The sequence below is a fragment of the Chiloscyllium punctatum genome, chromosome 36 (assembly GCF_047496795.1).
Source record: "Chiloscyllium punctatum isolate Juve2018m chromosome 36, sChiPun1.3, whole genome shotgun sequence".
Lineage (NCBI taxonomy): Eukaryota > Metazoa > Chordata > Chondrichthyes > Orectolobiformes > Hemiscylliidae > Chiloscyllium > Chiloscyllium punctatum.
The window spans coordinates 61,926,170-61,998,258 of record NC_092774.1 but is presented as its reverse complement, the minus strand read 5'-3'; the positions used below and the strand labels follow the sequence as shown (position 1 = coordinate 61,998,258).

The following is a 72,089-nucleotide window of genomic DNA, read 5'->3' as shown; positions in this document are numbered from 1 at the left end:
CCATAATCATCAATTCCCTTTCGGATTAAAAAAAAAATTAGTTTTTTAATGCACTTAACAATCCAGTCGATTCAGCGTCTTCCTGTAGCTTAAACCCTCCAACCCTGGCAGCATCCTTGTAAATGTTTTCTGAACCCTTTCAAGTTTCATAACCTCCTTCCTGTAGCAGAGAGCCCAGAATTGCCTGCAGTATTCCAACAGGGGTGAAATCAATGTCCTCTCTGAAGATGACTTTAAAAAAGATAACAACAGGCAAATCAGGTTACTTGGGTATGACTTTCCCATAGCAGTTTGTTTTGGCTGTCCTTCATTAATCTATTTTTTTTTCAGTAATGAGAAAATATTTTGTGGGATGTGATGATTGCGAGCACATCCAACATTTGCTCATTGTCCCTCATGGCCCTTGAACAGAGGAATTGTGACTACATGCTAGAAGGCAGTTGAGAGTCAACCACATTATAGTAGGTCTGAAGACACAAGGGGTGTGTGTGTGTGTGTGTGTGCGTGTGTGTGTGTGTGGGGGGGGGGGAGTGGGGGGGCACGCAGGACGTGCATACAATCATGCAGGATTCATGAATGGTAGATTTCCTGCCCTAAAAAGGACAGTTTGTTGAGAAACACAATAATTCTGGTAGCATCTATAAAGAGACAACAGTGTTACTGCTTTGAGTCCAGTGGTCCTTCAAAACTTGGCTGGATTCAAAAGATTAACTGGTTTCTCTCCACAGATGCTGCCAGACCTGCTGCGTTTCCCCAGCAATTTTGCCTTTTGCTGCTGATCCCCAACATCTGCAATTCATTATTTTAGTGAATAACTGTTTCCTAGTTGCCAGGACCGAGAGGAACTTTCACTTTCAGGTCTTTTTATGAGTTGAACACGAGCAGCCATGATGAGATTTGAATTTGTGTTCTCAGAAGATCTGTGGGTTGCTCAACCATTATCACTAGATCCTAATCTTCCCTTCAATGACAATTTTTTCCTGAATATTTTCCTTTATTCATTCATGGGATGTCGCACTTTGTATCCCATTATTGTTCTGGTAAACATCAACTTCACTTTCCCGCTGTTTCCCCATAATCCTCAATTCCCTTTCTCATTTAAAAAAATATATATCTTAGTTTTGAATGCACTTAACAATCCAGGCTCAACAGCTGTCCGAAACATACAATCCCTTATTTGCAGGTTATTCCCTCTGGTTCTAAACTCACACACAAGGGGAAACTGTCCCACATCTAGCCTGTCACGTCTCCTCAGAATCTTGTTTGTGACAATAATATTTCCTCGAAATCTTCTAACTGCTATTAAGCGCAGGCCCAACCGACTCATTTCTCCTCATAAGACATTATTTCCATCCCTGATACCATCCTGGTCAACCTTCTCTGGACTGCCTCCAATGCCAGTATATCTTTCCTTAGCTAAAAGGCCCAAAATTGTTCCCAGTGTTCAGTTGTGGCCTAATTGGTGTCTGATTTCGGTTCATAATAACCTCCCCACTTTGATACTCCATTTAAAAACCAACATCCCATTTGCCTTCCCTATTACTCACTGAACTTGGATGAAGTGTTCATGTATGCGAGCTTGCAAATCCTCCTATTCAGCAGCTTTCTCCATATAACATTCAGCACTTTTCCTCCTGGCAAAGTGCACAACCTCATTTTCCCACATTCTATTCCATCGGCCAAGGTTTTGCTCATTTCCTTAACCTGTCGATATCGCTCTCCATGTCATCCTCACCACCTGAACTCCAATCAACTGTCTCTACTGCAGTCTTGGCAATAGTACATTCACTTCACTTATCCAAGTAATTCATATCCATATTGTAAATAGTTTTGGCCGCAGCAATGTACCCTGTGGGAAGTTGCGATCCTGAACATACCCCTTATCCCTACAGTATCATTGGTTAGCCAATCATCGATCCATATAATCAGAGCGTCTCCAATATCATGTGAATATCATTGGCTCTGCCAGCAAGTCTTCCCAAACAGTCCTTGAAAAAGTGGTGGTGAGCTGCCTCTTAAATTGCTTCACTAATATGATGTGGTCTATAATAAAGGCTCAGGAGCGAGTTCCAGGATTTTGATCAATTACATCGAAGCAATGCGTATCTGTCACAGTTGGAATGTTGTGTTCACACTTATCTCTTCTTGCTGGTTGAAGTGATGGAGTGAAAGTTGCTCTTGAAGAGCCGCCACTCATATAATTAAGCCAGACAGATCGATTGTAGCCAGACACTCTGCCATTTTGACTTCTCATCAATCTACAATCTTTCCATCTAAGTTTTAGTCACATCAAACTGCCACGCAATGCTGTTAAGGCCTCAGTAAACTATAATAACGTGAAGATCGCTGGGATGATTTTCTACATCCGACTGCAATATAAACACAGATCATTGTTTCCAGTTTTGGTGGAACAAAAGACATCGTATTGGTGGATAATTACAGTTAGTGCAAACACAGCTAGCCATCGATAAATATTAATCCTGTTCACTTCAATGGCCAAATTTCAATTCAGAAACCAAGTGCACTCGGCTGCTTGTAACATAGACAACATGACAAAATGGCTCATAGGAGGAGAAATGGGACATTGAGGAGGAGTGAAATGTTTGCTTTTGGTCACTTCTACAATTGTTAGGAAAACAGGTTGAAAGGATTCTTAAAAGGTGTCTGAAGGAGTGGTGAGGGATAACACTTCAGACAGCGCAAAGGGGAAGACCACTTTCTAGTGGAAGAAAAAGACATTCCTTATTTCTGAAAGAACTGGGAAAAAGAAGAGGGAATGAAATCTGACTTGGGAGCTATTTCCTATTTGTTGAGGATGTTGCTTCATCACAGTCTTGGTTTAGAGCATAAGTTCTTTATCAGGAAGAAAGGGTGGCCCAAGGGGGCTGAGAGATAAATGGGAAGGAAGTGGGGCTGGAGGGAAGGCAGCTGGGAGTGCAATAGGTAGATGGAGGTTGGGATTGATGGTGATAGGTCAGAGATGAGGGTGGAGTAAATAGGTGAGAAGCAAGGTGGACAGGTATGACAGGTCAAGAGGTTGGTGTCGAATTGGAAGGTTGGATTTGGGGCAAGGTGGGGGAGAGGAAATGAGGAAACTGATGAAACCTGCATTGATCCCATGTGGTTGGAGAGTCCCAAGGCAGAAGATGATGTGTTTTTTCGACAAGCGTCGGGTAGCAAGAGTTTGGTAGTGGAGGAGGCCCAGGACTTGCATGTCCTTGGTGGAATGGGAGGGGGAGGTAAAGTGTTCAGCCACAGGGCCGTCGGGCGTTTAGTTTCAGTGTCCCAGAGCTGTTCCCTGAAACGTTCCGCTAGTTGGCGTCCAGTTTCCCCAATGTGGATGAGACCATATTGCGAGCAATGGACATAATCTTATAAATAGATTGCATAAATCTTAGCCTGCCAGAAAAGAAAATTTTAATTAAATTGGATGACTGCATGAAACGGTTTGTTGGTCAGATTTGAATCATCACTCCCGAATGAGACAAAGCCATGAATATCAGTGAACTGCTCTTATTGTTGTAAACCACAAGTTCTTGATGTATTTTCACAACTTACTGGTATTCACACCTGCACATTTAATGTCAAACTCTGACATCAAAAATGAAATTACAGCATTAATTTTGAATGAAATTAATCGAACAAACAAATTAATAGCACATAGTGAATACCAAGTCTGATTAATATGAAATTAAATTTGACCAAAAAAATATAAAATCAATATCGGAGTTAAGAAATGGGTGTAGGGCATTCGGCAAGAAATGCAGCATCATAGAAGGTGCTCCTCCAGGGAGTGCATTTTACCAACTACCATTGCTAAATATAAACACTCTCATATGATCCTTCGGTTTTAAAGTAAACCATATCCCCTTACAGTAGGTACCATTTAAATGAGTTAAAAATACAAGCCTTGAGCAAATCCAGCTTCCAGACTTACCCCCCGTTTCTTGAAGCTTGGACCTTCCTCCAGCTCCGGGTGGTCGTTGAATTCCTGGGCTCCAGCTTCCACAGCCACTCCTCCACTGAAGAAGCTTTGGGAAGCAGATGCAAAGGCAAGATACAGAACAGAGGGCCTTTGTATATGAAAGCATCTTACAGAGACATTGACCAAGAGGATCACATGGTTTTGACCCATCGACCTCTGGGTTATTTGCCCAGCACACTCACGCAGCATTACTCTGCTTTTGGGCTCCCAGCAGCTGGATTGTGGATCAGTTTAATGGAGGTCTTATATCTCTGACAACATCGGTACACAAGGCAGTGAAGAAAGGCTTCAGCACACTGGCCTTCATCAGTTAGGGAATTGAGTATCGATGTTGGAAAGTTATGTTGTAGTTTTGCAGGACGTTGATGAGGCAAGCCAGGCAGCACCAGAATGTGGAGTGGTCAGCGTTTTGGGTATTAACCCTTCTTCAGGACTGAAACGTTTGCTTCTCCATGAGAAATGATTTCTGGTAATGTTGCTGTGGGTTGTCGGGTTTGCACTCCAGGGAGACTCTGAAGACGCTGGAGCTGTTTTCACTGCAGCATCAGAGGCAGAGGAGTGACATAATAGAGGTTACAAAATCATTAGGAGCATGGACAGGTTAATAGACAAGGTCTTTTCCCTGGGATGGGGGAGTCCAGAACTCGAGGGCATAGGTTTAGGGTGAGAGGCGAAATATATTAAAGGGACAACTTCTTCATGCAGAGGGTGGTACATATATGAAATGAGCTGCCAGAGTATATGGGTCAGGTGCTGTCAAATGGGACTAGATTAATTTAGGATATCAGGTCAGCATGGACAATTTGGACCGAAGGGTCTGTTTCCATGCTGTACGTGTCTCTGACTACTGGTCCTGATGTAAGTTTAAAATAGAGTCCAAGTAACTTGGAATAGTTCATTCTTATTGACCTCACCTCCTGAAAAGTTTCAAATGAATCCCTCTGAGAGATTCTGTTTAAATATGCTGAGTTGGACAAAGTATCCCATCAAGTTTAACACAAACCCAGAGGTGAAGAAGTCAGAAGTCAGAACACCAAGGGGACCAAAACTGATCACAATATTCCAGGTGCAGCCTCATCAACTGTATTCTGAATTGCTGTGTTCTCCCAAACTTCTGCTTGCAGCTTCGGGTTGCAATATGTAGTGGCTTAGTGGTTACCACTGCAACCTCACAGCGCCAGAAACCCAGGTTTGATTCCAGCCTTGGATGGCTGTCTGTGAGGAGTTTGCACATTCTCCCAGTGTCTGCGTGGGTTTTCTCTGGGAGATGCTGTTTTCTGCCATAAACCAAAGATGTGCAGGTCATGTGGATTGGCCATGCTTAATTGCCCATAGCGTTAGATGCATTAGTCAGAGGGAAATGGGTGTGGATGGGTTACTCTTCGGAGGGTTGGTGTGGACATGTTGGGACGAATAGCCTGTTTCCACACTGTAGCAAATCGCATCAGCACGACTTTTGTCTCTAACGAATGGCAGAGTAGACTCGATGGACCCAATGGCCTACCTTATGCTCCGATGGTCTTGCAGTCTTAGGATTCTCGGGATCATTTCAGTGGCAATGTGCAGTCCCTGACTCAATGAGCAGCAGCGCCCCCGCTGGTGCTTCCGCAAGTTGCAAGAAAACATGAACGTCTTCCCACACTCGGGCCAGCTGAAGAACCTCCCCCTGCTGAAGGACACACTATTGTTTCAGCAGGGCGGAGGAATTGCTAAAGGCCTTCCCGCACTCAGGGCAGCAGAATGGCCTCCCCCCGCCCCCGTGTGGACCAGCTGGTGTTTCCGCAGTGTGGAGGAGCGGGTAAACCCCTTCCCACCCTCGGGGCAGGAGAAAGGCTTCTCCCTGGTGTGAATGGACCCGTGCCTCAGCAGGGCTGAGGAATTGCTGAAGGCCTTCCTGCACATAGGGCAACTGAACGACCTCTCCCCCATGTGGACCACACCAATGGGCCAGCAGGTCAGAGGAAAGAGCAAAGCCCTTCCTGCACTCGGGGCAGAAGAACGGCCTCTCCTCAGTGTGGACCCCACTGGTGTCACAGCAGGTGGGAACAACTGCTGAAGGCCATCTCGCAGTTGGGGCCAGAGAACAGCCTTCCCCGGTGTGGACCAACTGGTGCGTCAGCAGGGCAGAGGAATCACTGAAGTCCTTCCCACACTCAGGGCAGCAGAAGGGCGTCTTCCCCTCTGTGGGCCCATTGGTGCTTCAGAACCCTTTCAAATTTCACAATATCTTTCTGATAGGAGGGAGACCAGAATTAAACACACTATTCCAAAAGTGGTCTAACCAATGTCCTGTACAGCCACAACATAACTTCCCAACTCCAATACTCACTCAGAGGATTGGGAAAGCTTTCAAAACCCACAAAAAAACAAACAGGAAAGAATGGAGGGACAAACCGCATTTTTGAGAGTCAGCTTGGAAGCATCAATGAGAAATCGGCGGACTGGGTTTATTGGGTACCCGTTCTCCTCAAAATACACTATATGCCTATTTCTCTTCTGTTCTTCGTAGTTTCTCTGTGCTGCAGTATGTAGTGGCTTGTTGAAATAATGTCCTGATGCAGCCTCGTTTGTGGGTGTTGGGATGATTGCTTCTGCAGTTAAGTATTTGGTTTGTGTATGTTGTTTTCCTGTAGATGCTAGTTTGAAGTACCCCATTGACTGTTCGCTCTACTGTGACATCTAAGAATGGCACTTTGTTGTTGTTCTCCTCCTCTTAAAACCAGAATCCCCCCCTCAGGCCATAGTCTCACCACTTGGTACAGCAATATACAGACTAGTCAAAGACCTCCAATGAAGACTAAAACTCCAAGTTAAAGATTCACGCCACTCCATTTCCTCCATCCAAGAATTCCTGAACACCAAAGACACTAAGATAGAAGAGGATGGAATAATGTTATCCTTTGACATAACAGCTCTTTTCACATCCATTAACATCAACGTGGTCAAAGAAAACTGAAGACACTACTCGAAGAACCAAAGACACAAACACAGCACCAACGTCATCAGCAAAGATAACACTGTCAAGCTCGTGGAACTGTACCTTACCACCCACTTCATATTCAGTAACAAGCCTTACAAACAAATCAACGAAATACCCATGATACCACCAGTATCAGGATTCCTTGCAGAAGCAATAATGCACAGACTCGCACAAACAGCCCTTCCAACGACCCAAGCCAAACTTTGTGTCCGCCACAGTGATGACACTTTTGTCATCACAAAATGAAACAAATTAGAGGAAACCTACAACACCATCAACAATCTCTTTACTGGCATAAAATTCACAAAAGAGGAGAACAACAACAAAGTGCCATTTCTAGATGTCACAGCAGAGCCGACATCAATGGTAAATTCAAAACAGCGTCGACTGGAAAACAACGCACGCGAAACAAGATTTTTCCGAAAGAAGCAATGATCACGACACATACAAAGCAATCTGAATCAGGACACAGATTCAATGAGCCATGACACACCGCAGCACCCAGGGATTACGAAGATAAATAAACAATTGCACAGCACATTTTAGAAGGATGGGCAGACTTTACCCTTGAAAATTGCTTCCCTGGCCGGGAATCGAACCCGGGCCACGGCGGTGAGAGCACCGGATCCTAACGACTAGACCACCAGGGAGACGTAGATGCAGCCTGTCAGCTCTATTAAAAATGTCTTTCCTGCCCTGAAATCGAATCCGGGCCACGGTCGTGAGAAGGTGTTCACCTGTGTATCCAACAATGTCATTTCTTGTATCCATTGCTCCTGATGGGATCTCCTCTACATTGGGGAGACTGGAGACCCCTCGCAGAGTCAAGTCACAGCGCTTGAGGGAACATCTCCAGGACACCTGCACCAATCAACCCCGTCACTTTATGGCCCAACATTTCAAACCCCCTCCCTCTCTGCCGAGGACATGCAGGTCCTGGGCCTCCTCCATTGCAGCTCTCTCCCCACCCGATGCCTGGAGGAAGAATGTCTCATCTTCCGCCTCGGATAAATTCAACCCCAGGACATCCATGTGGACTACACCAGTTTCCTCATTTCCCCCACCTAACCTCAGTTCCAAACGTCCAGCTTAGCGCTGTCCTCATGACCTGTCCTACCTGCCAATCTATCTGTTCCCCTCTGTGGGCCCATTGGTGCTTCAGAACCCTTTCAAATTTCACAATATCTTTCTGATAGGAGGGAGACCAGAATTAAACTCACTATTCCAAAAGTGGTCTTACCAATGTCCTGTACAGCCATAACATAACTTTCCAACTCCAATACTCACTCAGAGGATTGGGAAAGCGTTCAAAACCCACAAAAAACAGACAGGAAAGAATGGATCAATCAAGAACTCTATCAATCTATCTATCTATCTACCACCTATCTGTTCCATCCTCCTCTCTGACCTGTCACCTCCATCCTCACCCCCATTCACCAATGCTACTTTCGGCCCAGCACACCCCCACCCCCAATTTATCTCTCCACCCTGGAGGGGACCTGCCTCAATTCCTGATGAAGGGCTTTTGCCCGAAAAGGCGATTTTCATGCTCCTCGGAAGCTGTCTGACCTGCTGTGCTTTTCCAGCACCATTCTGATCTAAACTCTGGTTTCCAGCACCTGAAATCCGCACTTTTGCCGACCCAATAATCCCAGGGTGTCGGTTTCATATCGACAAACTGACACAAGCAGACACAACGTCTGCAGAAACCCTAGCCACATTACTTTACATTAACGACATCTGTGAAATGATGTCCAGACAACTCAACCCTCTCAACATCATGGTAGCCCATAAACCTACCAACACACTTAAACAGCGTCTAATGAACCTGAAATACCCTATACAAACAACTAGCAAACGAATGTTATTTACAAAATACCATACAAGGCAATATATACATGAACTCTGCCACACAGTTCTGTTTTTCACTGGAGCATTGGAGATTGAGAGGTGACCTCAGAGAGGATTATAAAATCATGAGGGGTGTAGATGAGGTGAACAGCAGGTATTCTTTCCCTAGTGTGGGTGTTCAAGATTAGGGAGCAAATTTCGAAGATGAAGAAAGAAATATTTTAAAAAGACATAAGGGGCACCTTTTTTTAGAAGATAAAGAGTAGTTCATGTGAGGAATCAATGTCCAGAGGAGTTGCTGGATGCAGGTACAGTTACAATGTTTAAAAGACATTTGGATAAGTACATGAATAGGAAAGGTTCGGAGGGATATGGGCCAAACACTGGCAGGTGGGACCAGTTTAGTTTCAGAACACAGTCAGCATGGACTAGTTCGACTGAATGGTCTGTTTCTGTGCTGTATGACTCTGTAACTGTTCTGTACTGGTCTCAAAACCATTTTCTTACCTTTTCCCATAACTTCTTTGTTCTTCAAAGTCACGTAAGCTCAGCCTTGAATACATTCAATAGCGGACCTGACTGCAGAAAGACATCCCCACTTCTGAACTCAATTCCTCTTGCTGATATATACCACTTGCTTTGCTCATTGCTTGCTGCACCTTTCTGACAACTGGCATTGGCTGGTGTTGAACGACGCTGACGACCCTTTGTCTGTCCACACATCACTCCTGGTGAAGGGCTCGTGCCCGTTACGTCGACTCTCCTCATCCTCCTCCTCAGTTGCTCCCTGGCCTACTGTGGTTTTCCAGCACAACAATATTCAACTCTGATCTCCAGCATCTAACGTTCGCCACATCTCAACATAGCACCATTTCAACCATGCATCTCCTTTCTGCTTTCTTTTTACACTGCAAAGGCTATAACTTCACACTGTGGTACTGCATTTGCCATGTGTTTCCAAGTTGACACACAGACCGGGATCAACTTTTCCAGAGTCTGGCCCCTCCCTCGGTTCACTCTTTCCTTTCAATTGCTGCAAGTCAACAATTGAACCCCAGAATGAAAAAGTGGAAAGAAAAACACTGTTGTCCTCACAAATGTTAGACAGACGAAGAAAGTTACAGTCTGGGTTGACGTTTAATCTTATGCAGAGAGAAAAGAGCAGCTGCAGCTTCAGAGCTCACGGTCCAATCTCCACATTTCGACAATGGCCGGCTCTGATTGGCAGGAGGACCAGACTCCTTCTGGTCCTCCAAGGTTCCACACTGCTCCATGGAAAGGAGCTCGCACGCTCCCAAGAGTATACGCAGTGCTTGCTGACACTGGCGGTCATGCGCAGTGCTTGCTAACACTGGCGGTCATGCACAGTGCTTTGCTGACACCGCGGAGCATGCTCAGTGTGCAGGAATTTGTTACTAACTTTTCAGTTAAAAAATCACAAAGCACCTGGTGATAGTCCAACAGACTTATTTGCAAGCACTAGCTTTCGGAGCCCTGCTCCTTCATCAGGTGATTGCGGAGTATAACATCACAAGACTAAGAACTTACGATGTTATATTCCAAAACCACCTGATGAAGTAGCAGCGCTCCGAAAGCTAGTGCTACCAAACACTAGCCTGCTGTAACCTGCTGTTGTGTGATTTTTAACTTCGTACACCTTAGTCCAACACGGGTACCTCCCGATCATGACAAATATAAGATTACGAGAGAAAAATGCCGAAGCCATTTTTTTTTGCTGATTTTTCCCCCTGTGCCTCCACATTTTGTCTGGTTTCTGAACGTTTCTGTCTTTTCCCCTGGATAGAAGTATTCCAAAGCTAGAGGGTAAAGGTGAAGGGGAAAGATTTTAATAGATCTAAAAGACTAGGAATAGACATTTCGTCCTCACTGGACGAAAGTGAGGACTGCAGACGCTGGAGATTAGGGTCGAGAGTGTGGAGCTGGAAAAGCACAGCAGGTCAGGCAGCATCCGAGGAGCAGGACAATTGACGTTTCGTGCATAAGCACTTGGCACTCGGCCATCGCTCCTTCAATCCCCCTGCGATAGCACCTGAACTCGCTGGTGCCTCCGCCGGTGGGAGGAGCAGGTGAATCCCTTCCGGCACTTACAGCAGGTGAATGGCCTCTGTCCAGTGTGGACCCGCTGGTGGGTCAGCAGTGCAGCTGACTGAGTGAAACCCCTCCCGCACATGGGGCACGTGAATTAGATTAGATTAGATTACTTACAGTGTGGAAACAGGCCCTTCGGCCCAACAAGTCCATACCGCCCCGCCGAAGCGCAACCCACCCATACCCCTATATCTACCCTTTACCTAACACTATGGGCAATTTAGCATGGCCAATTCACCTGACCTGCACATCTTTGGACTGTGGGAGGAAACCGGAGCACCCGGAGGAAACCCACGCAGACACGGGGAGAACGTGCAAACTCCACACAGACAGTTGCCCGAGGTGGGAATTGAACCCGGGTCTCTGGCGCTGTGAGGCAGCAGTGCTAACCACTGTGCCACCATGCCCCCCTATGCTTCTCTCTTGAATGGCTTCTCTCACTTGTGGACCCACTCGTGCGTCTGCAGATGGCAGATCCGACTGAAGCCCTTCCTACACACTGGCAACATCCAAGGAGCTTCGAAATCGACGTTTCGGGCAAAAGCCCTTCATCAGGAATAAAGGCAGTGAGCCTGAAGCGTGAAGAGATAAGCTAGAGGAGGGTGGGGGTGGGGAGAAAGCAGCATAGAATACAATGGGTGAGTCGGAGAGGGGATGAAGCTGATAGGTCAGGGAGGAGAGGGTGGAGTGGATAGGTGGAAAAGGACATAGGCAGGTAGGACAAGTCCGGACAAGTCATGGGGACAGTGCTGAGCTGGAAGTTTAGAACTAGGGTGAGGTGGGGGAAGGGGAAATGAGGAAACTGGTGAAGTCCACATTGATGCCCTGGGGTTGAAGTGTTCCGAGACGGAAGATGAGGCGTTCTTCCTCCAGGCGTCTGGTGGTAGTGAGCAGCGGTGAAGGAGGCCCAGGCCCTCCATGTCCTCAGCAGAGTGGGAGGGGGAGTTGAAATGTTGGGCCACGGGGCGATATAGTGATTGGTGCAGGTGTCCCGGAGATGTTCCCTAAAGCGCTCTGCTAGGAGGCGCCCAGTTTCCCCAAATTAGAGGAGACCGCATTGGGAGCAACAGACGCAATAAATGATATTAGTGGATGTGCAGGTAAAACTTTGTTGGATGTGGAAGGCTCCTTTAGGGTTTTGGATAGAGGTGAGGGAGGAGGTGTGGGCGCAAGTTTTACAGTTCCTGCGGTGGCAGAGGAAAGTGCCAGGATGGGAGGGTGAGTTGTAGGGGGGCGTGGACCTGACCAGGTAGTCACGGAGGGAACGGTCTTCGCGGAAGGTGGAAAGGGGTGGGGAGGGAAATATATCCCTGGTGGTGGGGTCTGTTTGGAGGTGGCGGAAATGTCGGTGGATGATTTGGTTTATGCGAAGGTTTGTAGGGTGGAAGGTGAGCACCAGGGGCGTTCTATCCTTGTTATGGTTGGAGGGGTGGAGTCTGATGGCGGAGGTGCGGGATGTGTACGAGATGCCGTGGAGGGCATCTTTAACCACGTGGGAAGGGAAATTGCTGTCTCTAAAGAAGGAGGCCATCTGGTGTGTTCTGTCGTGGAACTGGTCCTCCTGGGAGCAGATACAATGGAGGCGGAGAAATTGGGAATACGGGATGGCATTTTTGCAAGAGGTAGGGTGGGAAGAGGTGTAATCCAGGTAGCTGTGGGAGACGATGGGTTTGTAAAAAATGGCAGTGTCAAGTCGGTCGTCATTAATGGCGATGGAGAGGTCCAGGAAGTGAAGGGAGATGTCAGAGATGGTCCAGGTAAATTTAAGGTCAGGGTGGAATGTGTTGGTGAAGTTGATGAATTGCTCAACTTCCTCACGGGCGCAGGAGGTGGCGCCAATGCAGTCATCAATGTAGCGGAGGAAGAGGTGGGGAGTGGTGCCGGTGTAATTATGGAAGATCAACTGCTCTCCGTAGCCAACAAAGAGACAGGTATAGCTTGGGCCCATCCGTGTGCCCATGGCTACCCCAGCACACTACTGCTGCACCACTCTGCGCCCACGCACCGAGTGCTATCCACAGGTCCCTTCGAGACTGATGTCAAAGATCTCCACCGCTGTCGTATCATATGCTGTTGCGCAGACGTATGGAGGCTGTGTAAATATAAACTTGTTTTCTAAACTCCCACAATCTGTTGGTTGAACTGTGATTTCATTCTGAATCACAGCATGTGGTCACAGTGCAGACTGAGGCCATGCGGGCCACCTTCGCTCTGCTGGTTCGACACAGTCAGTAAACGTGTGTCTTTTGCCTTCTCCGTGTAATTCTACACATTGATACTTTAAACATGACCACCGAATTCCTTTTTGCGTCTAATGAATCTGCCTCTTTGTCAGTGTCAGTTAGGGATTGACTGACCCCAACCACTCCCTGTACGAAAGCGTTCTTCCTAATGTCACTTTTCGTTCTTTTCCTCATGACTTTAAAAGTCTGCCAATCCTTTCAGGCGTGGGAGCATTTTGATGACATTACTTTCCCTGTTTAGACTTCGCATGACTTGGAAAACTTCAATCAGGCCAGATTTCAAGCTTCTGTTCTCCGAGGAGAGCTGTCCTAATTTTCCAATCTTGTTTCATTGCTGACATTCCTTCAACACGGCACCACTCACGTCAACGCAATATTCCATCATTTCACTTCCTTGCTTTCTGCCCAATTCGTACTCCAAGCAGGTAAAATCAATGACTGCAGATGCTGGAAACCAGATTCTGGATTAGTGGTGCTGGAAAAGCACAGCAGTTCAGGCAGCATCCGAGGAGTAGTAAAATCGACGTTTCGGGCAAAAGCCCCGACTTTAGCGAAGGAGTTTTTTGAGAAAGTTAACCGGGCACTCTTGCACAAGTCAGAAAACGCGGGCTCGTCCGGGATTTCGCGCAAGTCTATGCAGTAGAAGACCCAACGCGAGAATCATGCCCCGAGACCAACGAGCCACTCCAGAGAGCACACAAGCAGCCCCGCTCCCTGAGTCTTGCTCAGTGTGAAATACACTTGACATTGATCTGATAACTGCAAGCGGCAAAGAGTTTCCAGAACAATTGCTTCTCATCCTGTCTCCCTGCTCCCGTTTGTCCCGGACCCAGGAACCGGGCCCTCTCTGCTGGCAGAAAATTAAACCGTTTTGTTTCTAAACCTGTCTCTCACACCGGAGTGACCCGTGACAAGCATTGACCTCCTCAACATCGGGTACAGAGAACAACAGAAGACCACTCAGCCTTCCATGAGGGTGTCATCTCAACTGTGCACATTGGGCCAGTATATCAATGTGAAATATTTATGTCGAAGTTTTTTGAGAAAGAGATGAGAAGGCGAGGTGCAGAACAGAGCGCCGTTATACGGGAAAGCTGCTGAAGAGGACATTGACTGAATCGGAGAGATGGTTTCCCTTCTGGGTGATGCTCCCATCACGCACCCGCAGACATATCGCCGGCGTGCAAATATAAGCTCTGTCTAGATTCCCACATTCTGTTTTTTCAAACTGTGATTTCGCTCAAAAGCGCAAAATTTCAACACTCGCAACGTTCAAACTTTACGAAGTTCTCATATATATATTTAGCGAACACCTGGAAGAAATTCTTCCAAACTTACCTGGGGAATTTCGGTTTGAGGGCTCTTGAACTCTAAGTAGAACGAAGGGAAGTTTGCCTCGAGGCTGTGCAATGTGGAGATGTGTTCCCCATGTTAACTGGTAGTGCTTGACCATCTCAGTCCTTCCCGATGCAGGGTTGCCCTGACCCACAGGGAGGTTTCTTTGATAAACTGTTCTGGGGCTTCCTGCCGTACCGTGACGCCATAGGGCGAGCCTCCGGTGATGGCCTGCAGCTGCTGTGACACAATAATGACGCTGGCCCCGGAACATGAATACGAATTAGTTCATGAGTCACGTGGTACTGAATCATTCTATGGAATGTTCTTTCAACGTCACGGATGTATATATGAGAGGAGGTAAATGGGCAGGGCTTACACCTCGAGTCAACTCTTCCATCACTCGCAACATCGCCCACCCATCTCCCATTGTCCCAAGGCACCTTCCGCTGCACCCACAGAATGTGCAACACCTGCCCATTTACCTGCTCCCTCCTGAATATCCAAGGGGTCGAACATACCTTCCAGGTGAAGCAGCACTTTACCTGCACATTTGCCACAACCTAGTCTACTACACAGTGTGGTTTCCCCAAAGTAGCATGAAGCATGAACTGGGTGACTGCTTCGCAGAACATCTCAGTTCTGCCCACAACAAAAGGCCTTGAGCCTCTGGTTGCCTGTCGCTTTAACACGCCACCCTGTTCCCTGGCCAACATCTCTGTCTCAGGCATGCAACAGTGTTCCATGAAAGCTAAGCTCCAGATGGAAGACCAACGCCTCATTTTCCACTTGGAGATCCTATAGCCCTCCAGTCTTCAACATCGAGTTCAACATTGTTTCGACCCGAACCCCATGCCCTTAACCCCAACCAAACCCACACGAGGCCTTGTTATCACATCGTCTGCTGTTACACACGACTTATTGTTAGCCAGGAACAGTCTCCATTAACAGTTAGTCACCCTCCGACACAGATCGTTATTCACTCCTTTGTCCCTCCAATATTCTCCCTCAGAACTGGTGGCAAAGAGAGCAATGTGGACTGATATCCCTGAGCCAGCTGTTTGTCCCATCTCCAGGAACCGGGCTCTCTCCACTGGCGGATAATTAAACTATTTTATTGTTGCGCTGACGTGAGGAGACTGTGTAAATATAAACGTTTTCTAAATTCCCACCTTCCGTTGGGAGCGAATGGGGAACTTCAAACTAGCGTCGACAGAAAAACAACACACACAAACCAAATCCTTAACCACAGAAGCAATCATCCCAACACCCACAAACGAAGCTGCATCAGGACATTATTTCAACGAGCCGCTACACACTGCAGCACAGAGAAACTACGAAGAGCACAAGAGATATACGTATGTAGTATATTTAAGGAGAACAGGTACCCAATAAACTCAGTCCGCCGATTTCTCATTGATGCTTCCAAGCTAACTCTCAAATATTCGGTTTTTCCCTCCATTCTTTCCTGTTTGTTTTTTGTGGGTTTTCAAAGCTTTCGTAATCCTCTGACTGAGTGTTGGAGTTGGAAAGTTATGTTGTGGCTGTACAGGACATTGGTTAGACCACTTTTGGAATATTGTATGTAGTTCTGGTCTCCCTCCTATCAGAAGGATATTGTGAAATTTGAAAGGGTTCTGAAGCACCAATGGGTCCACAGAGGGAAAGAGGCCCTTCTGCTGCCCTGAGTGTGGGAAGGCCTTCAGTGATTCCTCTGCCCTGCTGACGCACCAGGTGGTCCACACCGTGGAAGGCCGTTCTCCTGCCCCAAGTGCGAGATGGCCTTCAGCAGTTCTTCCCACCTGCTGTGACACCAGTGGGTCCACACTGAGGAGATGCCGTTCTTCTGCACCGAGTGCAGGGAGGGCTTTAATCTTTCTTCCATCCTGCTGGCCCGCTCGTGGGTCCACATCGGGGAGATGTCGTTCAGTTGCCCTAAGTGCAGGAAGGCCTTCAGCAGTTCCTCAGCCCTGCTGAGACACTAGTCCATCCACACCGGGGAGAAGCCGTTCTCCTGCCCCGAGTGTGGGAAGGGCTTTACCCGCTCCTCCACACTGCTGAAGCACCAGCTGATCCACCCGGGGTGGTGGAGGTGGGAGGTGGTTGCGGAGGGGTGGAGGCCGTTCTGTTGCCCTGAGTGCGCCCTGAATTCCTCCGCCCTGCTGAAGCACCAGTGTGTCCACACTGAGGTGAGGCCCTTCAGCCCGCCCGAGTGTGCAAAGAGGTTCATATTTTATTGCAACTTGCGGAAGCACCAGCAGGGGCACCAACGTTCCCAGCAATCAGATCCCACTGGCGACGCTGCCTTGGGTCATCCCCCAGGACTGAACATCCTGCCAGTCCTGACAGTGGGTGCAGTGGGAGAGTAGGTGCGCTGTTTTTGTTTTCTGCTGGACTTCAATTGCCTGCCCTACACCCCACAACCACAACCCCATGGTGGCTCAGGTATTGCACTGCTGCCTCATGGCACCAAGAACCCAGGAATACTTCCACCCGTCGGGGTCTGTGTGCAATTTATGGAGGGTAGGAAAATGGATCTGACTGGATTACTATTCGAAAGATCAGTGCAGATGTGTTGGGCTGAAGGACCTGTTTCCACAATGTAGGAGTTCAACCATCATATGAGCTTTGCTTTCAGTGGGCACTGCTGCTCATTGAGCCCGGGACTGCACATTGCCAAATGAAATCATCCAGAGAAACCTAAGACCGTAAGACCATCGGAGCAGAAGTTAGGCCATTCGGCCTGGCGAGTCTACTCTGTCATTCGTTAGTGACAAATGTAGCGCAGATGAGATTAGCTTCAGTGTGAAACAGGCCATTTGTCCCAACAAGTCCACACCGACCCTCCGAAGAGTAGCCCATCCAAACACATTTCCCTCTAACTAATGTACCTACCTCTACGGGCAAGTAAGCATGGTCAATCCACAAGACCTGCACATCTTTGGTTTATGGAAGAAAACAGGATCACCCAGAGAAAACCCACGCAGACGCTGGGAGAAAGTGCAAACTGCTCACATACAGTCACCCAAGGCTGCAATTAAACCTGGGCCCCTGGCACTGTGAGGCTGCAGTGGTAACCACTGAGCCAATACATACTGCATGCCGGAGCAGGCAAGCAGGAGATTGGGAGAATACAGCAAGCCAGGCAGCACCAGGATGTGGAGTAGTCAGGGTTTTGGGTATTAACCCTTCTTCAGGACTGAAACGTTGACTTCTATATGAGAAACGATTTACAGGAATGTTGCTGAGGGTTGGAGGGTTTGAGCTACACGGAGAGTCTGAATAGGCTGGAACTGTTTTCACTGGATCATCTGAGGCAGATTAGTGACCTAATAGAGGTTACGAAATCATGAGGGGCGTGGACAGGGTAATAGACAAGGTCTTTTCCCTGGGATGGAGGAGTCCAGAACTCGAGGGCAGAGGTTTAGCGTAAGAGACAAATATATTAAATGGACAACTTCTTCATGCAGAGGGTGGTATATATATGAAATGAGCTGCCAGAGTATATGGGTCAGGTGCTGTCAAATGGGACTAGATTAATTTAGGATATCAGGTCAGCATGGACAAGTTGGACTGAAGGGTCTGTTTCCATGCTGTACGTGTCTCTGACGACTGGTCCAAATGTAACTTTAAAATAGAGTCCAAGTAACTTTGAATAGTTCAACCTTGTTGAGCTCACCTCCTGAAAACTTTCAAATTAATCTCTCTGAGTGATACTGTTTAAACATGCTGAGTCGGACAAAGTATCCCATCAAGTTCAACACAAACCCAGAGTTGAAGAAGTCAGAAATCAGGACATCAAGGGGACCAAAACTGAGACAGATCGAGGGTTGCGGGTTATTAGCTCCTAGAAAATGGAGTCGTGGGTAGACAGGGTGGTGAAGAGGGATTTTGGCATGCTTGCTTTCATGGGTCAGAGCATTGAGCACAGGATATGGGACGTCTTGTTGCAGCTGTCACACATGCCACACAACAACGATAGGCGTGGCCCTGCATCCCTCTGACTGGCTCCCCCTTTTTATATCTGGGGGAAGATTAGACCCACCTGCCTGTGTGTGGCTCATATGTACTTATCCAAATAATTTTCGACATTGTAACATGACCTGCATCCACCACTTCCTCTGACAGTTCATTCCACACACGAACCACCTTCAATGTAAAAAACGTTGCCCCCCTCCGTCCTTTTTAAATCTTCTCCCTCTCATCTTAAAAATATAATCCCAGACTTTGAACTCCCCTACCCTTCAGGAAAAGACACTGGTTAATCACCTTATCTTTGTCCCTCATGACTTCATAAACCTCCATAACCTCCACCCTCAACCTCCTACACTCCAGTGAAAGAAAGTCCCAGCCTATGCCGTCTATAAATCATTCTGGCAACATCATAGTTAAAAAAGGTGAGCTTTAAGAATTGACTGAAAGGGCAGTGAAGATTCAACCAGCTGACAGTGGATCTGAAATCACATGTAGATCAGATCAGATCAGATTCGGACAGCAGGAAACCAGATAAGTTTTTACAACAAACCACAACAGTTTCATCATTTGACTCTTAATTCCAGATTTATATTGAATTCAGATTCCACCATCTGCTGTGGTAGGTTTTGAACCCAGGTCCCCAGAACATTACGTGGGTGAATAGTCTGGTGACAATAAATTCGGCCATCCCCTCCCCTGGACACTTTGGCTTATTGTGTTGAGAGGTAACAAAGGAGCAAGAGGTTTCAGCAGCTGCTAAGTTGTTGATATTACACAAGGGAACATCAGCACTCTCAGTAATGGCACATACTGAAGCCAGGACCCTGTTTCAGAGGTAAGGGCTCGGGAACCATAAGAAATAGGAAGAGGAAAATGCCATTCAACCCCTTGAGCCTGCTTCTCCATTCAATAGGATTGTGGCTGATGTGACATTCTCCACTTGGACTTTCCTGCCCTTTTCCTATAACTGTTCATCCCCCGACTGATCATGAATCTATTGATCCTAGTTTTAAATGTGACACGAAGGCTGTCAACAGAGTTACTGGGATGGGGGAGGGGGGAGCTCAGGTCGAAGTTGGGGACTAAAACAATGGCTTCACACTTCACAATATTTAACTAAGGGAATGTTTACAGTTTATAGCTAAAACGTCCTGAAGAAGGGCTCATGCCCGAAACGTCGATTCTTCTGCTTCTTGGATGCTGCCTGACCTGCTGCGGTTTTCCAGCAACACATTTTCAGCTCTGATCTCCAGCATCTGCAGTCCTCACTTTCTCCTAAATAATCCCATGGATCTCACAGAGTGACACAGATGGGTACAGCACGGAAACAGACCCTTTGGTCAAACTCGTCCATGCAGCCCAGATATCCTAACCTAATCAAGTCCGATTTGCCAACACTTGGCCCAAATCCCCATAAATATTTCCTATTTTTATACACATCCAGATGCATTTTAAATGCTGTAATTATAAAGCCTCCATCACTTACTCCAGCAGCTCATGCCGTACATGCATCACCCTCTGCGTGAAAAGGTTGCCTCTTAAGTGCATTCTATATCTTTCCCCTCCCCTTCCTAAAACTATGCCCTGTAGTTCTGGACTCCCCAATCCCAGGGAAAAGAACTTGTCTATTTGGCCTATCCATATCCCTCATGATTTTATGAACCTCTATACGGTCACCCCTGAGCCTCCGACGCTCCAGAGAAAACAGTGGATTCAGCATCGCCCTATAGCTCAACCCTCCAACCCTGGCAACACCCTTGTAAATCTTTTCTGCACCTTTTCTAGTTTCACAACATCTTTCCGATAGGAAGCAGGCCAAAACTACATGCAATATTCCAAACGTGGCCTGACCAATGTTCTGTACAGTGGCAACATGAGCTCCCAACATCTATCCTCGATGCTCTGACCAACAAAGGAAAGCATACCAAACGCCTTCTTTACTATCCAATCTGCCTGCGTCTTTACTTTTAAGGAACTATCAACCTGAACTCCAAGGTCTCTTTGCTCAGCAACACGACCAAGCAACTTTCCATTAAGTGTAAAAGTCCTGCTCTGATTTGTTTTTCCAAAATGCAGCACCTCATATTTATCTACGTTAACCTCCATCTGTCACTTCTCAGCCCATTGGCCCATCTGATCAAGGTCCCATTGTAATCTGAGGTAACCTTCTTTGCTGTCCACAACACCTCCAATTTTGGTGTCATCTGCAAACGTACTAACTATACCTCCTCAGTTTACATCCAAATCATTTATATAAATGACAAAAACTAGCGGACCCAGCATCGATCCTTGTGGTATACCATTGGTCACAGGCCTTCAGTCTGAAAAGCAACCCTCCATCACCACCCTCTGTCTTCTGCCTTCTAGCCAGTTCTGTATCCAAATGGCGAGTTGTCCCTGCATGCCATGAGAGTAAACCTTGCTCCCCCGTCTCCCATGTGGAATCTTGATGGATGCCTTCCTGAAGTCCATATAAATCACGTCCATCGCTCTGTCCTCATCAATCCACTTTGTACTTCTTCAAAAACCTCAATAATGTTCGTGAGACATGATTTCCCAAGCATAAAGCCATGCTGACTATCCTTAATCAATTCTTGCCTTTCCAAATACATGTAAATCCTATCTCTCAGGATTCTCTCCAAAAACTTGCCCATCACGGATGTCTGTCTCAATGGTCTATAGTTCCCTGGCTTTTCCTTACCACATTTCTTAAATAGTGGCACCACGTTAGTCACCCTCTAGCCTTCCGGCACCTCACCTGTGACTCTTGATGACACAAATATCTCAGTGAGAGGCCCACCAATCACTTCCCCAGTTTCCCACAGAGTTCTAGGGTACTCCTGATCAGGTCCTTGGGATTTATCCACTTCTAAGCATGTCAAGACATCCAGCAATTTCTCATCTGTAATATGGACATTTTTTCAACATGTCACCAGAAACTTTCTCACATTCTATATCTTCCATGCCTTTCTCCACAGTAAACACTGATGCACAATATCCGTTGAGTTCCCCCCGCCCCGCCCCACCCGATCTTATGCAGTTCCACACAAAGGCCGCCTTGCTGATCTTTGAGGGGCGCTATTCTCTCCCTTGTTATACTTTTGTCCTTAACGTATTTATAAAAACCCTTTGGGTTATCCTTAACTCTATTTGACAAAGCTATCTCATGTCCCCTTTTTGCCCTCATGATTTCTCTCTTAAGTATGCTGTACTGTCTTTATTCTGTAAGGATTCACTCGATCTCTCTGTCGATACCTGATGTATGAATCTTTCGTTATCTTTACCAAAATCTCAATTTCTCTGGTCATCCAGCATGCCCTACACCTACCAGCCTTTCCTTTCACCCGAACAGCAATATACTGTGTGTCGATTCTTGTTATCTCATATTTGAGGGTTTCCCATTTTCCAGCAGACCTTTAACCTGCGAACAACTGCCCCCAATCAGCTTTTGAAACATCTTGCCTAATACCTGAGTGTTCCTCCAATTTAGAACTTCAACCTTTAGATCTGATATATTATTTTCAATCACTATTCTAATGTTAATAGAATTATGGTTGCTGGCCCTTAGCTTTTGCACCTTCGCCAGTATGTACATCCTCATTGTGAATTAGAAAATTTCCTTGTGCACACTTAACAAATTTCTCTATTTGGCGGATAAGTAAATGGACAGAAGTTATAAATTGGGTCAACTCTTCCTTCATTCCCATCAACCCTACCCCCATTCCCACCCCAATAGTCCAACGGCACTTTACCTTGCAATTGCCGAATGTGTGACACCAGCCCATTTCCCTCCTCCCTCCTCACTATCCAAGGGCCAAACTTACCTTCCCGGTGAAGCAGCACTTTACCTGCTCTTCCCACAACCCAGTCTACTGCATTTGCTGCTCACAATATGGGCTCATCTACATTGGGGAAAACGAACCGTAAACTGGGTGACTGCTGCACAGAACATCTACGTTCTGCCCGCAAAAAGACCCTGAGCTTCCAGTTGCCTGCCAATTCCACACCCCATCCTGTTCCCTGGCCAACATCTCTGTCTCAGGTTTGCTGTAGTGTTCCGGTGAAGCTCAGCACCAGCAGAACGAAGAACACCGAATATTTCACTTGGGGACCATACATCCCTCCGGTCCCAATATCGAATTCAATAACTCTAGGGCCTGAAATCCATAGTATCCTCGTCCCGACCACACACACCAAGCATTGTTATCACGCAGTCTGTCATTGTACACTATGTATTCTTAGCCACGAACAGTCTCCATTCACGCTCCCACACAGATCGTTGTCAACTCCCTTTCCTGTCCAACAATTCTTCCCTCGCTTTGGGGTCTGTCCTGATCTGTCATTTACTGCATTCGTCTTCCTCCCACAATATCTCCTGCATATAAACCAACGTTTTCCCAATCACCATCAGTTCTGTGGAAGGGTCACCGGCAACTCCTGTTTTTTTTTGTTTCTGATATACAGCATCCACAGTTCTTTCACCTTTTTATTGAGGTAGAGTTGGCAATTGTTTCGCGAGACAGAAGGAGAGGGGGGAGAGACAGAACAGACATTAACTTTTGATCTCCGTTGTGACTCATAATGTAAAATCATTGCAGTGCGATCACTTCCCTGAAGTATGAATAGAGGGCTGGTGCCATCCGTGAGTTTGGAGCGGAAAGGTAGCGCGTCTGACTCCGAGATCAGAAGGTAGCGTGGTCGAATCACGTCAGGTTCACTGACGTAGTTGGTGGACCAAATGCTCCTCTCCCCCAGTTCATCACGACGATTAATTACAGCCGTCTCCCTCTGGGAAGCCGCTTCTTTCAGTTGGTGACCTTGTGGAGTGAGTAATATAATACCAATGTTTTTACAACATAATCCAGAGAGTCCCGTCTTTATGTTTCAATCTATCAGGAGAGTGACAGCGAGTTCAGATAGAAATATTTCCCACCAACAGCAAATCCTTTCCTCTCTCTGGACACAGTTAAAATTATCTTTATTCAACAGAAGGAGCGGAAACGACAGTCTGACGGCCCCTCTCCACATTAACAGTGAGCCTGAATTTTATAAACGGTGTCAGGAAATTCCAATGGCGGACACTGATTAGGTTCAATCGATTGTTTTCCCAACCGTAATTCACCGAGAGGATACTGCTGTGTGAAACAGCGGGGGGAATTACTGCAGGGCCTCCTGCGTATGGAACACACCGCAACTGATGTGTTTCACCTTCACCAGTTTAATCCTATCTCGGAGAAGAGAGGTTTGATGATTCGGATCATAGCAGCCAGACAGAGAACAGAAGAAGAGCACTCAGACCTTCACAAGATTGTCACCACAGCTGGGTCATCGTGGCCCGTGTATCAGTATGGGATAGTAATCTGCATCTACTGACTGGAAGCACAGCAAATTGGAGTGCTGGTGGGACTATCACACAGGAGAAAAGGCTTCGACCTATCAACTGGAGTGGCTCCCAATGCGCAACTCCGCTCACCTCAACTGAATAACTGTAAACAAATTACTCAGTGATTCAAAGGAATACTCCATTTTGAATCTGCATTGTGGCATGGACCTTCGAGAATGATGTCAAAACACCTTCATTGCTGTGATGGATAATCCTGTTGTGCAGAATATATCCGTTGTCAATTTTCCTACGTTCTGTTTGTCCAACTCCGATTTCACTCAGAATCACGAAATGTGTGACAGCGCAGACTGAGGCCATGCAGCCCACCTTAGCTCTGCTGGTTCAACACAATATGTAAATAAGTGTCTCATTCTGTCGCCTTCTCCCTGTAAATCTGCACATTGTTACATTGAACATGCCCACCGAATTCCCTTTTGTGTCCATTGAATCTGCCTCTTTGTCACTGTCAGACAGCGACTTACTGACCCCACTCCCTGTGCGAAAACGGTCTTCCTAATGTCACTTTTACTTATTTTCCTGATGACCTTAAATCTCTGCCAAATCGTTCTCGATCCTTTCAGGCCTGGGAACATTTTCACTGCATTATTTCCTCTGTCTGACACCCTCATGACGTGGTAAACTTCAATCAGACCAGCTTTCGGCCCTCTGTTCTCCAAACAGAGCTGCCCCAAACTTTCCAGTCTCCCTTCACTGCTGACATTCCTCAGGACGGTGCCATTCACGTTAACCTGTTCAGCGCCGTCTGCAATCACTTCACTTCCCCGCTTCCTGAAGTATCACCCTCAGAATTGAGCGTAATACAGGTGGAGGATTCATTCAGACTCGGATTGCGCGGGCGAAAAATCTGCAATACTTGTTCTCACTTTCAATACGTGTTTCCCTTCGCCGTGTTCACTGCAATGGCAGCTCTGCACCGTCCCTAATCCAGGCAGTCCGATCTTATTTAACGAAGTGGCTCTTTGAGAAAATTGATCGGGCATTTTTGCTCATGTCAATTTAAGGAATAATGGTTCACCTGGAATTGCAACGCGGGAACTCTCACGCGGCTGCATATGCTCGAAGACCCAAAGCTAGAATCATATCCCAGACTAACGAGCCACCAGCCATGGGTGCAGCCAGCTCCTGAAACAGCTGAGACTTGCTCAGTACGAAATTCATTGTACATTGCTCCCACAAACGCAAGCAGCGAAGAGTTTCAAGAACATCTGCTTCGCAATCTGTCTCCCTGCTCCCAGGACGCAGCTGTTTGTCCCATCCCCAGGGACCGGGCTCTCTCTACTGGTGGATAATTGAACCATTTTGTTTCCACTTGCAAGCTGTGCTGGTGTAAGGCAGAGCCCATTCACTCTTCTGCTCTCTCTCACTATTACGTGAGGCAGGTTAAGTCAGTTACAGTCATGTGTAGGAAATGGGCAACTTTGAACTTGATCCAAAGGTCCTGTTAACGGAGAGACAGAAAGATGCTGTGCTGTCGGGACAGAGAGAAATGGACACCGGAGACTCTTCCCTCAGGTAAATTGATATGAGTGCATTTTTGTGCAGCCTGCTTGGTGTTCAGAATTTGTCCTGACACAGCAATCCTGCAGAAAGTCTTTTATTACACGGGCGTTGGTTTCATTACTGCAGGAAATGGACAAAAACAGCAAGTCATGTGTTTCAACTTCACCGGTTCATTGCCATCTGAGAGAAGAGGTTTCACACGAGATCAGGCCACAGCGACAGAGAACAGGACAAGACAACTCAGAGCTCCACAAAGGTGCCAGCGCAACTGTGTAAATATGACTTGTGTATCGATATTGAGCTCAGATACCCGAAGTTTTGGGAAGCAAACGATATGGTAAGTAAAAGAGCAAAGCATCGTGAAAGATGTTTGGACACTCAGGAAGTCGTTTGAAAGGCAAGATACTGAACAGAGTGCCACCACCAATGAAAGCCGCTCAAGGAGACACTGAACAATAGCAGAGAATGGTTTCGATCCATCGATCTCTGGGTTATGGGCCCAGCACGCTCCCGCTGCGCCACTCTGCTTCTATGCACGGCATCCTTTTCCACAGGTCCCTTCAGCCTTTCGTCTGGCGCGTGGCATGCACGTTCGAGACTGATGTCAAAGATCTCCACTGCTGTCGTCTTGTGTAGTGTTGCGCAGACGTATGGAGGCTGTGTAAATATAAACTTTTTCTAACTTCCCACATTCTCTTGTGATTTCACTCTGAAGAGACGCCATGCGGCCCACCTTCGCTCTGCTGGGTCGACACCGTAAGTAAACGTGGGTCTCTATTCGTATCATTCTCTTGCCTTCTCCATGTAATTCTGCACATTGTTACTTTAAACATGATCACCGAATTCCCGTTTGCGTCTAATGAATCTGCCTCTTTGTCAGTGTCAGTTCGGGATTTACTGACCCCAACCACTCCCTGTACGAAAGCATTCTTCCTAATGTCACTTTTGGGTCTTTTCCTCATGACTTTTAAACTCTGCCGAATCGTTGCCGATCCTTTCAGGCGTGGGAACATTTTGACTACATTACTTTCTCTGTCTGGACTTCGCATGACTTGAAAAGCTTCAATCGGGCCAGATTTCAAACTTCTGTACTCCGAAGAGAGCTGTCCCAAATTTCCAATCGACCCTCATCGCTGACATCCCTCAAACACCGCACCACTCACGTCAACTTATTCAACGCTGTCTCCAAACATTTCACTTCCCTGTTTTCTGCCCCATTCGTATTCCTGGCAGCCAAACCTCGTTTCACGAAGGTGCTTTTTGAGAAAATTAATGGGCCATTTTTGCACAAATCAAGTTAAGAGACGCAGCCTGTTTTGGGAGTTGAATCTAGGACTGCGCACAAGTCTGTACAGTTAAAGACTCTCCCTGAGAATCATGCCCCCAGACCAACAAGCCAAACAGCGGCTATTTCCCCACCACACACCTCTTGAGCCAGTTGAGACTTGCTCAGTGTGAAATACATTTGACATTGCTCTAAGAATTGCAAGTGACGAAGAGTTTCCTGAACAGCTGCTTCTCATTCTGTCTCCCTGCTGCTGTTTGTCCCGTCCCCCGGAACCGGGCTCCCTCCACTGTTTCGAAAGTTTTCTCTGACACCCGAGTGGCCAGTGACAAGTATTGCCCTCCTCAACATAGGATACAGAGAACTGGAGACCACTCAGAGGTTTTCACCTCAACTGTGCACATTGGGCCAGTATATCATTGTGAAATATTTATGTCGAAGCTTTTTTGGGAAGCAGATGAGAAGGCAAGGTGCAGAACAGAGCGCTGTTATACGGGAAAGCTGCTAAAGACGACGTTGAATGAATAGGAGAGAATGGTCTCTCTTTTGGGTTATGATCCCAATAAGCACGCGTTGTGCCATTCTCCTGCATTGCTCGGCTGTATTTCCAGAGAAGTATTTAGCTTTTCATCTGGTGTGTGTCAGGCACGTTTGAGAATGACGTCAAAAGATCTTCTCTGCTGTCGTGTCATATGCTGTTGTGCCGACATATCGTCGATGTGCAAAAACAAACTCTGTCTAAATTCCCACATTCTGTTTTTCGAACTGTGATTTCGCTCAGAATCACTAATTTTCAAAACTCGCAATATTCAAACTTTAACAAAGTGCTCATAGAAATGATTAGTGAACACCTGGAAGAAATTCTTCCAAACTTACCTGGGGAATTTCGCTTTGAGGGGTCTTGAACTTTAAGTGGAAGGAAGGGAAGTTTGCCTCGAGGCTGTTTAATGTGGAGATGTGTTCTCCATGTAAACTGGTCGTAGTTGACCATCCCAGTGCTTCCCGATGCAGGGTTGCTTGACCCTCCAGGGAGGTTTACTTGGAGCAACTGGAGTGAATCCAGAGATGGAGCAGATTCTGTAAAGGTGCTCAAATACTTTCTATCTCCCTTTTAGGTATTTCCCTTGTGTATTCCCTCAGTTTGTCACTTATGCAGTTTGCACCCTGGAAAATGATTGCTTTTTTCCTCATGTTCACAATTAAAAGTGTAGTTTCACATGGAACTGAGCCGCATTGAAAGGATTGTCATATTGATATATATATGTACACGTATTTAGTTTAAGATTAGATTAGATTTGAATGAAGTTTTCCTCTAAACACACCTGAGCCTATCTGGCTGCATGAGGGATTTCAGGTTGCTGTGTGCTAGGTATCATGTGATCAGCAGGCATCTAGCAAACTACACGAACTGCCACCTATGTAATGTTCGTTTCAGTGTACTGACAATGATCACTTATTTTGTGACTTTTTTTTGCAGGAAGACGTGCCGAAAGAAATCTGAAAACAAATGATACATCAACTTCTGACAGAGCCACTTGATTCATTGGGACTTGAATATCAGCAGCCATTCCAATTAAGAAGACATGGTTGCTTTTGTTTGCTTGAGAGATTTTGGACACTGGTGTCGCAGGAAGAATACTGAGACACAGAGTGAGGGAGATTCAGTGCGCTGACAGTGAAAAGTGCTTCATACCATTTACTCAGCTTTGGGGAATCAAAGTCTCATCCCTGACGGTGGGGATAGACTATGTCCCCGTTCTGATTGTAATTTCAAACCCAGACCAACACATGGAAAGCTCCCCCAATGGGGAAACTGTGGAAATGTGGGGACTGAGGGAAAGGATTCCCTTCCCCATCCGTGTTGGAAACCCACAGACGTATTCACAGCGGGGAGAGGCCATTCACCTGCTCGGTGTGCAGGAAGGGTTTCATTCGGATCAGCCATCTGGAGACGCACCAGTGTATCCACAAGTGAGAGAAGCCATTCACGTGCCCCATGTACGGGAGGGGGTTCACTCAGTCAGCTGCACTGCTGACCCACCAGTGGGTCCACACCGGAGAGAGGCCGTTCACCTGCTGTCAGTTCCAAAAGGGCTTCACCTGCTCCTCCCACCTGTGGAGGCACCAGCGTGTTCACGTGCCATTGCAGGGGGATGGAAGGAGCGATGGCCGAGCGCCGCTAACAACCCAGCTCTGGGGACTCTCAGGTTCGAATCCCGTCGCGGCAGATGGCAGAATTGGGATTCGGTCAGTAATCTGGACTTCAGAATCAAAGGATGAAACCGTTTTTAGAGGGCAAAAACCCATCTGATTCAGTCATGTCCTTTTCAGTGATGGAAACTGCCGTTGCGCGAAAGGATTCACTCAGTCGTCCCAGCTGCATGCTTTACCCGGCTGTACGAAGGATCCAGTAACAAAGGGACAACTCAACGAACCAATAATAAAGAAAGTGTGGTGGGGGCAGTGGGGGGTGAGTGTGCGCACTTTGAGCTTGAGGTGCTTTTTTTTAAAAAAAGCTACTTTTTGTACGCCTTGTGATGTGGAGATCTGAAGCTGTAACAAAGTTGGGTCGCAGTAAAGGTTACCTGAACTTACTGCCAGGCTTTAACTATTTCAGAATCCTGAAGAGGAGTTGTTGGACTCGAAATTTTAACTCTGCTTTCTCTCCACAGATGCTTCCAGTCCTGCGGAGTTTTTCCAGTGTTCTCAGTTTTTGTTTCAGATTTCCAGCATCCACAGTTCTTTGTCTTATTTATCAAATTCAATTCTAGCCCTTCACAAGTGTCTGGAACTTCATCTCCCTGATCTACAAACTGTTCACTTACCCTAGAAATGACCGCTACCTCCTTATCAAAGTAGACCCCTTTGTTGCAAAATGATTGTTCAATTCTGTGACCAAAATTATTGCATTCGTAATTACTTACACCAGGGACTCTCAATATCTCAGGCCAGAGCACAGCTAGATTATTTCAGACAGTACATTTATGTGATTTGATGCAATTCCCTATTCCTTACTTTGCCAGCGTGTTGCTGGGAATGGAGGGTTTGAATTAAGAAGAAGCTGGGACATTTTTCCAACAGAGCCGAGCAAGTTGACAGATAACTTTATCGAGATTTTTAAAAACAGGAGAGGTATAGATAAGGTGTCATTTCCAGGAGGCTCAGAATATTTTGTTGCTCCAGAAGGTATAAAAGGGGGTCAAAGCTTCAACAGAAATCGAGCAGAGCTGAGAACAGACAACATTTAACTCTGTGGGAACAGGGAGATCAGAGGACAGGGAAATCAGGACCTGAAATCCGAGCTGACACCAGACTACCATGTTATCAGTGCTTTGATTAGCAGTGCCCACCCTCTACCTTTACTGAGCCTCTCACTCGACTTGAATGCCACATCTCCCCTCGATATTCTGGATCCAATCCTTGTCATTCTGAAGCCATATCTCTGTAAGGAGTCTCAGATCATAATTATTCTCTTCAATGTGTGCAGTCAATTAATTCGCTTTTTTTACAATGCAGCTTTTAGTTTTATTTTTTGTGATGGTGAGAATCCAGTTTTGATTGCTAGTACATTTATTCTCCTTGTCCCTTTCTCTCATTCTCTGGTGTTTGGTTTCCACATCACTACATTGCTCACTGCTCTTGATTTCGATTGGCTATGCTAAATTGCCTAGTGTCCAGGGATGTGCAGGTTAGGTGGGTTGACCATGGGAAACGCAGGGTTATCGTTTCAAAGTAATAGAAGGAGTAGGCCATTTGGCCCATCGACCCTGCTCCGCCATTCATTACAATCATGGCGGATCGATCAATAGTCTCAGCTCCTCCTAATTGCATTATCCCAACTTCCCTTAATTCCCTTACCACGCAAAAAAAAAACCCATCCAACAGTGTCTTAATGAAGCTGCCTCGACTGCTTCTTTGAGCACAGAATTCCATTAATTTACCATTAACCGCATAGGTCCTGCCCTGAGTTGCCTCATCAAAATGCAACAGCTCATATTTGTCTAAATTAAACTCCATCCACTACTCCTTGGCCCATTGGCTCATCTGATCAATTATAATTTATATTAAACTTTCTTTCCTACCTTACTCCCTAAAAGCTGAAAATCTCCATCCCACACTCTCACCCTCCATTCTCACTTTGTTGAATCTAATCACGGATGTCCTCATCCTGAAGGGTTTGATTCATGCTGATTAACAGGCCCACATTCAAGGGAGATCTAACTGAAACGTACAGAACATTGAACGGCCTGGATAGAGTGGACATTGGGAAGATGTTTTCATTGGGAAGAGAGACTAATACCCATGGGCATAGCCTTAGCATAAAGAGAGAATGGAGATTAGGAGAAACTTCTTTAGCCAGAGAGTGGTGAATCTATGGAATTCATTGTCACAGAAAACTGTGGAGGCCAGGTCACTGCGTATGTTGAACATTGAGGTAGAGATGTACAGCATAGAAACAGACTGTTTGGTCCAACTTGTCCATGCTGACCAACTATCACAACCCAATCTAGTCCCACCTGACAGCACACGGCCCCATATCCCTCCAAACCCTTCCTATTCATACATCTACCCAAATGCCTTTTAAATGTTGCAATCGTACTAGCCTTCAACACTTCCTCTGGCAGATCATTCAATAAACGTACCATTCTCTGCGTGAAAAAGTTGCCCCTTAGATCTCTTTTGTATCTTTCCCCTCTAACGTGAAACCCATGCCCTCTCCTTCTGGACACCCCCACCCCAGGAAACGACTTTGTTTATTAATCCTATCCATGCCCCTCATGATTTTATACACGTACAGTTACGACGTTCAAAAGACATTTGGATAAGTACATGAATACGAAAGGTTGGAAGGGTTATGGGACAAACACTGGTAGGTGGGACGAGTTTAGTTTGAGAACATACTCAGCATGGACTCGTTGGATGAAGGGTCTGTTCAGTACTGTCTGACTCTGTGACTGATCTGTACTGGTCTTAAAAGCATTTTCTTACCTCCCCCGATAAGCATCCACTTCTTTGGTGTTCAAAACTCAGATGAACTTAGCCTTGAATATGTTCAATGACCCCACTTCTGAACTCAATTCCTCTTGGTAATATACCACTTGCCTTGCTCATTGCCTGCTGCATCTGCCCGACAGCTGGCATTGACTGGTGTGGAGGGACTCTGAGACCCCTTAGTACATCCATACATCATTCCTGATGAAGGACTTGTGCCCGAAACGTTCCCTGTCCTGTTCCTCAGATGCTGCCTGACCTGTTGTGCTTTTCCAGTGCCACATTTTTCGACTTTCACCTCTAGTCCTCACTTTCTCCACATTCCAATATATAATCATTTTAACAATGCACTGCTTTTTTTTAAACAGCAAAGGCTATAACTTCACATTGCGGAACTGCACTTGCCATGTGTTTGCCAATTGAGACACAGACCTGGACCAACTTCGGGAAGAGGCAAAAGACTGAGTTCTGAACAAAAACCGTAGCACACTCAAAACGTCGGCTCTGTTTCCCTTTCCACGGATGCTGCTCGACCCGTTGTCTTTCTGCAGTATTCGCTGTGTTTGTTCGACACAAATGCTGCTTTCCATGAAAGAACTTCAATCCCTGTCCTCTGGTAACTGACCCTAGTCAGTGGCAATAGGTTCTTCTGATCATTAACCTGCCCATTCACACCACGTCTTCTCCCATCATTGCCAACAGCCCCTGGAAATCTCCAGTTCACCTTCTTTGCTCCAAAGAGAACATTCCCAAACTTGGGATTGGAAATTGCTCATCCCTGGACATGATGCAAATGTTACAATGGGGAAGAGGTTTTGTCAAAATATCGTCAGTTAGCAGGTGGAAAAATGTTCAGGAAGTAAAACACAAATCCCAGTCTCCAGCTTTGTGAATCTTTCGAAACTCTTTGGGAAGTGGAATTAGAGGAGAATGAAGGATGAACTGACGGACTGAGCAGAGACAGTCCAGACACCGTCCCCTTGTTTCAGAGACCGGGGGATTGACTCTGATATTCTCGGGACCTGAACTGACCCGAGACATTGAAAGAATTCTCTGCACATCAGGAATTCAAACCCCTTCTCGGCTCGGCGCCAATGAGAAAATTCAGGAAGAGGCAAAACACTGAAAGGCTCGGAGGGCGATGGCCCCGGTGGTGGAGAGCTCGTTCCTCGTGACATGGATGTACCTGCAGATGGTGGGATCAGGCTGTCCCCATGTCTCCAGAATGAATGTCCAAGGCTTTATTATGGAAAGTAAAACTGATAGAAGACAATGGTAATTTTGGGCGGGGCGGGTTGAATTATGAATTGATTAGTAGGTTCCTCAAAGACACTGTGCAAGCAGCTCTTGCACCTGTCTCTGTGGCGCAATTGGTCAGCGCGTTCGGCTGTTAACCGAAAGGTTGGTGGTTCGAGACCACCCAGGGACGGCGTGTTCCTTGTTCTCGCTCCTACCGCTTTCTTGCCTGCGAAAGTGCACGTTTTTAATGGTGTCAGGAAAATGTTTCCCAAACGGAAATCTGTTCCACTGAGGCAGCACAAAGGGGTTTCTGAATTGATTGAATTTCTAACATAAATGACTGCGGATGCTGAGAATCCGAGACAGAAAGCGAAACTGCTGGAGAAACACAGCAGTTTTGGCTGGACCTGGATGAGGAAAAAAACGAGTTCTGAAATGTTGTCTCTGATTCTCTTTCCACAGATGCTGCCTGACCTGCAATTTCTGTTTTTGTTTTTAACTGAACGCCCATTTCATCTACCGGGATGAAACACGCAGACTCGCCATTTGCAGATATTTAACCCTTTCGAAACCTGAGAAGTGATTGAATTCAAACAAACTCTGCAAGGATTCACTTTTTCTCAGCTCCACAGGCAGAGAGACCTGGGAAATGAAGCTGTCAGTGTGGTTCTGTATTGGTGGGCCGAGTGGTGAATGCGATGGACATGAAATCCATTGCGGTTTCCCCACGCAGGTGTGAACCCTGCCGACTACAGTTGAGAAACGACGTCAAAAAGAAAGGGAGATTGCTCCACGGTTTTTTTAAAGATGCAAATCATTGGAGGGGTTGAAGTATTTCAGTTACACTGGGACTGCTCGGGAATCTGTAGCCCACTGCCTGTCAGGGTGGAACAAGCAGATACCCACAGAGCTGCTATTGAGGCAATGAGCCAAGAGTTTGGAAATGAGATCGAACAGTGAGGGGCGTGAAGTCGTAATCGAAGTTAAGCAGGCACCTGAGGACAAAGGTGTTTTATTTGCCAGTGAAACATATTGCTTCACAAAGTTGGGATTATGGAAGGGAAGCAGTGACGGTGATTATCTTTGGCTGTTCCTCTTGTGAATGTTCCCATTGCTGCGCATGTCCGTGTTAACGTCAGAACTCTGCAGCATGGCGGCGTCAGGTCCGCACAGTGCCGGGGGCGCAATGGATGACGCATCTGACTCCACCTACCTGTTTGAAATGCAGCTCGCAGCTTCTTCACATACCCCAATTAATCTTTCTCATTGTCCTGAAGCCGGCATACGGTTTGAATTCCTGATCTGCGGGAATGAGACTCTTTTCACTGTGTCGCGTCAGTAAGTGTCCCTGAGAACATCAGAGTCAAGTCACCGCGCTGTCAGAGGAGGGGAAGCTGAAAAAGTCCCACACGCTGCTCATGGGCACATTTCACTTTCCCCAACTCACCGCCCCAACACTGCGGCTCTTGGGAGTGGAAAGGGAACAAACTCCAAAACCCAGTCTCAGCTTTATAAATCTTCAGGAAATAAGAAAACTGTACATCCCTTCGGGTCTTCCATCCTGGGCTGACAGCGTTGATTTTAAATGGCTGTCCAGTCAGTGCCGATTCGTTTTGGCTAAAAAAAATCTTCCTTTTCTCATCATAGCATTTCTTGCTACAGAGAACTGTGCGGCAGAGTTCATGTATATATTTCCTTGTATGGTATTTTGTAAATAACATTCGTTTGCTGCTTGTTTGTATCGGGTATTTCAGGTTCATTAGAGGCTGTTTAAGTGTGTTGGGCGGTTTGTGGGCTACCATGATGCTGAGAGGGTTGAGTTGTCTGGACATCATTTCCCAGATGTCTTTAATGTAAAGTAATGTGGCGTGGGTTTCTGCAGACGTTGTGTCTGCTTGTGTCAGTTTGTTGATGTGAAATCGGCACACTGGGTTTATTGGGTAGGCAAAAGTGAGGACTGCAGATGCTGGAAACCAGAGTTTAGATCAGAGTGGTGCTGGAAAAGCACAGCAGGTCAGACAGCTTCCGAGGAGCAGGAAAGTCGATGTTTCGGGCAAAAGCCCTTCATCAGGAATAGAGGCAGGACACCTCCAGGGTGGAGAGATAAATTGGGGGTGGGGTGTGCTGGGCCGAAGGTAGCAAAAAGTACAATAGGTGAATGGGGGTGGGGTTGGAGGTGAGAGATCAGAGAGGAGGGTGGAGCGGATAGCTGGGGAGGGAGATTGGCAGGGAGGACAGGTCATGAGGACAGCGCTTAGCTGGAAGGTTGGAACTGAGGTAAGGTGGGGGGAGGGGAAATGAGGAAACTGGTGCAGACCACATTGATGCTCTGGGGATGAATGTATCCGAGGCAGAAGTTGGGACGTTCTTCCTCAAGGCATCGGGTGGGGAGGGAGGGGCGATGGAGGAGGCCCAGGACATGCATGTCCCTGGCAGAGTGGGAAGGGGAGGTTGAAATGTTGGGCCGCAGGGCGCTGGGGTTGATTGTTGCGGATGTCCTGGAGATGTTCCCTCAAACGCTGTGACTTGACTCTGCAGCGGGGCTCCAGTCTCCCCAATGTAGAAGAGACCGCATCGGGAGCAATGGATACACGAAATGACATTGGTGTTAGCCTTCCAACTTCGTGACCCGGGTTCGCCTTCCGGGCAGGGAAGCAATTTTCAGGAGAGCTGTCAAATTTTGCCTCTGTCTCCCTGGTTGTCTAGTGGTTAGGATTCGGCGCTTTCACCGCCGCGGCCCGGGTTCAATTCCCGGTCAGGGAAACAATTTTCAGTGTGTTGCTTGGCTATCCATTCTCCTTAAAAGCGCTGTGCAGTTACTGGGTGCTGCACTGCATCGTGTTTCGTTGAAATAGTGCCCTCGTTCAGATTTGTTTGTATGTGTAGGGATGATTACTTCTGTAGCTAAGTACTTGGTTCGCGTGCGCTGTTTTCCTGTAGATGCTGTTTTGAATTTATCATTGATTGTTCGGTCTACTGTGACATCCAGAAATGGCACTTTGTTGTTGTTCTCCTCTTTTATGAATTTTATGCCAGTAAGGACATTGTTGATGGTGTTGTAGGTTTCCTCTAATTTGTTTCATTTTTTGATGACAGAAGTGTTTCATGGGCGTTTCGTTGATTTGTTTGTAGGGCTTGTTACTGAATATGAAGTGGGTGGTAAGGCACACTTCCATGAGGTTGACAGTGTTATCTTTGCTGCTGAAGTTGGTTCTGTGTTTTCGTCTTTAGTTCTTCGAGTAGTGTCTTCAGTTTTCTTTGGCCACGTTGATGTTAATGGATGTGAACAGGGCTGTTATGTCAAAGGACAACATTATTCCATCCTCTTCTATCTTCGTGTCTTTGGTGTTCAGGAATTCTTAGATGGAGTAAATGGAGTGGCATGAATCTTCGACTTGGTGTTTTAGTCCTTAGTGGAGGCCTTTGACTAGTCTGTATACTGGTGCTCCAAGTAGTGAGACTATGGCCTGAGGGGGGCTTCTGGTTTGAAAAGGAGGAGAACAACAATAAACTGCCATTCTTAGATGTCACAGTAGAGCGAACAGTCAATGGGGAACTTCAAACTAGCATCTACATAAAAACAACACACACAAACCAAATACTTAACCACAGAAGCAATCATCCCAACACCCACAAACGAAGCTGCATCAGGACATTATTTCAACGAGCCACTACACATTGCAGCACAGAGAAACTACGAAGACCACAAGAGAAATACGTATATAGTGTATTTAAGGAGAACGCGTCCCCAATAAACCCATTCCGCCGATTTCTCACTGATGCTTCCAAGCTCACTCTCAAAAATTCGGTTTGTCCCTCCATTCTTTCCTGTTTGTTTTTTGTGGGTTTTGAAAGCGTTCCCAATCCTCTGACTGAGTATTGGAGTTGGGAAGGTAAAAACAATGACTGCAGATGCTGGAAACCAGATGCTGGATTAGTGGTGCTGGAAGAGCACAGCAGTTCAGGCAGCATCCAAGGAGCTTCGAAATCGACGTTCCAGGCAAAAGCCCTTCGTCAGGAATAAAGGCAGTGAGCCTGAAGCATGGAGAGATAAGCTTATCTCTCCATGCTTCAGGCTCACTGCCTTTATTCCTGACGAAGGGCTTTTGCCTGAAACGTCGATTTCGAAGCTGCTTGAATGCTGCCTGAATTGGAGTTGGGAAGTTATGTTGTGGCTGTACAGGACATTGGTGAGACCACTTTTAGAATATTGTTGTGCAATTCTGGTGTTCCTCCAATCAGAAGGATATTGTGAAATTTGAAAGGGTTCTGAAGCACCAATGGGTCCACAGAGGGGAAGAGGCCCTTCTGCTGCCCTGAGTGTGGGAAGGCCTTCAGTGATTCCTCTGCCCTGCTGACGCACCAGTTGGTCCACACCAGGGAAGGCTGTTCTCCGGCCCCAAGTGCGAGATGGCCTTCAGCAGTTATTCCCACCTGTTGAGACACCAGTGGGTCCACACTGAGAGGCCGTTCTTCTGCCCCAACTGCAGGAGGGGCATTGCTCTTTCCTCCGACGTACTGGCCCATTGGTGTGTCCAAATGGTAGAGAGGTCGTTCAGTTGCCTATGTGGAGGAAGGACTTCAGCAATTCCTCGTCCCTGCTGAGGCACCAGTCTATCCACACCGCGGAGAAGCCCTTCTCCTGCCCCGAATGTGGGAAGGTCTTTACCTGCTCCTCCACACTGCTGAATCTCCAGCTGGACCACACGGGGGTTTGGGGGTGGGGTGGGGGGTGGGGAGAGTGGCGGAGGAGGGGAGGCCATTCTGCTGCCCTAAGTGTGGGAAAGCCTTCAGCAATTCCTTTGCCCTACTGAAGCACCAATGTGCCCACACCTGGGAGATGCCCTCCAGCTGGACCGAGTGTGGGAAGAGGTTCATGTTTTCCTACAACTTGCGGAAGCACCAGCGGGGGCACCAGCGCTCCCAGCAATCAGATCCTACCAGTGATGATGCCTTCAGTCACCTCCCAGGTCTGAACCTCCTGCCAGTTCTGACAGTGGGTGCAGTGGGAGAGTAGGTGGGCTGTTTTAGTCTTCTGCTGGACTGCCTTTGCCTTCCCGACACCCCACAATCACAACTCCATGATGGCTCAGGGTTAGCACTGCTGCCTCATGGCACCAGGAACCCAGGAATAATTCCACCCTTGGGAGTCTGTGTGCAAGTTAAGGAGGGTAGGAAAATGGATCTGAGTGGGTTAGTTTTCGGAAGATCAGTGCAGATGTGTTCGGCTGAAGGACCTGTTTCCACATTGTGGGGGTTCTATGATTCTGTGAGCTTTGCCTTCAGTGGACACTGTTGCTCATTGAGCCCGGGACTGCACATTGCTAATGAAATGAACCAGAGAAACCTAAGACCGCAAGACCATCGGAGAAGAAGTTTGGCCGACTCTGCCATTCGTTAGTAACAAAAGTATTGGATGAGATTAGCTACAGTGTGGAAACAGGCCATTCATTCCAACAAGTCCACATCGACCCTCCGAAGTGTAAACCATCCAGACACATTTCCCTCTGACTAATGTACCTAACTCTATGGGCAATTAAGCATGGCCCATCCACATGACCTGCACATCTTTGGTTTATGGAAGAAAACAGGACCACCCAGAGAAAACTCACTCAGACATTGGGGGAAAGTGCAAAGTCCTCACAGACAGCCACCCAAGGCTGGAATCAAATCTGGGTCCCCAGCACTGTGAGGCTGCAGTGGTAATCACTGAGCCACTACATATTGCAACCCGAAGTTGGCAAGCCGGGAGAATACAGCAAGCCAGGCAGCACCAGGATGTGGAGTAGTCAGCGTTTTGGGTATAAACCCTTCTTCATGACTGAAAGAGTGACTTATCTATGAGAAAAGATTTACATGAATGTTGCTGGGGGTTGGAGGGCTTGAGCTGCAGGGAGCGGAAGAATAGCATGGGGTTGTTTTCACTGGAGCATCGGAGGCAGAGAAGTGACCTAATAGCGGTTATAAAATCATGAGGGGCATGGACAGTGTAATAGACAATGTCCTTTCCTTGGGTAGGGGAGTCCAGAACTAGAGGGCATAAGTTTAGGGTAAGAGGCGAAACAAATTAAAAGGACAACTTCTTCATGCAGAGGGTGGTACATATATGAAATGAGCTGCCAGAGTATATGGGTCAGGTGCTGTCAAATGGGACTAGATTAATATAGGATATCAGGTCAGCATGGACAAGTTGGACCGAAGGGTCTGTTTCCATGCTGTACGTGTCTCTGACTACTAGTCCTGATGTAAGTTTAAAATAGAGTCCAAGTAACTTTGAATAGTTCAATCTTGTTGAGCTCTCCTCCTGAAAAGTTTCAGATGAATCCCTCTGAGCGATACTGTTTAAACGTGCTGAGTTGGACAAAGTATCCCATCAAGTTCAACACAAACCCAGAGTTGAAGAAGTCAGAAGTCAGAACACCAAGGGGACCAAAACTGATCACAATATTCCAGGTGCAGCCTCATCAACGTCCTGTATAACTACAACATAACTTGCCAACATCTATACTCAATTCCCTAACTGATGAAGGCCAATGTGCTGAAACGTTTCTTCACTGCCTTGTGTACTGATGTAATCAGAGATATAGGACCTACTTTAAACTGATCCACGATCCAGCTGCTGGGAGCACAGAAGTAGAGTAGTGCTGCGTGAGTGTGCTGGGTCGATAACCCAGAGGACGATGGGTAAAAATCATGTGATTCTGTTGCTCAATATCTCTGTAAGCTGCTTTCATATACAAAGGTTCTCTGTTCTGTATCTTGCCTTTGCATCTGTTTCCCAAAGCTTCTTCAGTGGAGGCGTGGCCGCTGGAGCCCAGGAGTTCAACAACCCCCGGCGCTGGAGGAAGGTCCAAGCTCCAAGGAGCGAGAGGGGGCGGGAGGGGTGGGGAGGCGGGGGTAAGGCTGGAAGCTGGATTTGCTCAATGCTTGTATTTTTAACTCATTTAAATGGTACCTACTGTATGGGGCTATGGTGTTCATTAAAACCGAAGGATCATATCAGAGTGTTTATATTTAGCAGTGGTAGTTGGTAAAATGCACACTCTGGGGGAGCACTTTCTATGATGCTGCATTTCTCGCCTTCTGCCCTTCCCCCATTTCTTATCTCCCATCTTGATTTTATATTTTTTTGGTCAAATTTAATTTCAGATTAATCAGACTTGCGATTCACTGTGTGCTATTAATTTGTTTGTTCGAATATTTCAAGTCAAAATTAATGCTGTAATTTAATTTCTGATGTCAGAGTTTGACATTGAATGTGCAGGTGTAAATACCAGTAAGTTGTGAAAATAAATCAAGAACTTGTGGTTTTTAACAAAAAGAGCAGTTCACTGATATTCATGGCATCGTCTCATTTGGGAGTGATGATTCAAATCTGACCAACAAACCGTTTCATGCAGTCATCCAATTGAATAAAAATTTTCTTTAATTTAATAAAAGAAAATAATTCTGGCAGGCTAAGACTTATGCAATCTATTTATAAGATCATGTCCATTGCTCGCAATATGGTCTCAACCACATTGGGGAAACTGGATGCCAACTAACCGAATATTTCAGGGAACAACTCTTGGACTCTAATTCTAACCGACACACCGCCCTGTGGCTGAACACTTTATCCCACCCTCCTCTTGCTTATCTCTCCACGTTTCAGACTCACTGCCTTATTCCTGATGAAGGGCTTTTGCCCGAAACGTCGATTTCGCTGCTCGTTGGATGCTGTCTGAACTGCTGTGCTCTTCCAGCACCACTATTCCAGTATTTGGTTTTCAGCATCTGCAGTCATTGTTTTTACCACTTTAACTCCCCCTTCCATTCCACCAAGGACATGCAAGTCCTGGGCCTCCTCCACTGCCAACCTCTTCCGACCCGACACTTGTAGGAAAAACACCTCAACTTCTGCTTTAGGACCCTCCAACTACATGGTATCAATGCAGATTTCATCAGTTTCCTTATTTCCTCTCCCCCACCTTGTCCCAGATCCAACCTTCCAATTCGACACCAACCTCTTGACCTGTCATACCTGTCCACCTTGCTTCTCACCTATTTGCTCCACCCTCATCTCTGACCTATCACCATCAATCCCTACCTCCATCTACCTATTGCACTCCCAACTGCCTTCCCTCCAGCCCCACTTCCTTCCCATTTATCTCTCAGTCCCCTTGGGCCACCCTTTATTCCTGATGAAGAGCTTATGCTCTAAACCAAGACTGTGATGAAGCAACATCCTCAACAAATAGGAAATAGCTCCCAAGTCAGATTTCATCCCCTCTTCTGTTTCCCAGTTCTTTCAGAAATAAGGAATGTCTTTTTCTTCCACTAGAAAGTGGTCTTCCACTTTGCGCTGTCTGATGTGTTATCCCTCACCACTCCTTCAGCCACCTTTTAAGAATCCTTTCAACCTGGTTTTCTAACAATTGTGGAGGTGACCAAAAGCAAACATTTCACTTCTCCTCAATGTCCCATTTCTCCTCCTAAGAGCCATTTTGTCATGTTGTCTCTGTTACAAACAGCCAAGTGCACTTGGTTTCTGAATTGAAATTTTGCCATTGAAGTGAACAGGATTAATATTTATCGATGGCTAGCTGTGTTTGCACAAACTGTAATTATCCACCAATACGATGTCTTTTGTTCCACCAAAACTGGAAACAATGATCTGTGTTTCGATTGCAGTCAGATGTAGAAAATCATCCCAGCGATCTTCACGTTATTATAGTTTTCTGAGGCCATAACATCATTACGTGGCAGTTTGATGTGACTAAAACCTGGATGGAAATCTCTGGATTCTGTTGTAAAAGTATCGGTATAATGTGATTCACACTGCGCGGTCACCAACTGAACGAAGCGGCTGTGTGTTGAAATCCCGTGATGAACAGTTTGTGTTCGACTTGTCATATTGTGGGGAGCTCAGCATTTCCCCAAACAATGGGCACACCACCTCCCTGACAGAGTGTTCACAAATCAAACTGACAGCAAAGATTCATGCATGATCGAAAGTGTCCACAACTTTTGACACAACAGATATACGGAGTGAACGTACTCTTTTCTTCATTGGAAATGTTCGACGTTGATTGTAGTGAGCTTGACGTGATTTGAACACACAACCTTCTGAAGTGGAGTCAGACGCGCTACCGTTGCGCCACAAGCTCACGGATGGCCCGTGTGCTCTATTCATGCTTAAGGGAAGTGATCGCACTACAATGATTTTACGTTCATGTCTGTTCTGTTTCTCCCCCTTCTCCTTCTGTCTCTCGAAACAATTTCCAACTCTCTCTCAATAAAAATCTGAAAGAACTGCGGGTGCTGTATATCAGGAACAAAAAACAGGAGTTGCCGGTGACCCTTCCACAGAACAGATGGTGATTTGGAAAATGTCGGTTTATATGCAGGAGATATTGTGGGAGGAAGGCGGAGATCAGGACAGAGCCCAAAGCGAGGGAAGAACTGTTGGACAGAAAAAAGAGTTGATAACGATCTGCGTGAGAGGGTGAATAACTGTTAATGGAGACTGTTCGTGGCGAAGTAGTGTGGAATGACAGACTATGTGATAACAAGGCTTGGTGTGTGTGGAAGGGACGAGGATACTATGGAGTTCAGGTCCTAGAATTGTTGAATTGGATATTGGGACCAGAGGGATGTGTGGTCCCCAAGTGCAATATTCGGTGCTCTTCGTTCTGCTGGTGCTGAGCTTCGCTGGAACACAACAGCAAACCTGAGACAGAGATGTTGGCCAGGGAACAGGGTGGGGTGTGGAATTGGCAGGCAACTGGAAGCTCAGGGTCTTTTTTGCAGGCAGAACGTAGATGTTCTGTGCAGCAGTCACCCAGAGAATGGGCAGCCCAAAAAACACACTGCAAATTGCTCCCCTGACCGGGAATCGAACCCGGGCCGCAGCGGTGAAAGCACCGAATCCTAACCACGAGACCACCAGGGAGATGGCAGCGAAGTTTGACAGCTCTACTGAAAATTGCTTCCCTGCCCGGAAATCGAACCCGGGTCACGGGAGTTCGAAGGCTTCCACCAAAGTTGTTTCTTGTATCCATTGCTCCCGATGCGGTCTCCTCTACATTGGGGAGACTGGAGCCCCGTCGCAGAATCAAGTCACAGCGTTTGAGGGAACATCTCCAGGACACCCGCAACAATCAACCCCATCGCCCTGTGGCCCAACATTTCAACCTCCCCTCCCACTCTGCCAGGGACATGCAGGACCTGGGCCTCCTCCATCGCCGCTCCCTCCCCACCCGATGTCTGGAGGAAGAACGCCCCAACTTCTGCCTCGGATACATTCAACCCCAGGACATCAATGTGGTCTGCACCAGTTTCCTCATTTCCCCTCCCCCCACCTTACCTGAGTTCCAACCTTCCATCTGAGCGCTGTCCTCAGGACCTGTCAATCTCCCTTCCCACCTATCCGCTCCACCCTCCTCTCTGACCTGTCACCTTCGTCCCCAACCCCATTCACCTATTGTACTCTTTGCTACCTTTGGCCCAGCACCCCCCAATTTATCTCGCCACCCCTGGAAGCGTCCTGCTTCCATTCCTGATGAAGGGCTTTTGCCCGAAACGTCGATTTTCCTGCACCTCGGAAGTTGTCTGACCTGCTGTGCTTTTCCAGCACCACTCTGATCTAAACTCTGGTTTCCAGCATCTACAGTCCGCACTTTTGCCTACCCAATAAACCCAGTGTGCCGATTTCACATCAACAAATAGACACAAGTAGACACAACGTCTACAGAAACCCGAGCCACATTACTTTACATGAAAGACATCTGGGAAATGATGTCCAGACAAATCAAACCTCTCAGCATCATGGTAGCCCACAAACCTACCAACACACTTAAACAGCGGCTAATGAACCTGAAATACCCGATACAAACAACCAGCAAACGAATGTTATTTACAAAATACCATACAAAGAAATATATACATGAACTCTGCCACACAGGTCTCTCTGGCAAGAAATGCTGGGATGAGATAAGGAAGATTTTTTTCAGCCAAAACGAGTCGGCACTGACTGGACATCCATTTAAAATCAAGGCTGTCAGCCCAGGATGGAAGATCCGAAGGGATGAACAGTTTTCTTATTTCCTGAAGATTTACAAAGCTGAGACTGGGTTTTGGTGTTTGTTTCCTTTCCACTCCCAGGAGCCGCAGTGGTTGGGGCGGTGTGTTGGGGAAAGTGAAATGTGCCCGTGAGCAGCGTGTGGGACTATTTCAGCTTCCCCTCCTCCGACAGCGCTATGACTTGACTCTGATGTTCTCAGGGACATTTCCTGACGCGAGACAGTGAAAAGAGTCTCGTTCCTGCAGATCGGGAATTCAAACCGTATGCCGGCTTCAGGACAATGAGAAAGATTAATTGGGGTGTGTGAAGAAGCTGTGAGCTGCATTTCAAACAGGTAGGTGGAGTCAGATGCGTCATCCATTGCGCCCCTGGCAATGTGCGGACCTGACGCCGCCATGCTGCAGAGTTCTGACGTTAACACGGACATGCGCAGCAATGGGAACATTCACAAGAGGAACAGCCAAAGATAATCACCGTCACTGCTTCCCTTCCATAGTCCCAACTTTGTGAAGCAGTATCTTTCACCGGGAAATAAAACACCTTTATCCTCAGGTGCCTGCTTAACTTCGATCACGACTTCACGCCCCTCACTGTTCTAGTCTCATTTCCAAACTCTTGGCTCATCGCCTCAATAGCAGCTCTGTGGGTATCTGCTTGTTCCACCCTGTCAGGCAGTGGGTTGCAGATTCCCGACCAGTGCCAATGTGATTGAAATATTTCAACCCGTCCACTGGTTGCATTAAAAAAAACCGTGGAGCAATCTCCCTTTTCTTTTGATGTCGTTTCTCAACTGTAGTCGGCAGGGTTCACACCTGCGTGTGGGAACCGCAATGGATTTCATGTCCATCGCATTCACCACTCGGCCCACCAATACAGAACCACACTGACAGCTTCATTTCCCAGGTCTATCTGCCTGTGGAGCTGCGAAAGAGTAAATCATTGCTGAGTTTGTTTGAATCCAATCACTTCACAGGTTTCGAAAGGGTTAAATATCTGCAAATGGCGAGTCTGAGTGTTTCATCCCGAAAGATGAAATGGACGTTCAGTCAAAAACAGATATTGCAGGAGCAACTCAGCAGGTCAGGCAGCATCTGTGGAAAGAGAATCAGAGACAACATTTCAGAACTCGTTTTTTACCTCATCCAAGTACAGCCAAACCTGCTGAGTTTTTCCAGCAGTTTCTCTTTCTGTCTCGGATTCTCAGCATCCGCAGTCCTTTACGTTAGAAATTCAATAAATTCAGAAACCCCTTTGTGCTGCCTCAGTGGAAAAGATTTCCGTTTGGGAAACATTTTCCTGAAACCATGAAAAACGTGCACATTCGCAGCCAAGAAAGCGGTAGGAGCGAGAACACGAAGCACTCCGTCCCTGGGTGGTCTCGAACCACCAACCTTTCGGTTAACAGCCGAACGCGCTGACCAATTGCGCCACAGAGACAGGTCCCAGCATGGCCCGCAAAGTGTCTTTGAGGAACCTACTATTCAATTCATAATTCAACCCGCCCCGCCCAAAATTACCATTGTCTTCTATCAGTTTTAATTTTCCATAATAAAGCCTTGGACATTCATTATGGAGACATGGCGACAGCCTGATCCCACGATCTGCAGGCACATCCATGACACTAGGAACGAGCTCTCCTACACCGGAGCCATCGCCCTCCAAGCCTTTCAGTTTTTGCCTCTTCCCGAATTTTCTCATTGGCCCCGAGCCGAGAATGGGTTTGAATTCCTGATGTGCAGAGAATTCTTTCAATGTCTCGGGTCAGTTCATCTCCGGAGAATATCAGAGTCAATCAGCCTCTTAAACAAGGGGACGGTGTCTGGACTGTCTCTGCTCAGTCGGACAGTTCATCCTTCATTCTCCTCGAATTCCACTTCCCAAAGAGTTTCTAAAGATTCACAAAGCTGGAGACTGGGATTTGTGTTTTACTTCCTGAACATTTTTCCACCTGCTAACTGACAATATTTTGCCAAAACCTCTTCCCCATTGTAACACATGCATCATGTTCAGGGATGAGCAATTTCCATTTTGTGGAGACATTCCCAAGTTTGGGAATGCTCTCTTTGGAGCAAAGATGGTTAACTGGAGATTTCCAGGGGCTGTTGGCAATGATGGGAGAAGACGTGGTGTTTTCGCTGCTCGTTGGATGCTGCCTGAACTGCTGTGGTCTTCCAGCACCACTAATCCAGTATTTGGTTTTAAGCATCTGCAGTCATTGTTTTTACTTTGTTGATTTTACCCCAACTGCGAATCCTCTTGCAAGGATGCCTGCCTTGAAGACGTTTTCCTCCTCTCTCTACAAGAATCTCAGGGAGTCCCTCTCCCACTGCAACTCCCAGGTCATTTCCTCTGCTCTGAAGCTCTTCAACCAACTCGGTACCAGAGCCACATTTGCCTAGTTTTAAACTTCCAGCTCAGTTACTGTCTCCTTGACTTGTCCGACCTGCCTATCTTCTTTTCCACCTATCCACTCCACCCTCTCCTCCTTGACCTGTCACCTTCATCTCCTCCCCAACTCACCCATTGTACTCTATGCTACTCTCTCCCCACCCCCACCCTCCTCTAGCTTATCTCTCCATGCTTCAGGCTCACTGCCTTTATTCCTGATGAAGGGCTTTTGCCCGAAACGTCGATTTCGCTGCTCGTTGGATGCTGCCTGAACCGCTGTGCTCTTCCAGCACCACTAATCCAGTATTTGGTTTTCAGCATCTGCAGTCATCGTTTTTACCTGAATGATCAGAAGAACCTATTGCCACTGACTAGGGTCAGTTTCCAGAGGACAGGGATTGCAGTTCTTTAATGGAAAGCAGCATTTGTGTAGAACAAACACAGCGAATACTGCAGAAAGCCAACGGGAGGAGTAGCATCAGTGGAAAGGTAAACAGAGCCGACGTTTTGAGTGTGCTACGCTTTTTGTTCAGAACTCAGTGTTTTGCCTCTTCCCGAAGTTGGTCCAGGTCTGTGTCTCAATTGGCAAACCCATGGCAAGTGCAGTGCTGCAATGTGAAGTTATAGCCTTTGCTGTTTAAAAAAAAGCAGTGCATTGTTGAAATGGTGACATATTGGAATGTGGAGAAAGTGAGGACTGGAGGTGAAAGTCGAAAAATGTGGCACTGGAAAAGCACAACAGGTCAGGCAGCATCTGAGGAGCAGGACAGGGAACGTTTCGGGCACAAGCCCTTCATCAGGAATGATGTATGGATGTACTAAGGGGTCTCAGAGTCCCTCCACACCAGTCAATGCCAGTTGTCGGGCAGATGCAGCAGGCAATGAGCGAGGCAAGTGATATATTACGAAGAGGAATTGAGTTCAGAAGTGGGGTCATTGAACATATTCAAGGCTAAGTTCATCTGAGTTTTGAACAACAAAGAAGTGGATGCTTATCGGGGGAGGTAAGAAAATGGTTTTAAGAACAGTACAGGTCATTCACAGAGTCTGACAGCACTGAACAGATCCTTCATCCAACTAGCCCGTGCTGAGTATATTCTCAAACTAAACTCGGCACACCTACCAGTGTTTGGCCCATAAACCTTCGAAAGTTTCGTATTCATGTACTTATCCAAATATCTTTTCAACGTTGTAACTGTACATGTATAAAATCATGAGGGGCATGGATAGGATTAATAGACAAAGTCTTTTCCTGGGGTGGGTGAGTCCAGACCGAGAGGGCATGGGTTTCGTGTTAGAGGGGAAAGATACAAAGAGACCTAAGGGGCAACTGTTTCACGCAGACGATGGTACGTTTATTGAATGATCTGCCAGAGGAAGTGGTGAAGGCTAGTACGATTGCAACATTTAAAAAGCATTTGGGTAGGTGTATGATTAGGAAGGGTTTGGAGGGATATGGGGCCGTGTGCTGTCAGGTGGGACTAGATTGGGTTGGGATAGTTGGTCGGCATGGACAAGTTGGACCAAACAGTCTGTTTCTGTGCTGTACATCTCTATCTCAATGTTCAACATACTCAGTGACCTGGCCTCCACAGTTTTCTGTGACAATGAATTCCATAGATTCACCACTTTCTGGCTAAAGAAATTGCTCCTAATCTCCATTCTCCCTTTATGCTTAGGCTATGCCCATTGGTATTAGTCTCTCCTCCCAATGAAAACATCTTCCCAATATCCACTCTGTCCAGGCCGTTCAATGTTCTGTACGGTTCAGTTAGATCCCCCTTGAATGTGGGCCTGTTAATCAGCATGAACCAAACCCTTCAGAATGAGGACATCCGAGATTAGATTCAACAAAGTGAGAACGGAGGGCGAGAGTTTGGGATGGAGATTTTCAGCTTTTAGGGAATAAGGTAGGAAAGAAAGTTTAATATAAATTATAATTGATCAGATGAGCCGATGGGCCAAGGATTGTGGATGGAGTTTAATTTAGACAAATATGAGCTGTTGCATTTTGATGAGGCAACTCAGGGCAGGACCAATGTGGTTAATGGTAAATTAATGGAATTCTGTGCTCAAGGAAGCAGTAGAGGCAGCTTCATTAAGACACTGTTGGATGGGTTTTTTGCGAGGTAAGGGAACTCAGGGAAGTTGGGATAATGCAATTAGGAGGAGCTGAGACGATTGATCGATCCGCCATGATTTTAATGAATGGCGGAGCAGGGTCGATGGGCCAAATGGCCTACTCCTTCTATTACTTTGAAACGATAACCCTGCGTTTCCCATGGCCAACCCACCTAACCTGCACATCCCTAAACACTGGGCAATTTAGCATAGCCAATCCAAATCAAGGCCAGTGAGCAATGTAGTGATGTGGAAACCAAACACCAGAGAATGAGAGAAAGGGACGAGGAGAATAAATGTACTAGCAATCAAAACTGGATTCTCACCATCACAAAAAATAAGACTAAAAGCTCAGTATATGAATGTGTGCTGCATTGTAACAAAAGCGAATTAATTGACTGCACACATTGTAGAGAATAATTATGATCTGAGACTCCTTCCAGAGACATGGCTTCAGAATGACAAGGATCCGGAATATCGAGGGGATACGTGGCATTCAAGTCGAGTTAGGAGCTCAGTAACGGTAGAGGGTGGGCACTGCTAATCAAAGCACTGATAGCATGGTAGTCTGGTGTCAGCTCGGATTTCAGGTCCTGATTTCTCTGTCCTCTAATCTCCCTGTTCCCACAGAGTTAAATGTTGTCTGTTCTCAGCTCTGCTCGATTTCTGTTGAAGCTTTGACCCCCTTTTACACCTTCTGGAGCAATAAAATATTCGGAGCCTCCTGGGAATGACACCTTATCTATACCCCTTCTGATTTTAAAAATCTCTATAAGGTTAACTGTCAACTTCCTCGGCTCCATTGGAAAAATGTCCCAGATTCTTCTTAACTCAAACCTGCCATTCCCTGCAACACGCTGGTAAAGTCGGGAATAGGGAATTGTATCAAATCACATAAATGTACTGTCTGAAACAATCTAGCTGTGTTCTGGCCTGAGATATTGTGAGTCCCTGGTGTAAGTAATTACGAATGCAATAATTTTGGTCACAGAATTGAACAATCATTTTGCAACAAAGGGATCTACTTTGATAAGGAGGTTTGGTCATTTCTAGGGTAAGTGAACAGTTTGTAGATCAGGGAGATGAAGTTCCAGACACTTGGGAAGGGCAAGAAATGAATTTGATAAATAAGACAAAGAACTGTGGATGCTGGAAATCTGAAACAAAAACTGAAAACACTGGAAAAACTCAGCAAGACTGGAAGCATCTGTGAAGAGAAAGCAGAGTTAAAGTTTCGAGTCCAACAACTCCTCTTCAGGATTCTGAAATAGTTTGTGAGAACCCCTTAAGTTATCTGCCGAGCTTTAAGACCACAATACACAGGAGCAGGATGAGGCCATTTGGCCCATCGAGTCTGCTCTACCAGTCGATATGGCTGATATGTTTCTCTATCCCATTCTGCTGCCCTCTCCTCATAACCCTTGACCCCTTATTATTCAAGAACCTATCTCTGTCTTAAATGCCCTCAATGACTTGGCATCCTCAACCCTTCTCCTAGTGGAAACATCATCTCCACGTCCACACTGTCCAGTCATAGAGTAGCACAGCGCTGCCTGACCCACTGTGATCTCCAGCATTTGTTGTTTTCAGGAAGGATTCCAGCATCTCCAACAACGCGCTTCTAAATTTTGTGCCCAGTTGGTTAGCTCTCCCTGGATGCCGTGAGATTTAACCTTACTCAAGAATCCACTGTGCCGTACCATTAACAAAGTTCCCAGCCCCCACCTCTTTCTGCATACATGGGCAGCACGATGGATCAGTGGTTCGCACTGCTGCCTTACAGCGCCAGGGATCCACTTTCGATTCCACTTTCGATTTCGACTCTCTGTGTGGAGTTTGCACATTCTCCCTGCCGTGTCTGCTGGGTTTCACCCGGGTGCTCTGGTTTCCGCCCAAAATCTAAAGGTGTTCAGTTTCGGGAGAAGTGGCCATACTAGATGGGCCCATAGTGTGCAGTAAGTGTCGTGGCATGGGATAGGGGAATGTGTCCACAGGAGTTACGCTTTGGATGGTCGGTGTGGACTTGTTGGGTTGAATGGCGTGTTTCCACATTGCAGGAATTCTACGTGGCATTCCCCCAAATCCAGAGTCTCAGCAGCCTTGGCTTTTCCCATGGAGAGTGTGGGGGAGGGAAACAATGTTTTACACGGGAGTAAGGTTCTGTGAGTGTGAAGCTAAAAGGAAACGCAGTGCATTGCTTGAGCTGTTTTCCCCGGTATACCAGAGGCTGAGGGGTGATCTTACAGACGTTTATTGAATCATGAGAGGCATGGATAGGGTAAATAGACAAGGTCATTTCCCTGGGATGGGAGAAGTCCAGAACAGGAGGATAATATGTTTGAGGTGAGGGAGGCAAGTGTAAGGAATGATCTGCCGGAGGAAGTGGTGGATGTAGGTCCAATTATAACATTTGAAAGGCATCTGGACGGGTATATGAATAGGAAGAGTTCAGAGGGATATAGGCCAAGTGCTGGTAAATGTGACGAGATTAATTTAGGCTATGTGGTGGGCACGAATGATTTGGCCTGAAGGACCTGTTTCTGTGCTGTGTATCTCTATGACTCTGGCTTGCCCGTCATGTTTGCCCTGCCTATGTGTTCAGTTTCTGTCTGGTGTCGGTGTCAATGCCTTGATATCTCATTTCCTCCATCCCCCCACTTCCACCTCCCCAGATGTTAACCATTTAGTGTCTGGTTGTTTCTCAAGAAGCTGCAATGAAGGTTCATCCTGAATTAACACTTTTTTTTGCTTCCCAAAATCAGACTTACTCACTCCTAGATGTCGTGAAAGATACTAACTTTCAGGTGGAGGTATCCAAAATTCAGAGGTGTCTGTCTTGATGTTTTCACTTTTCGGTCTCTGTAAGATCCTGAATCAGTACCGTCGGGAGGATTAGTTTGAGCGGAGTGAGAATAGAGGGATGAAAGGGAGTGCGATGGGGCTTTCAATTTTGTGGAAAAAGAAAAGAATGTTCTGCAGAAAGTAGAATTGCTTGTTTGGAATTTCTAACCTGGACTAACAGTGATGACTTTTGTAATCTCTTTTTACAGATTATTTGAAGATCTGAAGACGGACATTTCAATATCAATAGATGAAGAGCTTTGCCTGAAACATTGACTCTGCTGCTCCTCAGATGCTGCCTGATCTGCTGTGCTTTGACTCTGACTCTCCAGCATTTGCAGTCCTCAATTTCACGTCAATGTCTGGCAGTCACTGAATCCATCGGGACTATAACAATTTTCGACTCTGATTCTGTGAGAAGGAAACAAGCTTTTTGGTTCCTCTTTCAGTATGTTTTCAGCATCAGTGAGACTGGATGAGAGACCCGACTATTGCAGCACTCTGACTGTGGAGCCAGTAAAAGTTATACATTTGGGAAAAGTAATTCACGGCGGGAAGGTGCTGTACATGCGTTTGTGTGCAGCTGAAGCTTCGGTCATGGAGAAACCCAAGGAATCCCGTCCCGTGGAGAAACCATGAAAATGTGGCGACTGTGGGAAAGGCATCCGTTTCCCATCTGACCTGGAGACTCATGGGCGCCGTCACACCGGGGTGAGACTGTCCTCCTGCTCTGAGTGCGGGAAGACCTTCAGCAATTCCCATGCACTGCAGAGGCACCAGGGGGTCCACACAGACGAGAGGTCATTCTCCTACCCCGAATGCGGGAAGGCCTTCAGCTATTCCTCCGTCCGACTGACCCACCGCCGGGTCCACATATTAGAGAAGCCCTTCAGCTGCTCCAAGTGCGGGAAGGCCTTCAAGGATACCTCTGCCCTGCTGAGGCACCAGCGGGTCCAGACCGGGGAGAGCCCGTTCTCCTGCCACAAGTGTGGGAAGGGCTTTACCCAGGCATCCCACCTTCGGGTCCATACGGGGGAGAGGCCTTTCCCCTGTCCAGAGTGCGGGAAGGCCTTCAGTAATTCCTCGCACCTGCTGAGGCACAGGTGAGGCCATACCGGGGAAAGGCCGTTCACCTGCCCCGAGTGGAAGCGGAGGTTCTCATCATTCTGCACCTTGCAGAAGCACCAGCGGGCACACCAGTGCTCCCAACAATCTGATTCTGCTGGTGAAGCTGCTGTGGGTCACTGAGAGGACTGAACCCCTGCACATTCTGACAGTGCTTATAGTGGGAGAGTCGGTCGGTTTTTATTGTTTTATGCCGTCGTGCTCCCCCACCCCTGCAACTTTGCTTCCATTGGGCACTGCTGCTCGTTGAGACCAGGAGCTGTTCTCTCCAGATTCTACTGTCCTGTTAAAGAATTGTTGTCTCTTTCTGGGAATGAGTCCCAGCCTGTAAGAAACAGCTGAATACTGGGGTGTCTATTCACATTCAGCAGTGACTTTTAAATTAGATTTACAGTTACGTGTCTGTGAAACAGTGATAGTCCAAAGATTGCACAAAGGCTTGGCAATCCTATGTTGGAAACTGTTTGCTTGAATTGGTATGTTTAAAAATTTTTTTTTCTCTTAATTTGGCGCTTAAGTCTCTGTCTCTGAGATGGTGGGGGACTTGATCAAAGGGTTTAAATCATTGCTATTAATTAGATTATCTTCTTTAACTTTGCCCTAGAAAATTTGCCGTATTTATAATTGTTCGTTTTTGTTTAAATTATAATGTTGATGTGCAAGATCTGTTCTTCACCAAGTCTGGTTTGGGACAGTTGAGAAATTGAGGGATATTGCATGTTTAAATTTCACTGTGTTGTGAATCTGGTGTCAGTGACAGTCATTTGTATTGGGTTGCTTACCCTTAGTTGTCGTGTCTTCCAAACCAAGTATTCACTATGGTAGTGAGTTCTGCAGTCTCACCACACTCTGAGTTTTTTCGTGAAATCCTTAGTAGAGAATTGTAAGGGAAAATGTTGACGAGGGCAGAATATAGGGTCTTAACTACAAATGCCAGGAAGACATTCGACAAAGTAAAAACATGACAATGTATAGACAAATAAAGAACTTTGACAGCAATGAGGAGGTCACACGTCAGAGTTCAAGATAATGGTCGTGACAAAAAGAAACAGTACTCGGCAGATATTGGATATTGTAATTAAGCAAGTTTCTAGATGCTGTAGTTGGTTGAATACGATAATAAGAGATGAAATAACCAAAACCACTCATGTAATTTGATGTCGATAACCATAAAGCAAGTGCATAGTATTGATTATTATAGGCCAATTGCGTGCAAGTAGGCCATTCAGCCCATCGAGTCAACATTGACTGACCGTCCCACCCAGACCCAGTTCGTTACCCTATCCCTGTATCTCCCATGGTCAGTCTACCATCAACTGCATGTCCTTTGGACCGTGGGAGGAGGCCAGAGCACCACGGGAAGCCAACGCAGACACAAGTGGAGAATGTGCAAACTCCACACAGACAGTCTGCCCGAGGGTGGGATCAAATCCAGGTCACTGATGCCGTGAGGCAGCAGTGCTAACCACCGTGTCACCACCACATGCTGCTCTCTAAAGAGGTGAATTTCAAAGACTCGAGAACACTTGTGAGAAAAACAAAACTCTTCTATCTTAAATGAGAGACTAGTCTCTGGCTAGAATTGAGTTGACATTACATTTGCATTAAGTCCTCTCCAGATGTTATACAGCTCCATCGGATCATCTGTTTCTTCTAAACTCAAACTGACATCCCCTTGTCCCCGATTATAAGTTGAGTAAATGAGCGACCCTCGACCTCACTGGCATGACAAAGGATGCCCTCAATCCAAGTTGACCTTCACTGTCCAACCTCTTGACCTCCACGCCACAATGTGGTCAGCCGCAACTCAGCCCTGAACGAGAGCAGAGGAACTGAATAGACAGCAGTGAGGTGGACATTGCATTCCCAGAGAATATTGTTCAAGTGTGAAATTTGTTCAGCTCACATTCGGATCACTGCAGGGACTATGTCTTTGATCCAAATAACAGTCTAGTTTTGTTGTACATTGTGTGTGTTTTATCTGTGTTTCACTACATGATTTTCTGTTGCTGTCATTCCCATTAGGATGTGTGAATTCAGTACCAGATAATACTTCAGTTCTGAATTTTCCTTGACGGTTAGTGTAGGACGTACTAAGTGTCAGTCAGAATGGAAGAAGCTCTACTGTTTATTTAACCCTCTGCTGTCATTGTCCTGGGACTGTATGAATGGGGAAGTGTAGAGGAAGTTTTACTCTGTATCTAACCCAATGCAGTCTCTGTCTTGGCAGTGTTTGTTGGGGACAGTGTTGAGGTAGCTTCACTTGAAATTCAAGAGTAGAGGAAGCTTTATTCTGATTGTCATCCCATGCTGTCCTTGTCCTGGGAGGTTTAGATGGCATCTATAATTGAAGTGAATGCAGACTTGGCTGTGGGAGTGGAGGGTACTTGTACCTGAGCACACCCATCTTTGAGATTGCTGTGCTGATCAAGACAATCTCAGACACCTTCATGCACTTTTCCAACCAACCACAGGGTGGTTAAGGATGGGTATAAATGCTGGCATTGCCAGCGATGCCCACACCCCATGCATGAATAAATAGTTTAAAAGTTTACATTCACGTTCCAAACCCTCTAATGTATGATTACTTACATGGAAAATTCTTGTCTGTTTGTAATTTCATTTTAAAACATAGGAATGTGTCAACCATGTAGAAATATAACAAGAAAAACAAATGGAGAATTTAACAGGTAATGAGCAGGAACAGAATGCTGAGTCAGCCTGACCTCCATGGCTGAGAGAGTTCTCCCAGATGTTGAAGTTACACCAGTGCCTTTTATTCTTGCAGCTTCCCCAAAAGTTTGTCCCTGATGTAAGATCATTCAATGACCCGAAGTACGAACTGTTTTTATCTCCATAACTGGTGCCAGACTTGCTGAGTAATTCCAGCGCTTCTGCTCTACCCTTTTATGGGATTTGAGCTTCCCTAAGTCAGTGTAATGAAGAACTGCAGATGATGGAGATCTGAAACACAAAAATGCGTCAAATGCTGGAGAAACTCAATAGGACTGGCAGCACATGTGGAGAGAGAAGCAGAGTTAGCATTTCAAGTGCTGTGACCCTTCTTCACAACTGTTCTGGACTCAAGCCCGGATATTGTCTTTGTTTCTTTCTCTCTCTCTCCACCAGTGTTGCCAGACTGGCTGAGTTTCTCCAGCAATTTCTGTTATGACACTTTCACAAGGTTGATATTTGTTATCCATCCCTAAGTGCAAGGTGTCTTGCTTGTGCCAATTCAGAGGGCAGTTTAAGAGTCAACCACATTGCTGTCGGTCTGGAGTCACATGTAAGTCAGACCATGCAGGGATGGCAGTTTCCCTCTTGAAAGGACATTGGTGAACATGGGATTTTAGGACAATTGACGTCAGTGCCATCGATACCATACTGAGACTTACTTTGTGTTCCCCATTGATGATTTGAATTATTCTCATCTCACCTCTTGCTGTGGTGGGATTTGAACTCATGTTCCCTGGATTACTCATCCTGTGACGTTATGACTACACTGTTGTTTCCCATTCGTTGCTATTTTGTGTTTGTTGTTCACGTCTTTGTCTTCTGATGTTTGGGAAATTGAACCTGTTCAAAAGATTGCCCTAAACTTGTCCCTTTGACCAAGTATTTTGTCACCTGTCTCATCTGTGCTCCGGTCTTGTGATTTTTAAAGGAATTCTCATAATGTTCACGTGAAGCACTTTGAGATAGTTAACTGTACCACAGGTATTATTTGAATGCAGCTTGTGTCCCTATCTTAATATCTGAAAGTACAGGGTCATATTTTAAATGTAGAAGACAAAAATGAGGATGATTTCTTTTCTTTCTGAGGGTTGTGTGTCTTCTTCAAAAGGCAGTGGATTCAAAATCTTTAAGGCAGAGGTAGATAGGTTCTTGATAACCAAGTGGGTGAAAGATTGTCGGGGATGTGTTGGAATGTAGAGTTGAGGTTGAATTCAGATCAGCCATGATCTTATTGAATGCTGCAGCAGGCTCGAAGTGCCGAGTGGCCAACTCCCGCCCATTATATGTTTGTATCAAGCAGTCTGTGTCTCCCCTCTTATAGCTATGAACTGGGTAATTCCTTTCCAATATTGCCCCTTGTAGACAGTTAATTTCACACCGATGGCCCCCTATTGGGAGCAGGCACATTGTAGCAATTGCAGTATTTCTTGTGTTAATTTTGTTGCTTCTTATTCAGTGTTGCTGAGAATCTTCAAACATAAAACCAAAACACTTCTATTATTATCGCACGAAAAGAAGTGTTAGTTTGGATGTAACATTGTTGAATTAGCCATTCCCATCTTTTCCAGAATTCTGTGTTTAAAGCCCTGGAGTCTGGTTTCCACCCCTGAAACAGTTCTTATCAAGGTGATATTTGACATCCTTTGTCACGGTGACAGGGATGAACATTCCCTCGTCGACCTACGGACAGCCTTGATCAGAGTTAATGACAGTACTGACCCTCTTTAGCATCACTCTATCCTCTGGGAGGGTATGATATTAGCGTCTTCCGTTCTGATTTGTTTTACCGTAGCTGCTGGTGTTGGCATCTACACTAATGATATCCAACTGTACCTGAACACCACTTCTCTCCCGACTCCTCTGTCATTCATAATTTACCAATAATTTTACCTGAATGCCTGCCCAATTTCCAGCATTGGATAACCATAAACATTCCCTTAGTTAAATGTTGTGAAGTGTGAAGCCATTGTTTTAGTCCCCAAGTTCGACCTCAGCCCCCGTACCCACCCCCCCCCCCCCACTCCCCCACCCCCACCCCAGTAACTCTGTTGACAGTCTTTATGTCACTTTAAAACTAGGATGGATAGATTCGTGAAGAGTCAGGGGATGAACAGTTGCAGGAAAAGGGCAGGAAAGTGACTGTGGGGAATGCCAGATCACCCAGAATCCTACTGAATGGAGAAGCAGGCTCAACGGGCTGAATGGCATATTCCTGTTCCTTTTTCTTATGGTTCCCGAGCCCTTACCTCTGATCCAGGACACTGACTTCAGTATGTGCCATTACTGAGAGTGCTGATTTTCCCTTGTGTAACATCAACAACTTAACAGTTGCTAAAACCTCTTGTTCCTTTGTTACCTCTGAACACAATAGGCCAATGTGTTCAGGGGAGGCGATGGCCGACTTTATTGTCACCAGACTATTCACCCAGGTAATGTTCTAGGGACTTGTGTTCAAAACCTGCCACGGCAGATGGTGGAATCTGAATTCAATATAAATCCGGAATTAAGAGTCTAATGATGACCTCGTTGTGGTTTGTTGTAAAAACTTATCTGGTTTCTTGCCGTCCGAACCTGATCTGATCGACATGTGATTCAGATCCACTGTCAGCTGGTTGAATCTTCACTGCACTTTCAATCAAAACCTCCACTTTCACCTCCCTACTTTTATACTCCATTTAAAGGTCAATCTCCCTTTTGCCTTCCCTGTCAGTCATTGTGCTCCCAGAAGCAGGATTGTGGTTCAGTTTAAAGTAGGTCCTATATCTCTGATTACATCGATACACAATGCAATGAAGAAAGGTTTAGGTACACGAACCTTGATCAGTTCGGGAATTGAGTATAGATATAGTTATGTTGTAGTTATACAGGACGTTGATGAGGCTGTACCTGGAATATTATGATCAGTTTTGGTCCCGTTGGTGTTCTGACTTCTGACTTCTTCAACTCTGGGTTTGTGTTGAACTTGATGGGATACTTTGTCCAACTCAGCATGTTTAAACAGTATCGCTCAGAGGGATTCGTCTGAAACCTTTCAGGAGGTGAGCTCAACAAGATTGAAGTGTTCAAAGTTACTTGGACTCTATTTTAAACTTAGATCAGGACTCGTAGTCAGAGACACATACAGCATGGAAACAGACCCTTTGGTCCAACTTGTCCATGCTGACCTGATATCCTAAAGTAATCTAGTCCCATTTGACAACACCTGACCCAAATCCTGTGAAGTTGTCCCTTTAATATATTTCGCATCTCACCCTACACCCATGCCCTCAAGTTCTGGACTCCCCCATCCCAGGGAAAATAGCTTGTCTATTAACCTGTCCATGCCCCTCATGATTTTGTAACCTCTATTAGGTCACTCCTCTGCCTCTGATGGTCCAGTGAAAACAGTCCCAGCCTATTCAGCCTCTCCCTGTAGCTCAAACCCTCCAACCCCCAGCAACATTCCCGTAAATCGTTTCTCACAGAGAAATCAACGTTTCAATCATGAAGAAGGGTTAATACCCAAACCGCTGACTACTCCACATCTAGGTGCTGCCTGGCTTGCTGCATTCTCCCAACCTCCTGCTTGCCTACTTCGGGTTGCAATATGTAGTGGCTCAGTGTTTACCACTGCAGGCTCACCGTGCCAGGGACCCAGGTTTGATTCCAGCCTTGGGTGGCTGTCTGTGAGGAGTTTTCATATTCTCCCAGTGTCTGCGTGGGTTTTCTCTGGGTGGTCCTGTTTTCTTCCATAGTCCAAAGATGTTCAGGTCATGTGGATTGGTCATGCTTAATTGCCCATAGAGTTAGGTACATTCGTCAGAGGGAAATGGGTTTGGATGGGTTACTCTTCGGAGGGTCGATGTGGACTTGTTGGGACAAATGGCCTGTTTCCACACTGTAGCTAATCTCATCTGCGCTACTTTTGTCACTAACGGATTGCTGAGTAGACTCGATGGGCCGAATGGCCTAACTTCTGCTCCGATGGTCTTGCGGTCTTACGTTTCTCTGGATCATTTCATTTGGCAATGTGCAGTCCCTGGCTCAATGAGCAGCAGTTTCCAATGAAAACAAAGCTCATATGTTGGTTGAACTCTGACAGTGTGGAAACAGGTCCTTCAGCCCAACACATCTGCACTGATTCTCCGAAGAGTAACCCACTCAGATCCATTTTCGTACCCTCCATAAATTGCACACAGACCCCAAGGGTGGAAGTATTCCGAGTTCCTGGTGCCATGAGGCAGCAGTGCTAACCCTGAGCCACCATGGGGTTGTAGTTGTGGGGGGTGGGGCAGGCAATTGCAGTCCAGCAGAAGACTAAAACAGCCTACCTACTCTCCCAGTGCACCCACTGTCAGAACTGGCAGGAGGTTCAGTCCTGGGGGGTGACTAAAGGCAGCGTTACCGGTGGGATCTGATTGCTGGGAGCGCTGGTGCCCCCGCTGATGCTTCCGCAAGTTGCAGGAAAACATGAACCTCTTCCCACACTCGGGCCCGCTGAAGGGCCTCTCCCCCGTGTGGACACACTGGGGCTTCAGCAGGGCGGAGGAATTGCTGAACGATTTCCCGCAAACAGGGCAGCAGAAAGGCCTCCCCTCTCCACCCCCCATCCCTCCGTGTGGACCAGCTGGTGCTTCAGCAGTGTGGAGGAGCGGGTAAAGCCCTTCCCACACTCGGGCAGGAGAATGGCATCTCCCCGGTGTGGACGGACTGGTGCATCAGCAGGGCTGAGGAATTGATGAATTACTTCCTGCACTTAGGCAACTGAACGGCCTCTCCCCCATGTGGACCCACCAATGGGGCAGCAGGTCGGAGGAAAGTGCAAAGTCCTTCCTGCAGTCGGGGCAGAAGAACGGCTTCTCCTCAGTGTGGACCCACTGGTGTCTCTGCAGGTGGGAAGAACTGCTGAAGGCCATCTCGCACTTGGGGCTGGAGAACATCCTTCCCCGGTATGGACCAACTGGTGCGTCAGCAGGGCAGAGGAATCACTGAAGGCCTTCCCACACTCAGGGCAGCAGAAGGGCCTCTTCATCTCTGTGGACCCTTTGGTGCTTAAGAACCCTTTCAAATTTCACAATATCCGTCTGATCGGAGGGAGACTAGAATTGTGCACAATATTTCAAAAGTGGTCTAAAAAGTGTCCTGTACAACCACAACACAACCTTCCAACTCCAATACTCAGTCAGAGGATTGGGAAAGCTTTCAAAACCCACATAAAACAAACAGGAAGGAATGGAGATATAAACCGAATTTTTGAGAGTCACCTTGGAAGCATCAATGAGAAATCGGCAGAGAGGGTTTATTGGGGACCCGTTCTCCTTAAATACACTATATACGTATTTCTCTTGTGCTCTTCGTAGTTTCTCTGTGCTGCAGTGTGTAGTGGCTCGTTGAAATAATGTCCTGATGCAGCTTCGTTTGTGGGTGTTGGGATGATTGCTTCTGCAGTTAAGTACTTGGTTTGGGTCTGTTGTTTTTCTGTAGATGCCAGTTTGAAGTTCCCCATTGACTGTTCGCTCTACTGTGACATCAAGGAATGGCGCTTTGTTGTTGTTCTCCTCCCCGTCAAACGAGGAGCCCCCCTTAGACCATAGTCTCACGACTTGGAACAGCAATATACAGACTAGTCAAAGGCTTCTACTGAAGGCTAAAACACCTAGTCGAAGATTCACTCCACTCCATTTAGTCCATCCAAGAATTCCTGAACACCAAAGACACTGAGATAGAAAAGGATGGATTAATGTTGTCCTTTGACATAACAGCCCTGTACACATCCATTAACATCAACGTGGCCAAAGAAAACTGAAGACACTACTCGAAGAACCAAAGACAAAAACACAGCATCAACTTCATCAGCAAAGATAGCACTGTCAAGCTCGTGGAACTGTGCCTTACCATCCACTTCATATTCAATAACAAGCCCGACAAACAAATCAACAAAATACGCACGAAACCTCCAGCATCAGGATTCCTAGCAGAAGCAATAATGCAGAGACTCGAACAGACAGCCCTTCCAACGATCCAACCCAAACTTTGGGTCCGCTACAGCGATGACACTTTTGTCATCAAAAACTGAAACAAATTAGAGGAAACCTACAACACCATCAACAATATCCTTACTGGCATAAAATTCACAAAAGAGGAGACCAACAACAAAGTGCCATTTCTAGATGTCACAGGAGAGCGAACAGTCAATGGTAAATTCAAAACAGCGTCTATCGGAAAACAATGCACGCGAACCAAGAACTTAACCACAGAAGCAATCACCCCGACACATACAAACATATCTGAATCAGGACACTATTTCAACGAGCCACGACACACTGCAGCACCCAGGAACTACGAAGATCAATAAATAACTGTAGAGAGCAATTACGAAGAACGGGGAGCCTATAAACCCTCTGAAAATAGTTTCCCTGACCGGGAATCGAACCCGGGCCGCGGCGGTGAGAGCGCCGAATCCTAACCACTAGACCACCAGGGAATTGCAAACACAGCCTGATAGCTCTACTGAAAATTACTTCCCTGCCCGGAAATCGAATCCGGGCCGTGGTCGTTCGAAGGCTTTCACCTGTGTATCCAACAATGTCATTTCTTGTATCCATTGCACCTGATGCAGTCTCCTCTACATTGGGGAGACTGGCGACTCCTCGCAGAGTCAAGTCACAGCGCTTGAGGGAACATCTCCAGGACACCGGCACCAATCAACCCCATCGCCCTATGGCCCAACATTTCAAACCCCCTCCCACTCTGCCGAGGACATGCAGGTCCTGGGCCTCCTCCATCGCCGCTCCCTCCCGACTCGATGCCTGGAGGATGAACGTCTCATCTTCCGCTTGGGGTAAATTCAACCCCAGGCCATCAATGTGGACTTCATCAGTTTCCTCATTTCCCCTCCCCCACCTTATCTCAATTGTAGCCTTCCAGCTCAGCGCTGTCCTCATGATCTGTCCTACCTGCCAATCTCCCTCCCCACCTATCCGCTCCACCCTCCTCTCTGATCTGTCACCTCCATCCCCACCCACATTCATCTATTGTACTTTTTGCTACCTTCGGCCCAGCACACCCCAGCCCCAATTTATCTCTCCACCCTGGAGGGATCCTGCCTCTATTCCTGATGAAGGGCTTTTGCCCGGAACGTCGATTTTCCTGCTCCTCGGATGCTTTCTGACCTGCTGTGCTTTTCTAGCACCACTCTGATCTAAGCTCTGGTTTCCAGCATCTGCAGTCCTCATTTTTGCCGACCCAATAAACTCAGTGTGCCAATTTCACATCAACAAACTGACACAAGTAGACACAACGTCTGCAGAAACCCTAGCCACATTACTTTACAATGAAGACATCTGGGAAATTATGTCCGGAGAACTCAATCCTCTCAGCATCATGGTAGCCCACAAACCTACCAACACAACTTAAACAGCGGCTCATGAACCTGAAATACCCGATACAAACAACCAGAAAACGAATGTAATTTACAAAATACTATACAAGGAAATATATACATGAAATCTGCCGCACAGTTCTCTGTGGCAAGAAATGCTGGGATGAGATAAGGAAGATTTTTTCAGCCAAAACGAATCGACACTGACTGGACAGCCATTTAAAATCAACGCTGTCAGCCCACGATGGAAGATCCGAAAGGATGTACAGTTTTCTTATTTCCTGAAGATTTACAAAGCTGAGACTGGGTTTTGGTGTTTGTTCCCTTTCCACTCCCAAGAGCCGCAGTGGTTGGGGCGGTGAGTTGGGGAAAGTGAAATGTGCCCATGAGCAGCATGTGGGTCTCTTTCAGCTTCCCCTCCTCTGACAGCGCTGTGACGGGACTCTGATGTTCTAAGGGACATTTACTGACGCGAGACAGTGAAAATATTCTCATTCCTGCAGATTAGGAATTGTACCCATACGCCGGTTTCATGACAATGAGAAAGCTGAATTGGGATGTGTGAAGAAGCTGTGAGGTCCAGTTGAAACAAGTAGGTGGAGTCAGATACGTCATCCATTGCCCCCATGGTCCTGAAGAAATGTTTGCTTTTGTCTGCTTGAGAGACTTTGGACACTGGTGTGGCAGGGAGAATACTGAGATACCGAGTGAGGGAGATTCAGTGCGCTGACTGTGAAAAGTGCTTTAAACCATTTACTCAGATTGGGGAATTAAAATCACACCCCTCGCAGTGGGAAAGACAATGTCCCCGCTCTGTTTGTAATTTCAAACCCAGAGCAACACAAGGAAAGCTCCACCCAATGGGGAAACCGTGGAAATGTGGGGACTGTGGGAAAGGATTCCCTTCCCCATCAGTGCTGGAAACCCACAGACGGATTCAGAATGGGGTGAGGACGTTCACCTGCTCAGTGTGCAGGAAGGGGTTCAGTCAGAGAGAAGCCATTCACGTGCCCCATGTGCTGGGGAGAGTTCACTCAGTCAGCTGCACTACCCTCCCACCAGTGGGTCCACACTGGAGAGAGGCCATTCACCTGCTGTAAGTTCCAAAATGGCTTCATCTGCTCCTCCCACCTGCGGCGGCGCCATCGAGTTCACGTGCCAGCGCAAGGACATGAAAGGAGCGATGGCCAAGTGCTCCGATCAACCCAGCACTGGGGCGTCCCAGGTTCGAATCCCACTGCGGTAGATTGCAGAATTGGAGTTCTGTCAGTCATCTGGACTTCAGAATCTCAGGATGAAACCACTTTTAGGGGGAAAAAGTACCATCTGATTCACTGATGTCCTTTTTAGTGACGGAACCTGCCGTTGCGGGAAAGAGTTCACTCAGTCATCCCAGCTGCATGTTTTACCGGGCTGTACCAGGGATCCAGTTACAAACGGACAACTCAGCTGACCAACAAAGAAAGTGGGGTGGGGGGACTGGGTGCACTTTGACCTGGAGGTGTTTTCTTTAAAAACTACTTTTTGTATGCCTTTTTCCTGGGGAAATCTGAAGCTGTAACAAAATAGGGTCGGAGTAAAGGTTACCTGAACTTACCGCCCGGCTTAGACTCTGTGAGGTCCAACAGGTTTTTGTTTTAAAGCTGCTCATTTCTTTCAGCCTCCAGCACTAATGTCATGTCTCAGAAGGACCAGTGAATGAGTAGCTAATATTGTTCCAAACTGTATATTTTTTCAGGACTTCTGGTTCATTGTTTCATTGAAATTGCAAAGTTTACTGGCAACAGTGGGAGGTGTGGGCTGTATTCACTGGAAACAAAGTTTTAAAATCTCACAAACACCAGGGTATATTCTAACAGGTTTATTTGGAAACACTAGGTTTCGAAGTGCTGCTCCCTCTTCAGGTAGCTGTGGTGTAGAATCACAAGACACAGAATATATCGCAAAAACATTAGACTGTCATGCAACATAAGTGACATATTGAAGAAACCGAGATTACTGTTAAATCTTTCATCTTTTAAAATGGGCTGCAGATTTCGGTTCACTAATTTGTACATTCCAGAACTTCTTTTAAGTCACGTTCTCCAGGAAACTTGATGTTTTATAAAAGGAGGTAACACCTCACATCAAACAACGCATGAAAGCTGTGAGGTGAGAGTCTGTCTGTATCCCAATCTTGAGTCAGACTGGTTCTATTTCCAAATATATAATCCTGCAAATGCAAATTCACCCCAAATGTGTGAGTGCATGAATGAGAGAGACAGTGTGTATGTGCGCGTGCAGGCTGGGTAAAGTGTGTGTGTGATGGAGTGTAATCATGTGCGAAGATGTATGCGTGGGTGTGAGTGTGGGGGGCGTATTAGTGTGTGTCTGAGAGAGACCATGCCTGTCGGAAAGGCACTGCACGAGCGTGTGAATATGTGCGTGTGTGAGAGTGAGACAGAGAGAGCGTAACAGTGAAGTGGGGTTACCTGTCATGTGACATGAACCCATGGTAGCGATTGAGGCCATCCTCCTGGTTTCCGAACTTGGCTATCAGCCTTTGCTGGGCCACTAAAAATGATTAAGCAGTTACACAACACACATTGGAGTGGGCAGGGTGGGCCTTGTTTTTCGATTTGCAGAAGGTGGGACTTTCTGGGTGCTGGAAACGAAGGAATACACATACTGGAGGACCTTCGGCACAGAGAGATGGAGCTGGAAGCCAGGCTGCAGACACGTTGGGGGATTCACTGTGGAAACAGGCCGTTTGGCCCACCAAGTCCACACTGACCCTCCGAAGAACATACCCCCACCCCCCCCCCCCCCCGACCCACCCGATAACCCCACAGCTAATCCCTGAATTTAGAACGTCCAATCCACTCTAGCCTGCACATCTTTGGAACATGGGAGAAAACCCGAGCACCCAGAGGAAACCGACGCGGACAGGGGTTGGGGGAGGGGTAGGAAAGTGCAAAATCCACACAGTCACTGTGAGGGTGGGATTGAACCCAGGTCCCTGGCGCTGCGAGGAATCCCCTCTCCAGCTCTCGGCAATCAATTGGCTTCTCCCCAATCCTGGTGACACTCCAATCAGTTTGAGGAATTCAATTTGCTTCCACAGAGTTTCCACGGGGCAGGGGTCGTTGTTACTCGGCAGATTCAACGATCCAATGAAGGGCTCGTCTATAGCGAGAACACTGGTCCACATTTCGCTGAAAAATTAAAGTTCTCTCCGCAATTAGAACCCTTGAGTACTCCCACGCAGGCTGCGTGTATTCACGGGGATTCTCAATGCATGTTGATATTTGAATTCATTTCCTGCAGACAAACATTACCCCTCCTGGATTCAAACACTGCTGATATTCAGGCCCTGACTAAATTTCTTGTCCATGCCTGAAAAGCAAATCCTCCTCTGCTAATAACTTGAGAAAACAGATCACTGCTGTCAGTGCAAGGCAGAAAATAGGATGAGAGAATTTTGGTTTGAACAGAACAGCCTTCTCTTTCTTCTACCCGAAATCTCTGTCTCTCAATTCCTAAATCTTTCAATGTATTCCAACCCAAATTCATCCTTCCATCCTCCTGCCTTTGCCCAGCTCCCCTCTCCTGAAAGTGCTGACCCTCTGTTCAGTTTCTCAGCCATGTCTCGCCATCCTTAGTATATAGCCCACATCGTTATTTAGTTTTTAAAACAGAAAGGCAGTGGTTTGCTGATGCCAGGATGTGAGGGTGACTGCACTCACACAGTGTTCCAGACTCGTCTCTCGTGTCATTCAGAAAAGTCTGCACTGCACATGTGCAGAGAAGGGGATGCTGGGAGTGGGTGGGATGCATTCTCACCTCCCCATCCAATCATCCCCACAGCGTCCCCTGTCCATTCCTTCACTGCCACCCATAGCATCCCCTGTCCATTCTCTCTCTCTACCCTAACCTACCAGTCCCTTCTCTCTCTCCCACACCTGCCACTCTCCCCACCCCGTCCATTCTATCGCTGCCTCTCTGCCCTCTGTCCAGTCCCTCATCCACCCTCTGTCCCCATCCATTCCCTTTATCGCTCCACCCTCTGCCTTCCCCAATCCAGTCCCTTCCCTTACACTCATTTTCTCTCACCTCCCACACGCTGCCCCCATCCATTCCTTCTCTCCCCCACCTTGTCCCGCCATTCATTGTTGCTCTCTTTCTCCACCATCTACCCCGACCATTCTCACCTCAACCTTTGCCCCGTCCATTCTCTCCCCACCCACTGCCGCCCGTCCATTTTCTCCCTATCTACTGCTCCCGTCCATTCTCTCCCCACCCACTATCCCCGTCCTTTATCTCCCCACCCACTGCCCCGTCCATTCTGTCCTGATCCACTGCTCCCCGTTCAATCTCTCCCCACCCACTGCCCCCATGAATTCTCTCACCACCCACTGCCCCCTCCATTCTTTCCTCACCCACTGCCCCGTCCATTCTCTCCCCACCCACTGCCCCATGAATTCTCTCCCCACCTACTATCCCCATCCATTATCTCCCCACCCATTGACCCCTGTCCATTCTCTCCCCACCCACTGCCCCGTTTCCATTCTGTCCTGATCCACTGCTCCCCGTTCAATCTCTCCCCACCCACTGCCCCCATGAATTCTCTCCCCACACACTGCCCTCCTCCGTTCTCTCCCCACCCACTGCCCCATGAATTATCTCCCCACCCACTGCCCCCGTCCATTCTCTCCCCACCCACTGCCCCATGAATTCTCTCCCCACCCACTATCCCCGTCCATTTTCTCCCCACCCATTGACCCCTGTCCATTCTCTCCCCACCCACTGCCCCGTTTCCATTCTGTCATGATCCACTGCTCCCCGTTCAATCTCTCCCCACCCACTGCCCCCGTCCATTCTCTCCCCACCCACTGCCCCGTCCATTCTCTCCCCACCCACTGCCCCGTCCATTCTCTCTCCCCACACTCTGCAACCAATTTCTTTCGCTTCACATTCTTCAACTCCGCATTTTCTCTCTCCTCCCCAATCCTCTTCACCACATTCTCTCTGTCTGCTCCCACCCTGTGTACCCCATGCATTCTCTACCCCCGATGCTCTGGTCTCCTGCCCATTTTCTCTCTTTTTCTTCCCCCAGTCTCCGCGCCCCCCCCCCTCCAATCTCACTCTGAGTACCCTCACTCCGTCCTTTCTCGTGCCTCGAGCCCTCTTTGATCGCTGTATTGAACCCTTCTAATGATAGACAGAGAGAATGGATGGTGATGGCGACCTTGGGTGGGGGTGGGGAAGGGAAGCGTGAGAAATGTCTGACCTTTAACATTGATAATAGCTAAAATAATGTATTCAGAAACATCAGTAATGTCTGAAAGTACATTCAAATGTTTAAAAAAGCTGCAGACATCTTTCTGAAAACTGCATTGAAATCTGTGCGGTTAGGCCACAGTTGAGGACAGCTGGTAAGCTTGGAATGGCCGATTCCTAGTCTTGTGAAATTGGTTCAGAATATGTAGAAATACAGTCATAGAGTTGCAGAGAACAGAAACAAACCTTTCGGTCCACGCCGACAACATAATTTCCTAAATTAACCTAGTGATCCATTTGCCAGCATTTGGCCCATATCTCTCTCAGCCCTTCCTATTCATGCCTCCATCCAGATGCCTTTTAAATGTTGTAATTCTACCAGCCTCGACCACTGCCTCTGGCAGCTTATTCCAAACACATGCCACGCTCTGTGTGAAAAAGTTCCCCCGTTCGGTCCCTTTTAACCCTTTTCCCTCTCAGCCTAAACCCCTCTAGTTTGGGACTTCCTCCACCCTGGGGAATAGATAGACAAACGTTGAGCTGCCAGACAAAATCATAGAGTCACAGAGATGTCCAGCATGGAAACAGACCCTTTGGTCCAACCCATCCATGCCGACCAGATATCACAACCCAAACTAGTCCCACCTGCCAGCACCCAGCCCATATCCTTCCAAACCCTTCCTATTCATATAGCCATCCAAAAGCCTCTTAAATGTGGCAATTGTACCAGCCTCCACCGTTTCCTCTGGCAGCTCATTCCAACACGTACCACCCTCTGCGTGATTCAGTTGCTCCTTCGGTCTCATTTCTATCTTTCCCCTCTCGCCCTAAACCTATGCCCTCTAGTTCTGGACTCCCCAATCCCAGAGAAAAAACCTTTGCCTATTTATTCTATCCATGCCCCTCATAATTTTGTAAACCTCTATAAGGTCACCCCTCAGCCTCTGATGCGCCAGGGAAAACAGCCCCAGCCTGTTCAGTCTCTCCCTGTAGCTCAGATCCTCCAACCCTGGCAACATCCTTGTAACTCTTTTCTGAACCCGTTCAAGTTTCACAACAGCTTTCCGATAGGAAGGAGACCAGAATTGCACGGAATATTCCAACAATGGCCTAACCAATGTCCTGTCCAGCCGCAACATGACCGCCCAAATGCTGTACTCAATACACTGACCAATAAAGGAAAGCATACCAAACGCCTTCTTCACTATCCTATCTCCCTGCGACTCCAATTTTAAGGAGCTATGAACCTGCACTCCAAGGTCTCTTTGTTCAGCAACACTCCCTAGGACCTTACGATTAATTGTATAAGTCCTGCTAAGATTTGCTTTCCCAAAATGCAGCACCTCACATTTATCTGAATTAAACTCCATCTGCCACTTCTCAGCTCCTTGGCCCATCTGGTACAGATCCTGTTGTAATCTGAGGTAACCTTCTTTGCTGTCCACTACACCTCCAATTTTGGTGTCATCTGAAATCTTACTAACAGTACCTTTTATGCTCGCATCCAAATCATTTATGTAATTGACAAAAAGTAGAGGGCCTAACACTGATCCTTGTGGCACTCCACTTGTCACAGGCCTCCAGCCAGAAAAATAGCCCTCCACCACCACCCTCTGCCTTCTACCTTTGAGCCAGTTCTGTATCCAAATTGCTAGTTCTCCCTGAGATCTAACCTTGCTAATCAATCTCCCATGGGGAACCTTGTCGAACGCCTTACTGAAGTCCATATAGATCACATCTACTGCTCTGCCCTCATCAATCTTCTTTGTTACTTCTTCAAAAAACTCAATCAAGTTTCTGAGACATGAATTCCAATGCACAAAGCCATGTTGACTATCCCGAATCAGTCCTTGCCTTTCCAAATACATGTACATCCTGCCCCTCAGGATTCCCTCCAACAACTTGGCCACCACCGTGGTCAGGCTCACCGGTCTATGGTTCCCTGTACTGTCTTTACCGCCCTTCTTAAACAGTGGCACCACATTTGCCAACCTCCAGTCTTCCGGCACCTCACCTGTGACTATTGATGATACAAATAACTCAGCAAGAGGCCCAGCAATCACTTCTCTAGCTTCCCACAGAGTTCTTGGTTACACCTGATCAGGTCCTGGGGATTTATCCATCTTTAACCGTTTCAAGACATCCAGCACTTCTTCCTCTGTAATCTGAACTTTTTGCAAGGTGTCACCATCTGTTTCCCTTCAGTCTATATCTTCCATATCCTTGTCCACAGTAAATACTGATGCAAAGTATTCATTTAGTATCTCCCCCATTTTCTGTGGCTCCACACAAAGACCGCCTTTCTGATCTTTGACGGGCCCTATTCTCTGAGTAGAAAGTGAGGACTGCAAATACTGGAGATCAGAGCTGAAATTGTGTTGCTGGAAAGGCGCAGCAGGTCAGGAAGCATCCAAGCAACAGGAGAATCGACGTTTCGGGCATAAGCCCTTCTTCAGGATGCATAGTTGGACCACAACCAAGGACAGGCTGTAAGAGTGAATGAGTGAATAAAAGACAAGTCCCACCTCGCCCATGAGGAGAAAGTGAGAAATGCAGATGCCGGAGATCAGAGTCGAGAGTGTTGTGTTGAAAAAGCACAGCAGGTCAGGCAGCATCCAAGGAGCAGGGGAGTCAACGTTTCAGACATCAGCCCTTCACCTTGCCCTCTCTAGTGTGTGTTGTGAAACTGCTTAACTGCTTAATCATTTCTAGTGGCCGAGCAGAGGCTAATAACAAGTTTGGAACACACGAGAATGACCTCAGCTGAAACCTTGGATTCATGTCTCACTACAGGAGAACCAGCTCCACAATACACACAAACCCTATCTCTCTCTCTGAATCTGTCTCTCTCTCTCTCTCTCTTCTCTCTCATACACACACGCACACACACACACACACACACACACACAAGTCCTCACACGGTCGTGCAGACCCTCTCTGATAGACAGGGGTCTCTCTCAGACACACATGGATACATCCCTCACACTCTCATCCATGCACACACCTTCTCACACAATTATACACCATTACACGCACACTTTACCCAGCATGCAAACACACACAGACACACTCAGACGCTCTGTCTCATGAATGCACTCACACATAGAAGTCTTTGGGGTGAATTGCATTTGCAGGATTATATGTTTGGAAATAGAAAAAGTCTGACTCAAGACTGTGATACAGAACGACTCTAAACTCACAGCTTTCATGCGTTATCTGAACTCAGGTGTCACCTCCCTTTATAAAACATTATTGTACCTGGAGAATATTACTAAAAAGAAGTTCTGGGATTTACAGATTAATGAACCGAAATCTGGAACCCATTTTAAAAGATGAAAGACTTAACAGGTTTCTTCAATGTATCAGTGGGTGTGGACCCACTGGTGGGTCAGCAGTGCAGCTGACTGAGTGAACCCCCTTCCGTACATGGGGCACGTGAATGGCTTCTCTCACTTGTGGACCCACTCGTGCGTCTCCAGTTGGCTGATCCGAATGAAGCCCTTCCTGCACACCGAGCAGGTGAATGGCCTCTCCCCGCTGTGATTACGTCTGTGGGTTTCCAACACGGATGGGGAAGGGAATCCTTTCCCTCAGTCCCCACATTTCCACAGTTTCCCATTGGGGGAGCTTTCCTTGTGTTGGTCTGGGTTTGAAATTACAATCAGAACGGGGACATAGTCTATCCCCACTGTCAGGGATGAGACTTTGATACCCCCAAGCTGAGTAAATGGTGTAAAGCACTTTTCACAGTCAGCGCACTGAATCTCCCTCACTCGGTCTCTCAGTATTCTTCCTGCCGCACCAGTGTCCAAAATCTCTCAAGCAAACAAAAGCAACCATGTCTTCTTGATTGGAATGGCTGCTGATATTCAAGTCCCAATGAATCAAGCGGCTCTGTCAGAAGTTGATGTATCATTTGTTTTCAGATTTCTTTCGGCACGTCTTCCTGCAAAAAAAAGTCACAAAATAAGTGGTCATTGTCAGTATACTTAAACGAACATAACATAGGTGACAGTTCCTGTAGTTTGCCAGATGCCTGCTGATCACATAATACCCAGCACACAGAAACCTGAAATCCCTCATGCAGCCAGATAGGCTTAGGTGTGTTTAGAGGAAAACTTCATTCAAATATAATCTAATCTTAAACTAAATACGTGTACATATATATATATCAATATGCCAATCCTGTCAATGCGGATCAGTTCCAAGCGAAACTACACATTTAATTGTGAACATGAGGAAAAAAGCAATCATTTTCCAGGGTGCAAACTGCATACGTGCTAAACTGAGGGAATACAC

At 46.8% G+C, this 72,089-nt stretch overlaps 6 non-coding genes across 6 annotated transcripts; 2 read left to right on the top strand and 4 right to left on the bottom strand.

The window, feature by feature from the left end:
- Nucleotides 1-7,543: 7,543 nt before the first annotated feature.
- trnae-cuc (transfer RNA glutamic acid (anticodon CUC)) lies at nucleotides 7,544-7,615 on the bottom strand. The gene has a single exon. It is a non-coding gene; the product is annotated as a tRNA-Glu (tRNA).
- Nucleotides 7,616-33,014: 25,399 nt separating this feature from the next.
- Nucleotides 33,015-33,088, top strand: trnan-guu (transfer RNA asparagine (anticodon GUU)). Its single transcript has one exon. It is a non-coding gene; the product is annotated as a tRNA-Asn (tRNA).
- Nucleotides 33,089-35,589: 2,501 nt separating this feature from the next.
- Nucleotides 35,590-35,661, top strand: trnae-uuc (transfer RNA glutamic acid (anticodon UUC)). The gene has a single exon. It is a non-coding gene; the product is annotated as a tRNA-Glu (tRNA).
- Nucleotides 35,662-41,972: 6,311 nt separating this feature from the next.
- Nucleotides 41,973-42,044, bottom strand: trnaw-cca (transfer RNA tryptophan (anticodon CCA)). The gene has a single exon. It is a non-coding gene; the product is annotated as a tRNA-Trp (tRNA).
- Nucleotides 42,045-45,323: 3,279 nt separating this feature from the next.
- On the bottom strand, nucleotides 45,324-45,397 carry trnan-guu (transfer RNA asparagine (anticodon GUU)). The gene has a single exon. It is a non-coding gene; the product is annotated as a tRNA-Asn (tRNA).
- Nucleotides 45,398-61,562: 16,165 nt separating this feature from the next.
- trnae-cuc (transfer RNA glutamic acid (anticodon CUC)) lies at nucleotides 61,563-61,634 on the bottom strand. The gene has a single exon. It is a non-coding gene; the product is annotated as a tRNA-Glu (tRNA).
- Between the last annotated feature and the right edge of the window lie 10,455 nt (nucleotides 61,635-72,089).